This window comes from Grammomys surdaster, unplaced genomic scaffold (assembly GCF_004785775.1).
Source record: "Grammomys surdaster isolate TR1022 unplaced genomic scaffold, NIH_TR_1.0 126198, whole genome shotgun sequence".
In the NCBI taxonomy this organism is placed as follows: domain Eukaryota; kingdom Metazoa; phylum Chordata; class Mammalia; order Rodentia; family Muridae; genus Grammomys; species Grammomys surdaster.
The window spans coordinates 4208559-4280647 of NW_021621003.1; the positions used below are offsets into that span (position 1 = coordinate 4208559).

At 41.4% G+C, this 72089-nt stretch overlaps 1 long non-coding RNA gene across 1 annotated transcript; it reads left to right on the forward strand.

Moving 5' to 3' along the window:
• Positions 1 to 14788: 14788 nt before the first annotated feature.
• Positions 14789 to 39864, forward strand: LOC114613362. Its single transcript, XR_003710168.1, has 4 exons — positions 14789 to 14942; positions 36192 to 36323; positions 37927 to 37972; positions 39703 to 39864. It is a non-coding gene; the product is annotated as an uncharacterized LOC114613362 (long non-coding RNA).
• Positions 39865 to 72089: the final 32225 nt, after the last annotated feature.

Below are 72089 nucleotides of genomic sequence, written 5' to 3' on the forward strand. Positions count from 1 at the left end.
TGCACCACTATTCTCAGTGCACAAACACAAAACATAAAAATAAAAATCAAAAAGTTTTTGATAAATCAGAAATATCTTAACTTGTACTTTCTTTAAAGAATAAAATCTTTAATTGTCCCTTCATACTTGGGCTTTTAACTTTACTAAAACAAATTAATAATGCAGGTGTGTAAAACTGGTATTTTGAAATTTGGCAGTGGCCTTGACATCACCCTCTCAGAAGCCCTGTAGACTGTGACTTTGTATCTGAGGTTGTCACTATTTAGGGGTTTTCCTTGCATTTTTTCTGATGAAATGGCAGCTGGAGGACAAAGCCTCAAGACTCTCATGGGCTGGGCACTAAAAACCCCAGGAGCACTCTTCTGTTGCCAGCATCCTCTTTAGGCAGAGCCTAAATGAACTGCTATATAAGCGCAACCCCCCTCGGCATCCACAGAGCCCAGGGGCTCAGCTGTGCCATTCACCAGCTAGCAGCAGGCTCCTGATGCCCCCAATGCAAAACCAGTTAAAGGATGGGGAAAGGAAGGCAATAAAATAGTTTATATTAAAAAAAAGAGAAAGAAATAAAGAAAAAAGATTTTGAACAGAAGATGCAGAATCATCCAGCCAAGGAAGTCCTTCCTCCCAGGAGGCTGCCGACTGGAGTCTAGAGGAAAGATAATCCTGCCAAGCCTACCAATTTTCACCAGTTACAAAAGAAAAGACAGAGAGACATCTCTAAAATTCCTTTCCCTCAGATCTATACTCAAGCAAACCTTAACATAAAGATAAAAGGCAGAACAAAACTACATTTTGTTAAGAATAATAACCATGCCTTCCTAGAACAGAGTCACAATGCCCAACCGTTCACAGGCTTTTCTGGTTCTTATTGTTCTTTCATTCTGTTGTTTTCTACTTTTGGAAGGTTTTTAAAAATGAAAATATGAGAAAGAAAACAGTGGGGGGTCCAGAGAAGGAAAAGGTAACAATCCAAATGTTGATACTTCATCTAGGCTCCTCTCCACAGTTACCTAGCAACAGCCAGGTGTACCTGACTGCTGCTTACTTGCCGCCTCCTCCTCCTCCTCCTCCTCCTCTTCCTCCTCCTCCTCCTCCTCCTCTTCCTTCTCCTCCTCCTCCTCTCCCTCCTCCTCTTCTTCCTCCTCCTCCTCTTCTTCTTCTTCCTCTTCCTCTTCCTCTTCTTCTTCTTCTTCATCTCCTCCTCCTCTTCCTCCTCCTCCTCCCTCTTCTCCTCTCCTCTTCTCTTCTCTTCTCTTCTCTCTCTCTCTCTCTCTCTCTCTCTCTCTCTCTCTCTCTCTCTCTCTCTCTCTCTGCCTTTCTCTGTCTCTACAACCCTCTTAACCCCCCCCCATGCCCTGAATAAACTCTATTCTATACTGTACTAATGTGTGGCTGGTACCTGAGGGGGAAGGGATGCCTCAGCATGGGCCCGCAAAGGCATCCCCTTCCCCCACACCATACCCTTCCTCCACCAAACATATTCCTTCTTTCTTTTCTATCTTTTTATAAAACACAACACCAAAAATTTGGGAAAAAAAATTACAAGAAATATCTACTAAAAGAGCTATGGAGGAAGCTGCAGAGGCTGTAGACACTGACCTTTGAGAAAGCTCTATTCAGCCATGACACTGCTTCTGTGTACAGAAGAAGGAAGGCTTGCCCATGTAACTTCTCAAAACAGTACCAAGCCCAAAATTCAGCACAATGCATGAAGATTTGGGTCTAATTTAAGGAAAGCAACAAGATTTTTTTAACATTAAGACACACTGCAAAGGTAAAAATGAGTTTTCACATGTGGAACATTTTAGTAGATGACCTCTGCTCAGGGGATGGATGCTTGGAATAGAATAGACCAACATTTCTAGAGGAGCCTATGATTCCCCAAGTATCAATCAGCACTGACTGTGAGTCAAGCCTTCAGAATAAAACAGCCAGAAGCAAGCTTCCAGCAGCTGCCTTCCCAGTGAAAATATTCTTTGATTTGTCCATTTGACAATGGGCTTTCTGCACATACATGCCCATTTGTATCTAGCAGAGCACACTGGGTCAGGACAATCTCCTCCTGGCGCTCTCAGATAGCCTTACAAATGTACATTAAGTCGTTTCAGACACTGATTTATTTTCTCTTAAAAAAATAAATAACAGCATGCTAGGATAACGAGAGAAGAGAGGATGCTGGTTTAGCGAGAATGGCCCAGGAGCTTCTCGGGAAGTATCATTTGAGTTTAATTCCTAAAAGAATAAAGCAAGTGATCTGTGCTGAGACCTGGGATGTTTGGGTGGAGCAAGTATAGGGGTTCCTCTAAGATGGTATGAGGAATAAAGGTCAGATCCAGATCCTGTGAGACTATATAGATTATGGTGGCATTCCAGATAACCCAAAGAGTAGTCAAAAGTCTATTATTTCTAATTATATCATTGGACCTCAATGATAATAAAATTGGCCTTTGCATTGCTTGGAGAGATGGATTCCCTTTCTAGCTGTGAGAAGATAATACAGGAACAAGTCACAAACTCTGTCTATGACTATTCTGTGGCCTGCTATTGAGCCATAAAGACCAATTAACAAAATAAGTAAGGAACTTCAGCAAGCTTACTAAGAAGGAGAGAAATAAAAGCTAGCTCACAGACATTCACTGTCTTAGTGTTATATTTATGACTATTCTGAGGACAGTCTGCAGCTGTTTGGAAACTGCAGGTGCTAAGGAACTATTCGCACCAAGGTTTAAACATTGGTTTTATATGCAGGTGGATAAGCCATCAATCACCAGGTTGTAGGTGGGAAACTCTTTGCTTAAGTCATTAACACTTCCATGTGTAACCTTACCTGTGCTGAGCAAGGAGATCACTGGCTTTTTAAAGGTGTGATATGATATTGAGAAATAGCATGAACTTATAACAGACAAGCTTTATAACAGCAGTAAGGAACCCTGTCATTTCTAAGAAATGAGAACCACTGGACCACATGAGGTAGACCCTGCCTTGCTCATAGCCATCATGTGTTATAGTCAAAGAAATGGGACAAACTCAGGAGAGTTAGCTAATTCCTAAAGCATCCTTGTAGCACATCTAGTGGTCCTGACCCTTGCTTCAGTCTCTCTCATTTCCATTTTGTGAATTTCAAGTAGAATTGTTATCATTGAATGGCTTAGGCTTGGAACTCATTCAAAATACTCTACCTTTCCTTGACTTTCTCTTTATTCCTTTGACCCCAAAGCTTCAGTGTGGCTCTCCTCCCCTTCACTTCCTCATGTCTCTTACTCCTAAAATATGGCTGACAACTCCAGTCAACAGTAAGGACAGAAGAGGCTTCCACATGACAGAAAACACAGGCAATGACATCATCCACTACTGTTAATCTCTTTAACTGATTCCCAGGATTGTTACCTGGAGTTTTGGAGAGTGTGCATATATATCCATGTTAATGTGTATTTTTAAGGTAGAAGCATAGCATAATTTTGAGGAGCAGCCTCTAGACCTCCACTATCTGGATTCTGATGCTACATCATCTAGCAGTGTGATCTTGGGTAAGTTAAATTCTCTGTGTTTATTTGAAACAGCAACGCAACTCATCAGTTCTTGTGGTGGTTAAATGAGTTGATAGATAGCAAGTGCTTGCAGCTGTACATAGTACATAGTGGTAGCAATTTAAATGTTTGTCGTCATGACCATTATTGTTCTAATCCTAGAAAGATATGACTTTCCAAATCAGGAAACAAGCTAGACAGTGTTATCCTGATACTGGTCCCTATCACTAAAGGAAAAACATGCTCATCTTCAATGATTCCTCTTCATACTATCCAATAAAAACAAAGCATTCTTCTGGTGACATACATTGAGGAGTTTTATGTGGCAAGCACTATTTAATATAACACATGTGATCAGCCATTACAATAAGACAGACAGGGTCTCTGGAGTTAAGTAGTTTGCATTCTAGTGGGTTGGGTCTTATTTTTGATTCATCTGAGATTATATATATATATATATATATATATATATATATATATTTCCCATTTTTCAGCCAATAGGAAAGAGATTAACATGTCAATGTTCATTTAAGGCTACGGTTCGAGTATGTCATTCTTTATTCTATACACTGACTTTCCTCACAGTGCTCTCCAGCCTGCCAAAGTATCTGAGCAGTAGACTAAGCACACCATCAGGCTCCTTCACTGCTAGTAGTAACACATTTGACTATGAAAGACCAACTGAAGAGTAGGAGTGAGACTCAAATGAGATACTAAAAATATTCATCAAACACAAAGAGAAGGACATATCAAACCAAGCTTAACTATAATTTCACCTTTGCTAAGTCATTTCAACATTCCAAGTATACACCAAAGTACTTACCAAGAGGTTGGATGTGGCAGAGTGGTGCAACATCTATTTGCCATGGTCATATGTGGAAAATCATGGTAGTGAATCTTAGACTAGGTGGAGGATGCCTAATACAGGTCAACAGCCCGGACCCCAATCCCATGACATGTATAGGCAAATTATCACACATCGTGGGACCTTAGTCTCCACCTCTGGATAAGAGAACAAGGGTTTCTACCTCCTTGATCCCAAAAGTATGGATCAGATCCAGATCACTGTAGAAGATGAAACAGGATGCCATCAATAATAATCTTGATACTGAGTGTGATGGCTGGTTTTATGTCAACTTGATACGCTAGAGCCATTTTGGAAGAGGGAACTTCCATTGAGGAAATGCTCCTATTATATTGGCCTGTGGGCAAGCCTGTGGTATATTTTCTTGATTATTTATGTGGAAGGGCACATCTCACGGTAGTGGTTCCACCCTTGGGCTGCTGGTCATGGATGCTATAATATAGTAGACTGAGAAAGCCAGTCAGCATCATTCCTCCATGGCCTCTGCATCAGCTGGTGCTTCCAGGTTCCTAAGTTCCTTGGAACTTAGGCCTGGGTTTTCCTCAGTGGTGGACTTATAATCTGAAAGATGTAATAAACTCTTTCCTCCCCAAGTTGTTTTTGCTCATGGGATTTTATCACAGTAATAGGACTCTTAACTAAGGCACTGAGTGAGGACCATGTTGAAAAGGTAGAGATGATCAGAGGACCACATCAGTCAATGATTCTCTCCAAGGACTTGGTCTTGAAAGAGCTGGATGAACAGTCTTTGTAAAGCTATCATCACTGAGTCTGATGTTAAAGTTTGGAGGCCATGAGACAGACAATGCAAAGGGGAAATGGATGTGTAATAGAGATCAAGTGTAGGCCAGAAACAAAGGCACAGCTGGAATTACACAAGTGAAAAATAAAACCCATGACTAATCCTAGTGCTTGACAAAAAGCAGGGCCCTTACTCACAAAACTAAACTCACCTGACCCAGAAGTGGGAAAAGGGAAGGAGAATCCAGGGGGAAGAAAGGAGTGGTACACTTGACCACTGCTTATTCCCAGCCACAAGGAGGCTCAGAAGATCGGTCACAATATGTGAACTACAATATATGGTGGTAGCTTCTCCTTTGGCCTCCGAATCACCCAAGAATTTTCTTTGTGATTTTCCTGTCACCAGACACATACAAGATTATTAATTTTCAGTTCACCCTAGCCAAATTGATACACTACAAAGACATCACAGGCCTTTGACTTGGATTGAGAAATCGATGAAGCAATGTTCACTTTCCTATCCAGACAACTGTCACTATGTGCTAACATATCTATTGTGGTGTTGAAGAGCAGGGACACATCTGTAAATCCAGTTTACGGCTTCCTTATTTAGGGACATTGAACATTAAGCAACTTGTTTAACTCCTGAACTGCTGTTTCGTCATATCTCAAAGTGGGAAAACTCATTCAGAGCCCACTGACTAAGCAGTGCTCAGTGAGCAGTAGCTTTATTGAAATGGTCACTCGCTGCCAACTCTGAGGGGTTAACCCCATGAAAGTAAAATGTCTGAAGAGATTCCCAGAGGTCTCGCTTTTATACACCATCTTAAGAGAAAGCTTCAGAGGAGTGCAAAAGAAGTCCAGATAATATTCTTGAAGCAAATGACCATGGAACCATTTCTACACTGAGTCACAAAGACTCAACTGTTTTCACATTTTTTTCCAGCTGCTAGAGGTATTTGCTGTAAAAACACTGATATTTTGAAGTGTATCATTCCAAGTTGACTTGCATAATGGGCTCATCAGAAAAATGCAATTAGCAGATATATTGGACAAGATACACCAAGGAAAAGTGATGAGTTGGGACTCTGGGTTAGACTGCATAGGTTCAAATCCTGACTCCACTATTCATTTTACTTAGGCAAGTTAGGTCACCTATCTTATTTTCTACATCTACAAAATCAATCAATAATAATAATAATAACAACAGTCACGACAATACTAACTGTCAATAATAATACAAGCATGGTTGTTACTGAAAAGGACTAAGTTAAAGCACACAGACTTGTAAACATAGCGAACCTGTTCTCTGTCGTCACTCTTATCACCAACAGATTTCTCCTCTACTTTTAGCCGGGAATCAGCACCTATAAACTCTGTTCCATCTATATCAAAACAGAAATCCTAAAAGCATTGAGAAACGCTGGCCTCCACTCAAGGACCAGCATTTAATGCTCTCATGCCTGCATTCCTCCTAACTGTAGCCTAAACGCCCCTCTTTGCCTGGGTAATTCTCCACTGGACTGTACTCCTGCCTAGATCTGAGGAACAGATCAGTTCTTCATACTTTCCTAGTTGGATTACAGGGCTGTCCTCCTGGCTGGCTGTGAACACCTGTCACTCAGACTCCACAGAAAGTATCCATCCACAACAACTTCACAGGCTCTTGGGCCTAAAAAGAATCTTATAAAGGTCCTTTTCTTGTTTTGACAAATCAAAGCAATGGTGTGTTTTTCTTGTCCCATCCCCCTGAGAAGACGCTGTTCTTCAAGCTCTGCCCCCCCCCACCCCTGGGAAGGCATTGGAAAATTGACATTTTGAGCCCACTGCTCTGTGAGGCAATGAGTTCTCTCAGATGTTTTCTTTCTCTAGCTTGGCACCTGCACTTTGCTATACCTTTGTAGTCTCACAGTTTAAATCGGGGTATGCCTATTTCAGAACACAGACACTCAAGGAAAGATTTCTATAAATGATGCAGCAAATTTGAGCACATAACCTGTCCAAAGCACTAGCACACTTGGCCTCAGATGGCCAATTTGTGTAGGCAAAACTGTGGTTTTCCTTGCTCCTTCTTTGAGCTGCTGCCGCCATTTCTTCAGCACAGCCCTCACTGACACATGAACTAGGAATGTATTTCTCATTTGTGCATGCAAGTGGTTTTCTTGAATTATGAGCCCCAAAGCTCCGAGACACTTACAATCTGGGTGGCCACGCAGGTATAAGTACATAAAAGTCTGTTCTTAGTATGACTGCAGGAGTGAAGACATTTGCTTCAAACAATGCGTCTCTCTGGGAGCAGGCTAACAGCACTCCACCAGGAAAAGGCATATTTGTGGTCATGATGTACTGAGCAATGGTACTGGAGATACACACCAAGAGCCAAAAACAAATGCAGCTCCTGAGAAGGAAGGACTGTGTACTCCCTTCCCCCTCCTCCTCCTCCTGAAGCATCCAAGGGGCTTAAAATTCACCAGAAATGCCAAAGGGAGGTATGTCTATGAACCCAGCTGGAACATCAGAGGTAGACATTAGAATCTAGATTTTCAAATATATACATATATAATTTTGGGAAAGGATCTCCTGATTTTTGGCTCATACACAAAAATTTGTCTGGAGGAGAAAAATCTCTTTATTCAGACTTTAAAAAGTGCCCCACTAGCCTAGTGGGGCTGCTTGAGACTTATGGATCAATCAGGACATGAGTCTGATGACAGTGGCCTGGACCACACTAAGCCTGGGTTGTCTCCTAGAGATCAGAGAACTATCTGCACGACACTACTCTCCTTGGATAGGACGAGGGTATGGCAGGGCTCGGGCACATGAGACAAACACAAGTTCTCAGAATTTGTTTTCTCTTCTGGGCACACTCCAGAGTTGTCAGCAACTTGCTCCTCAAAATGCTAAGAGAACTCATGCCCAACTTCCTGTCATGACCTTCTCCCTCCTAAATGCCTAAAAAAAAACATTATCCTATTAATATAAAACTGTTAGAATGTGTACCATCATGATAAGCCATTGTGGATGAATTGAAATATGTAAACGCCTTGGTTTGACTCTGTCTGGGTAATACATTTACATTTGAATTAACATCTAAAGACATATTTTCTGACTAGAAAATAGACACATTCCTGAAAACGTTTTCAACTAACATCTATGGACACATTTCCGACTACAGAATTGACATACCCCTAAAAATTTCTTGGAAAACCTTTTAAAATAGAAATTATCACTATAGTTATGAGAGAGCCATTTTCCAGAGCCCCGAGACTAACTATGCAGTAGAGAAGAAATGTAGATTCTTGGAGATGAATAGATGGAAGGAATAAAAGAAATTCAAACCAGAAATTTTGCCCTTGGATTTCTATTTTGGATTTATTTCAAGAATTTCGATTTCTAGTTATTTTTCATTATTGAATTTTCTTAAAGTAAAGCCATCAGTACTATATACAATATCCAAGAAGTCCCCAAATCAGTTGTGTCAGGGAAGCAGCAAATGATGTTCTCCTGATGTGGGATAATGTCTGTCCCTCATTACAGGGCAAATCTGAAGGTTTTAGATACCTCGGTTGTTCTAAAAGCAATTGTGATTGCCTAGGGCTGAGCAGACTTCTGAGAAACTTGAGCAGTGACTCCTCTCTCCCTTAAATACTCTGTATCGGACAGTTTTTCATTACTACAGGGAAATGCTGGAAGCTGATACTTTTAAAAATAAAAAGAGTTGTTTAGCTCATATCCTTGGAAGCTGGAAGTCAAGACAGAGTGTTCCGTGGTCTGTTGTCATCACAGAATCCGGAGCATGTACAAAAGGGAGGGACCACAGAGTGAGATGGGAAGCCAAAGAGCAGAGAGGAGTCAGTAGCGTTTTGTCTCACAAAAACTGAGGATTCCACAAGAACTACATCAATCTCCTCTGCTGAGATGCTAAGAACCACCTTTCCACTGAGCCCTTCTTCCTAAAGGTTCCATACCTGTCAGCTTACATGAACTACTGGGGATTCGCATGATAAAACTATGGCTTCTGTCATGCCACACTACCTTTGTTCTCTCATTGTGTCCACACATCTGGGAACAGGCACACACACATGCAAACACTCATTCACTCAGTTTCCAATGTCTAGGCCTACCTCTCCTGATTATCTTAGGTCTTCCACAGTGAGGTCTCCTTGTAAGGATTTAAGTACCACCAGCCTGTTCTTCAAGCCCTCCCTGAGTTCACCCAACAAACTCACAGCTGCTTGGTTCAGTTGTAACTGAAAATGAATGCCAATGTAGTGGCTTCCTAAGCCTTCTAAACAGCAAAGGCCTGTCAATGGACAAGGAATATGCTAGATACTCAGAGGAGCTCCATAAGTGTGTAACCCCCTGAGTAATTGCTTCTGCTATGACATGTCTGGCCTTTAATCCTGTGGCATTTGGCCACCTCTTTTTTCAACACACCCTTCTCTTGGCTCCTGGGACCCCATTGTGTTCTCCTGCTTTAGTCTCTGTCTCTATTAACAACAAAAATAATGACCATGAGAATTTTTAAGAACTGGATGTTCTGCCTCATGCACAAAGCTATGCATACTTCTAAGCTCATTTCTACAAATTCACTCAGTTCCCAAGTGCTAGTTCCTCTCTCTATCCTTCCTCCTGGATCAGTGTCTCTGCAAAAGATCAGATAAAGGCTGTCAAGATGACTCAGGAGGAAAAGATGCCTGACCTCACCCACAGTTGTTTGCTGACATCCACATTTATACTGTGGCATGCATGCTTACATATATACAGCATGCATGAGCATTTACACACACACACTCATGCACACACACATGTAAACATGCATGCACTCATGCAGGCACTAACTTACTACTGCTGATACTACTACAACTATTCATCACCATCATTATCACCTTCATCATAATATAATAGGCTGGTAAGATGGCTCAGTGACTAGGGGTGCTTGCACCCAATCTGATGTAGTAGTTTGAATGAGAATGGCCCCCAGAGGCTCATATGTTTGATTTCTTGGTTCCCCATTGGTGGAACTGTTTGGGACCGTTTGTAATCTTGCTAGAGAATGTGTGTCACTGGGGAGGGGGAAGGTGAGAATTAAGGTTTCAAAACACTCATCCTATCCTCAGTGTGTTGCTTTCTCTGCCTGGTGCTTGTGAATCAAGATATAAGGTCTCAGCCACTGCCCCAGCACCATGCCTACCTAATGCTACCATGTTTTGTACCATGATGGTCAACGACTCTAACTCTCTGAAAATATAAGCCACAAACACACTATTTCTTCTATAAGTTGTCATGGTTGTGGTGTCTTTTCACAGCAATAGAAGAGTAACTAAGACATCTGATGATCTGAGTTCAATCCCCAAAACAAACAATGTGGAGAGAATAGACTTCAGAATAGAATAGAATAGAATAGAATAGAATAGAATAGAATAGAATAGAATAGAATAGAATAGAATAAAACAAAGATAATAAATAGCAATATGTGGTCAGAAAGCAACACAACAAAGAAGGCAAGTAATCCAGGATCAAAGGACCTTAGATTCAGCATATGGCTATGCCAAAGACCCTGAAATGCTGAGATGTTGCCCCAAAGGAACAATAAAGAAAAGCAAGGAAGATACTTCAGAATGTACTAAAATAGAAGAAGCCAAAGGATAATACCAAGAAGACGTTGGCAAAGGACACACACTTCCAACCAAAGCCTGAGTCCAATAAAACATAAATTGTTGAGAGGAATGTGGGGGTGGGTGATGGTGCCCCCTTTGTTGTATTGTGTCTATTCACTAAAGCAAGCCAACAAGTGTAGCCCATACTCAAAAAGTGGAGACAACACATGACATAAAAACCAGAAGACAGGAATACTGGGGGCTGTCTTAGACGCTACTTTTCAGAGTGACTACCACTCTCCACCATTATATATAAATAGGTCTTCATTATTAAATCTATGGTGCAGATGAAATTATTTTTCCTTTGAATAACTACCTACTATTGGATATTTATAATTATAATTTTGTAATAAATACATTTTGATACATTAATTTTAATATTTATTTAACTATTTCTAGATACTCTATTTCTAGAGGTGACATTGCTGGAAGAAAAGATTGTGTGATTTTTAATTTTTAGAGCTTTTTGTTATTGTTGTTTTGAGTCAGAGTCTCACTATGTAGCTCTGGCTATCCTGGAACTCACTACATAGACCAAGCTGGCCACAAACTCAAAACAAAACAAAACAAAAAAACAAAAAAACAAAAAAACAAAAAACACCTGCTTCTGATTCCCAATGCTGGGATCAAAGGTGTATGCCACCATACCCAGCTAAGTTTTAATTATTTGAAATTATTATTTTATTATGTGTTGGTGCCTGCATACTGGTAGCCTCAGAGGCCAGAAGAGGTTATCATATTCCTGTGAACTACTCACCATGTGGCTCTTATCTGCTGAGTCAACTCTCCAGGCTCCTAAAGATTTATTTATTTTCATTTATTTGTGTGTGTGTGTGTGTGTGTGTGTGTGTGTGTGCATGTGCACACACACCTTTGTGTTGACTTGTGTACCAAGTGTGTGTAGGTATTGTGGGGGCCAGAAGAAGGCATCAGATTCCCTGAAACTGGAATTACAGATAACTGTGGCACAGTATGTGGGTGCTAAGAGCCAAATCAGGATCCTTTAAATGCAATATCCATTCATCACTTCTAAACCACCTCTTTGGCCCTAGATATGTGTAATTTAATTATTCATACATTGTCTTCCAAATGTATTGGACCAACATACTTTTCAATGATTTCTAAGTAATGATTTAAGTACCAATTATTGAAGTGCCTGCAGACTATCCGGTTCCTCTACCCATTACAGATGCTGGGCAGGACGATTCGTTCCTGCTACTGTCCACAACAGCCTCCCAGTGTGATGCTTCAAGGATCTGGAGATGTCAACCCTCTGTAAGGATTGAAGATGACAATCGATTTCCCACCATCCCATTTTGGAGAGGACACATTCAAACCCCAGCATTGCTACAACAAATGGGAATGGCAAGCTCAGTGCCTATGTGAAAAACTCATGTGCTCACACAAAGTCCGTTCTAGATTCTAAAACACTGCTGAAAGGAGCTTGCTTTCCTGAGGTGATTAAGGAGCCCTACCTGCCTCTGTCAGGTAGTTCTGCCCTCTCAACACATGGTTTCTGGCAGGAGAGAGATGAGGGGTTACATAAGCAGCCTTAAGAGCCTTTAAGAACCTTGGCCAGGAAGTAACATATATGGCTTTGCTCAAAGCACATGCACCACAGCTAGTCAACAGCCACATCCGAGGATTTTGGTGACAGTTTAATTTAAAAGGCTCCAATTCACCAAACATTAAACAGCTGACATCATTAAGGTTTATTATTAACACATTTGAATGATGGCTGCTCATAGATATACAGCATGGTGACAAATGCATACAGATGATAAACTGATGTGGCATTTATTCAATTATATCTCTAACAAAATTGTATCAAGTAACATACAATGTTATGGGCATCAGAGGCCCCTCCCAATGGCCTTAGATGTCATCAGCAAATCTATACCCCAGCCCCAACTTCAGGTTTCCTTGAAAAGACTTAACAAAAATATAAACATCGGATTGTCTATCTCCAGTCTTGCCCTACTGTGCTCAGACAGATGTGTGTCACTTGGCAGCCCATGTAGAGACAGCTCCTGCCAGATGGTGTCTTTTTTTAAGTGGACACAACTTGGCACCTGACATTTCTACCTCTGCTGTTTCTAATCATTTCTTGCCTGGGCATATCAGGGTCAGGCTTAAAGACCTGCTAGAACTGGACTCAAGATTGATGAGAACAAGATGTAACTAGGCCTCTCCCAGAGGTTTGGGAAGAGCAGCTGGAGTCTGGCCCTGCACATCACAACAAAGACCATTAAAACCAGAGAAATTACAAGAGGGGGGGGGGGGGGGGGGGGGGGGGGGGAGGGAGGGGGGGAGGGAGGGAGGGAGGGAGGGAGAGAGAGGTGAAAGGGGAGAGGGAGGAGGGGAGGGGGAGAGGGAGAGAGAGATACAGAGAGAGAGAGAGACAGAGAGACACAGAGAGAGAGACACACAGAGAGACACAGAGAGAGACAGAGAGATGCAGAGAAGAGAGCAAAGTCATCCAAAGGGTACCGAGGGCTCCTCACAGGGGACACCTTTAAAGGAGAGTTGAGCGCTCCCTCATCCTCAGCTTCACTCACACTTTGGACTCTGTAAACAAGGAACAGAAATTACTAGGCTGGAACTGTGAGTCCTTCACCTTGGCCGTTTCCTCGTGGAGTTGAATCATTCCCACTCAAAGCATGAGAGAGCCCCTCCCCCTTTTATTTTTGTTCTTCAGCGCCCACTCTGTGATGACATAATGGAGCATGGCTGAGTTTTTGGGGGAGTGTGCTAGAGAGGGTCCTAGACAGGAAGGAGAAGTTTCCGTTCTGTTCTCCAGTAATGGAACATCCATTCCCATAGCCGGGAAAGAGAAGGCCCAGAAGTTCAGACAAATGCCCTGGCAGGGACTGATTGCTTGGGCTGGGCACTCCAAAGTTCACCTTGTTTCTCCTCCTAAGTGACGTTGCCCCTGCCCCCACCTGTCCCCTCCAAGACCATCTATAACGAAGAGCTCATCACTCATCACCAGAGAGATCTGGTTTCTTTCAGCCAATCCTGCAGCCACACCTCCCTTCTCATGAAGCACAGACCAGGCTCTGTCAGCCAAGTGTGGGCATCTGCACGAAGAACTATTGGCCTCAAGCCCTGAGGCAGGCACTCTGGGAAGTCCTGGGCTTGCCTGACCTTCAGTTCTGCTGTCTACTTGAAGGGCCAATTTTTCTAGGTGTTTATAAAATAAATTTTGAGTTTCCTTTTAATGCTGAGTTTTAGTTTGTGAACACATTGGAAGCATGGGGAGGGTAGGTTGGGAGAAAGCTTTGAATAAAAACATTCAAAAGAACACCATATGTTTGACCTCTTTCTCCTAAGTTCAACACACACACACATACACACTCATTCCTGACTCATTTGTTTAATTCTTTTATTTTGCATCTTTTCCTCACTGTTATCTGCTATTATAAATTGTAAAATTGCTTTTATTAAAAAAACATTCAATTTCTTCAAAAATTATAGCTAATATATACAGATACACTTTGCATGCAATTTTGTAATCACTTGAGAGTACCTAATATGTACTGCAAATAAACTCATTTCAAAGTAATTTTATTACGTTCCTATAAAAGCAATTTAACTGGAAACTCTTTATTAATGATGACCTTTGCCTGCTAGGTCAATGGAAACCATGCTTGAGCCCTGAGCTGAAAGCAACTGTTAACTAAATCTATGTTGCTGCAAAACGGGTCTTCATTCCATGTGAAATTTATGAACCTTGATTCATTAAAGACTTTATCTTGCTCTCTTACTATAGATGGATGTTTTACACTTATTTATTTGTGTGTGTGTGTGTGTGTGTATGTTTGTGTGATAATGAACATGCCATGGAGAATACCTTTGGGAGTCAATTTTCTCTTGCCACCACGTGACTATCAGGGATCAATCCCTGGCCATCAGACAAAGCAGCAGGCCCCTTTGCCCTGGGCCTTTGAACCCTGATGATGAAATAGTTCTCAAGTATAGCTGGGAGTCTCTTGGCCAAGGGATTTTCCGGGAACACTCAACTTCCCAAGTGACCCACATCTCTCTGAAGAAGTCTCAGCGAGGACAGCACGATCTGGAAGTTGTGAAGAGGTTGGATCTAAGCAGAAGTCTGGCCAGCTGCCGCCATCTTCAAGGCTCCTCCTGCAGGTGGCATATGTTGCAACAAAGGCAAGGATTGATCTGCTGCCTTCCTATAACTCAGGCCAGGAGTCTCGGGGAACTCACTGCCTGTGTCTAGATTGATTTTAAGGGTGACTCCCTTCGGCCACATTAGCACCTTAATTCTTCTTGCTAACTGATCCTTTCCCTTGACTGCTTGATCGACTCAGAATCAATTTTTCTTTTAATCTTCTCTCACTTTCCCTCCTCCTCTCCTATCCTTTCTCTCCCCTCCCCTTCTCTCTGACCTTTCTTCCCCCCCCCATCTTTCCCTCGCCCTGTGCTGTTTTGTTTGTGGCAGGGTCTCACTTTGCAGAGGACTACAAAGCTACAAAGCTAGTCTGCTCAACTCCCCATCTAGATGAGACAGGAGTGTCAGTCTCCTGATGGATGAACGAAGCTGTCACACCATTCAGTCGGTGTACCACCTCTGGGACACTGAATGTGCTAGGTCAATGCATATGGCCTGCCCTTTTTTCCCAGGTCTTCTTTAATTTCTTGTAAAAGAAACTGCTATCATTAGGATGATACATTTCTTTTGTTAAAGGTCTGCAAAGGTTTGCTTCTATAATCAATTTTTTGGCTATCACTTCAGAATATTCAGAATAGATGGTATATTGAAATCTAATTCACTTTTCAGCAGTATCTTACATTGAAGAGAATTGTTGCACGTTTGATTACTTTTATGTATTTGTCTTTTTGATCCCTGGGATATTCCAATATACAAGATCATGCCATTTGCTATAATATATATATTTATATGGTTTTATATATATATATATGGTTATTTTTGTTATTAGAGGTAGAATTATGTTTGTATAGCTATCTTCTTTTGGGGTTTTGGAAGGTTACTTCCTTGCTTTTTCTAGGTTGTAGTTTCCCTCCTTGTGTTGGCGTTTTCCATCAATTATCCTTTGAAGTGCTGGGTTTGTGGGAAGATATTGTGCAAATTTGGTTTTGTCATGGAATATCTTGGTTTCACCATCTATAGTGATTGAGAGTTTTGCTGGGTATAGTAATCTGGGCTGGCAATTGTGTTCTCTTAGTGTCTGTATGATGTCAGTCCAGGCTCTTCTGGCTTTTATAGTCTCTGGTGAGAAGTCTGGTGTAATTCTTATAGGTCTGCCTTTATATGTTACTTGACCTTTTTCCCTTACTGCTTTTAGTATTTTTTCTTTGTTTTGTACATTTGATGTTTTGATTATTACGTGATGGGAGGTATTTCTTTTATGGTCTAGTCTATTTGGTGTTCTGTAGGCTTCTTGTATGCTTATGGACATCTTGTTCTTTAGGTTAGGGAAGTTTTCCTCAATAATTTTGTTGAAGATATTTACTGGCCCTTTAATTTGGGAATCTTCATTCTCATCTATACCTATTATCCTTAGGTTTGGTCTTCTCATTGTGTCCTGGATTTCCTGGATGTTTTGGGTTAGGAGTTTTTTGCATTTTGCATTTTCATTAACAACTGTGTCAATATTTTCCATGGTATCTTCTGCACTTGACATTCTCACTTCTATCTCCTGTATTCGGTTGGTGATGCTTGCGTCTATGACTCCTGATCTCTTTCCTAGGTTTTCTATCTCCATGGTTGTCTCCCTTTGAGATTTCTCTATTGTTTCTATTTCTATTTTCAGATCCTGAATGTTTTTGTTTAATTCCTTGTGTTTTCTTGCAGTTCTTTAAGGGATTTCTGTTTCCTCTTTAAGGGCTTCTACCTGTTTACTTGTACTCTCCTGTATTTCTTTAAGGGAGTTACTTATGTCCTTCTTAAAATCCTCTATCATCATCATGAGAAGTGATTTTAATTCTGAATCCTGCTTTTCTGGTGTGATGGGGTGTCCAGGGCTTGCTATATTGGGAGAACTGGGTACTGATGATGCCAAGTAACTTTGGTTTCTGTTGCTTATGTTCTTGCGCTTGCCTTTTGCCATCTGGTTAACTCTAGTGTTACCTGCCCTCACTTTGTAAGACTGGAGTCTGTATTTCCGGTTATCTTGCTTGTGGCAGAGCTCCTCAGAGTCCAGATGTCTCTCTGGTCTTATGATCCTAATCTCCTGGGTGGAAGAACTCCTGGGACTCGGGCCACCTCTTGGATCTGGAAATCCTTCTGCTCTGGGTGCAGTGGTTCCTCTAGGATGGCTCAGGATACGATGTCTCCCAAGTGCAAACCAGCTAGGTGTCTGCTGCTCTGAGTGCAGTGGCTCCTCTAGGATGGCTCAGGATTCAGTATCTCCACAGGAGCAGACCAACTCTGTGTCTGCCCCAGCCAAAAAGACCAGGCAGGGGCAGAAGGGAAGTGGAATTCCAGAGGGGCAGAGTTTGGGTAGCTGGTGGGTCCTGAGTGTCCCTGGCTCCCAGATGTAACTCTGGGGCTTAGGGAGTGAGATGGAGTTCTTACCGGCTGCTCTGAGTGCAGTGGTTCCTCTAGGATGGCTCAGGATTCAGTATCTCCACAGGAGCAGACCAACTCTGTGTCTGCCCCAGCCAAAAGGGGAACACTGTATTTTTGATTAATATATATGGTGTTTGAATTGAGATGAAGTGTAAGTATAAAACACTGAATTTTCAAGTTTTAGTTGAAAAGAGAAATTTAAATATCACGTCCATAGTTTTATAATAAAACTGTCTACATGCTGAAATGGTAACTTGGGTAGATTAAAGCAAGTATTAGTAACTCTAACCCCATAAGTGTGTTTTTATTTTCTTCAGTGTAGCTATCAAAAAATTTACAACTATATGTATGACTCATAATTTCTGGACAGAACTGATCTTGAGAGCATATGCTCCCAGAATCCCAGACAAGGTGAGAATCTAGAAATAAGTACCTAAGAGCTATTTCTATGGCAATCTCACACTCAGAATAAACTCAAAAAGTATCTTTTAAAGGTTCTGGTAAAGTACCCTGAAGAAATCAAAAGAAATAATGTTGAATTTCTCATCCAGTCCAGGTTGACCACACTCAGGAGAGTCCTTTCAGATTTGGAACCCACAATAAAACAGAGTATACAAAGTTCAAAGCAAGTAAAAACCAAAACAACAGCAACCAAATAAAAAAAAAACAAAAATAAATTACTAAATTGTCAGAGGGGTGATACTGGAGGAGGGAAGTATCAAAGGTTGACACCCAAGAAAGGACTAAAGATGATAAGAATTAGATGTCATGATAAAGAGGATTGTCATTAGAAGTAATGGGACAATGGTAAGAAAAGAATATGTAGGCAGGAGACATCTCAAGATAAGAGAAAACTGGGAATGGGGAGGGGCCTGAACCAGTTTTGACAGAAGAATGGGAGACTTCATCTACGGAAGAAAGCTTGTAAGCTCTGATTTCTAATTCCCGGCATTGAATTAATTTTCTGATGGCTTTGGGTGCTTCAGACAGACAAGAATGTGAAATGACTCTGTGATGGTCATTCTTGGTTGTCAACTTGAATACATCTAGAATTAATTAAAAACCAAAGGCTGGGATTATTTTTTCTTAATTAACTCATTTGAAGAGGGAAGACACAATTTTAACCTGGATCTTTTGAGATGGAAAGATCCACCTTTAATATGGGTCATACCATCTACTGCCAGTCTATAGAAAGGATGTGGAAGAAGGAAGCTTGCTCTCCTTGCCTGCTTGCTCTCATTCTTACTAGCAAGTCCATTCTTCGCTGCTACTGGATCCTACTTCTTTGGGATTCTGATTTACACTACAGCCAGCTGAGACATTCAGCCGTGTGGACTGAATATCTCTTGGATTACTGGATCTTCCATTGCTAGACAGACATATTTAGACTAACTGGACTACAGCCTGTAAGCCATTAAATCATGTGTGCCTCTAGAAAACCCTAACTAATACAACTTTTGGTATCAGAAGTAGTTATAGAGCAAAAGAATTATAAGGATAATTTTTTAAGTATCTGGAATAGGCTTTCTAATTTTCCAACTCCTACAGTTAGTGAAGCTTCTCCAGTTACTAAAGCTTCTCCTAAATGCTCAGAGAGTAATGAAAGCACTATTTTATAAACTTAAGGAGACATGTGCATTTGAAAACCCTGATTCGACAGTTGTAAGTAGCAACAGACTTGGTCACTTTTTGTATAAAACTTTTGACAATTTGTGGGAAAAGATTGGAAATAATGACGCTGGTAGAGATGCTCCTAGCATCTCTGGATGAACTGACAAAGGAAAAGAATGAGCTCCATGATAAAATTAACCAGCTTGTAGCATCTCAGAATTCAGTGAAGGACCACAATGAACTCAGTGATAAAATTGACAGACTTTGATATGAACAAACATTCTAAATGTTCCTAAGTGCACCCTGGAAGAGAATCTCTCCAGGAGCAGAAGAGCTCAAGTTGTGGAAAATAAAATTGAAGCCATCATCTTAAGTTTGGCTGAATTACAGTAAAAAATTTCGAGTTTCAGCTTCAGAGGTAGGTTGCCAGCAGTTAAAGTAGGGCTGGATGCCCCAGTGTAGAGGAATTTGAGGGAGGGGAGGTGGGAGTGGGTGAGTTGGTGGGTGGGGCACACCCTCATAGAAGCAGGGGAGATGGGATAGGGGTTTCTGGATGGGGTGGGGGGAAATGGGGAAGTGATATAACATCTGAAATGTAAATAAAATATCCAATGAAATAAAAAAGAATGAGATCTTGTAACTTGGAATGGAGATGTATGGAAGGTCCCTAGTGAATCTTAGAACTTTGAACTCTCAGATTCTTAAGAGGTTATCTCACCCGAGGAAGTAGTCTCTCCACCTTCAACAGAAGCCATACTCTCATCCTATCCTTGAAATATTGCCTTTTCCACCTCCGACTGAGAAAATTAATCCTTTATCGTCTGATTAACTAACAGTCCTTCTGAAGGAGATGTCAAGGAAGACCATATTTATATATATCAGTCAGCTTTGACCAATAGTTGCTTCTAGACCTATATCCAGACCTAAAGTAAAGCAGGGTCCAATCTGGGTGACAGAAGTCCATAAGGAGACATGCTATACTACTAAAGAACTTATTGAGTTCACTACTACACTCAGTCAGAGATCTAGAGAATGTGTGTGGGAGTGGATTTTAAGGGTGTAGGGTAATGGTGGAAGGAACATAAAACTGGATCAGGTTGGGTTTATTCACACAGGCTCTCTGAGTGGAGATTCTAGGTTTCACATGGAAGCTCACACAGTTTTAACAAGTGTCAAAAGTTTGTTCGAATGGTTGGCTGAGATATTTGTCAAAAAATGACTCACTAAAATAAAATTGGAAATACCTGGTAGTCCTTGGCTTAGCGTTGATGAAGGAATTTTAAGGCTCAGGGAAATTGCAATGCTAGAGGAGGTACACTGTGTAAAACCTAATTCTCCACAATGGAAGACACAGAAGACATGCCCTTCACAAATCCTATAAGACACAAAAAGGTGAGAGGGGCACCAGCACATTTGAAGAGCATTGTTTTCATCTTTTTTTTCTTGTTTCAGAACCTAGGGTTAAAGATACTGCTGCTCAGTTGGATAAAGGCAGTGGGCTTAATTAGACCCTGAAGTAGCAGGGGCAAGGTGGCAGCAGTGAATCACCAAAGACAAGCTAATCATAGTTATCATAATGAACAACATATGTAAAGTAATGTCCATATGGGCCTAAACTGTAATGGGCAGCACAGGCAAAATGATTTTTATGGTGGTATGACTCGTATGGACCTCTGGTACTAGATAATCAATCTAGTATTTCCAGGCATGAAATGGATAACAAGCCTACTGCATTTTTATTTGATCTATATAAGCAGAAAAATCCTCAAACAGATAAAGAAAGGCTGCACTGGATCATGGCAAAAGGGAATCTTGGCACATGAACCAATTTCCAGACATGAGCCAGTTTACAGACCCATAACCATGAAGGGCTGAATAGATTCCATAAGGAAATAACTTGATAAAATACCCAAGAGTTTTACTATTATCCTTTCTCTAGTCTTCCTCCCAGAGAGACCTATGGCCTTTTGAAAAGGTAACTGCACATTGAAGGAAAGGAACCAACCAGGCTTTCCAGGGTCTATTGGAATTAACACTGATTCCAGGAGTTCCCAAGAAATATTGTGGCCCCCCAGTTATTTATGTAGAACAGGTGATTAATGGAGTTTTGGTTGAAGTCTGACTCATAGTAAGGCCAGTGGGTCTCCAAACTCATCCTGTGGTTATTTTCCCAGTCCTAGAATGTATAATTAAGCTAGATATACTTAGAAGTTGTCAGGATGCTCACCAGGTTCGCTGACTTGTGGAGTAATGGCTATTAAGATAGGAAAAACTAAATGAAAGCTTTTAGAGTTGCCTCTACAAGGGAAAATAGTGGATCAAAAACAGTACCATATCCCTGAAGAAATTTCAGAAACTAATGCTACTATAAAGAACTAAAAAAGTGCAGGGGCGGTGATTCCCACTACATCTCCCTTTAACTCTCCTATCTGGCCAGTGAGAAGACAGATGGATCATGGAGAATGACAGCTGAATACTAAAAACTCAACCAAGTAGAGACTCCAATTGTAACTGCTGTACTAGAGGTGATGTCCTTACTTGAACAGATTAACATCGCCTGTTACATGGCATGTAGCTATTGATCTAGCAAATACTTTTTTCTTGGTACTTGTACATAAGGACCACCAGAAGCAATTTGCTTTAAGTTGGCAAGAACAGCACTATACTTTCATAGTTTTACCTCAAGGATATATTAACACTCCAGCCCTGTGTCATAACTTAGAAGGGATTTTGACTGTCTGTCTCTTCCACAAAATATTATATTGGTTCACAATGTTGATGGCATTATGTTGACAGGGCCAAATGATCATGAGATAGAAAACACTTTGGACTTGTTAGTAACATATATGTACATCAGAGAATGGAAAATAAATCTAACCAAAACTCAAAATCCTTCTACCTCGGTGAAATTCTTAGCAGTCCAGTGGCATGGGACATGCAGAGATACCACGTCTAAGGAAAAAAAAAGTTATTATACCTGGCCCATTCATCACCAAGAGAGAAGCACAATCTTTAGTGGGTCTATTTGAATTCTGGAGATAACACACTTCTCACTTGGGTATGTTATTCCAGCCCATATACCAAGTGACTCAGAAAGCTCCTAGCTTTGTGTGGGGCTTTGAACAAGAGACAACTCTTCCACAGGTCCAGGCAGCTGTGAAGGCTGCTCTACCAATTGAACCATATGATCAACTTAACTGTCAGATATGGATTCGGTTTGGAGCTTTTGGCAGGCCCCTATAAGTGAATCACAGAAGAGAACTTTGTGATTTTGGACCAAGGCTCTACCATCATCTGCAGACAACTATTCTCCCTTTTGTGATAGCTCTTCACCTGCTATTGGGCCTTAGTGGAAACTGAACATTTGACAATGGGCCACTAAGTTAACCATTTGACCTGAGTTGCCTATCACAAACTGGGTATTATCTGATCCACCAAATTATAAAGTTCGTAGTAGCAATCCATTATCAAATGGAAGTGCTATATACATGATAGGGCTCAAGCAAGTTGCCTACATGCTTATGATTTCTACTACTCTTATAAGGTGGTCTGCTACCGAGCATGTACTTTGTGTGCTCTGTTATTGGTTGACTGGGGAATAGAAGACTAGGGCCCAGTTTACTGATGGTTCTGCATCCAGAAGTGTACTGCTGCAACATTACTACTTCTTTTTGGGACAATCCTGAAAGATACCTGTGAAACGAAATCTTCACAGTGGGCAGTACACATGGCCATACATTTTTTTTTTTTTTGGAAGGAGAAATGACCATATGTGAGATCGTTCTCTGAGTCATGGGCTATAGCCAATGGATTAGCTGGAACGTCAAGAACTTGGAGAGAGAGCATGATTGGGAAATTGGTGAGAAAGATATCTGGAAAAGTCTGTGGATAGATTTTGCCAAATGGACAAAGGATGTGAAGATACTTGTGACTCCTGTGGATGTTCATCAAAATGTGACTTTAGCAGAGGAGAAGTTCAGTAATCAACCAGATAGGATGAGCCATTCTGATAACCTGTTCTCCAGCCATCCCTATCATGTCAATGGATCCGTGAGCAAAGTGGCCTTGGTGGCAGAGTTGGGAATTGTACATGGGCTCGGTGACATGAATTGCCACTTAACAAGGCTGGCTGGGCTATAGCTTCTGCTGAGCACCATGTCTGCCAACAGCAGAGGCCAACACCGGGCCTGAGATATGGCACCATTCTCATGGGTGATCACATGGCAAAGTTGACTACATTGAACCACTTCCTCCAAGGAAATGACAATTTGTCCTTACTACTGTAGATACTTATTCTGGTTGTGGATTTGCCTTTCCTACCTAAAATAATTCTGCCAAAACGACAATCCGTGGACTTACAAAACACTTTATCTACCACTATGGGATTTGAACACAGTATTGTTTCTGACCAAGGAACCCACTTCACAAGAGAATTGTGACAGTAGACCCAAAATCATAGAATCCACTAGTCTTACCATGTTCCCTACCATCCTGAAGCAGCTGGCCTGATAGAAAGATGGACTGGCCTTTTGAAGGCACAGTTACAGTGCCAATGATGTAACATTGGGGCCTAAGACAAGATTCTCCAGAAAGAGGTATATACTTTGGTTCAGCATCTAATATATGGTATGAATTTTCCCATGACTGAGATTCATGAGTCCAGGAATCAAAGAGTGGAAAAGAGAATAATCCCATTCACTGTTATCCCTAGTGACCCAATATAAACATTTTTACTTTTTCTTCCCTAGATTTTAAGTTCTTCTATCCTAAAATATTTGATTGCAGAGGAAGGAGCACTCCTGACAGGGGACACAACAAATATTCCATTGAACTGGAAGCTCAGACTTTTACCCTTGGCCACCTTGGGCTTCTGATGCCCTTCAGTCGACAGGCTAAGAGAAAGAAATACAGTGTTAAGACAGTGATTGGTCCAGATTCCTAGGGGAAATTGGTTTGCTTCTCTACAGTAGAATTAAGAAAGATTGTGTCTGGATTGCAAGAGATCCTTTAGATCTCCTCTCAACCTGTGGGTCATGAATCTTTGGGAGTTGCATGTCAGATATTTACATTATGATTCCTAACTGTAGCAAAATTACAATAATAAAGTAGCAATTACATAATTTTATGGTTTGGAGTCACCACAACATAAAGAACTGCATTAAAGGGTCACAGCCTTAGGAAAGTTGAGAGCCACTACTTCAGGGCATGTCTCAGTGCTACCATGTCCTGTGTTTAAAGTCAACGGGAAACTACAACAATCTAATCCAGGCAAGACGACAAAGGGCACAGACTCTTTAGCAATGAAGGAATGGGTGACTTCTCCAGGAAGAGAACAAAGGCTTCCTGAGGTGCTTGTTGATGGTAAAGAAAATACAGAAATGGATATTAAAGGAAGGTTATAAATATTCCCACATATTCTAAAATCTATAATGCATTTGCAGTTGTATCATGGGACAGTTATATCACATTAAATGTAATTATGACCTAGTTATTGTTTTCATTTGAAAACTACACATGACTTAAGGAGCTATGATTGTGTGTTAAGCTGACAAGGGGTGGATTTGTGGTGGTTATTCTTAGTTGTCAACTTGACTACATCTGGAATTAACTAAAACCCAACTGGCTGGGTACATCTGAGAGGAATTTTTTCTTAATTAAATCATTCAAAGTGGAAAACCCCACTTTTAATCTCTATCTTTTGAGGTGGGAGGACACAATTTTAATACAGATCTTTTGAGGTGGGAAGATCCACCTTTAACCTGGTCCATACCTTCTGCTGACAGCCCATTTTAAGGACATGGAAGAAGGAAGCTTGCTCTCTTTGCCTGCCTGCTCTTGTTCTTGCTGGCAAAGTCACTTCTTCATTGGCATTGGAGTCTACTTCTTTGAAATTATCATGTAAACTGAAGACAGCTAAGACATCCAGCCTTGTGGACTGAACAACTACTGAATTCTTGAATATTCCATTGGTAGGTAGTTATTATTGGACTACCTTGACCACAGCCTGTAAGTCATTTTGATAAACCCCCTTTATACATACAAATTCTGTTCCTCTAGAAAACCCTAACTAATACAGACATATTGGACAATGGTGTCCGTGATCCTTGGGTATCTTTAAGCATTATTTTGGTTCTGTTTAGCACTAAAGTTTGTGTATGGTTCTCCTTAAGATCCTTCATGATGTCTTTTTAATAGTTACACGTGTCTACACAAAAACTGTACTCCAGGATGAGTCTCAAGGCAAATCAGCTAAATGACTTGGAGTGGGAAGTGAGGGTACAGACATGGTGTACCTGTTTCCTGTTGAGTGTTCTTTCCCCAACACATTTAGATTTATTTTATTTCATGTGTGTGTGTGCAGTATGAGTATTCCTGAATGTATGTTTGTGTACCATATACTTGCAGGTACCTGTAGCATCCAGGAAGCCATGCTTTTAACCCTGAACCCTCTCTCCTTCAGTTTCTTTGTGAAAGCCTGAGCCCATCCCTGAAGCTTGGTGACAGGTAAACACACACACACAAACACACATACACACACACATACACACACAAACACACACACATACACACACAAACACACACACAAACATACACACACATACATATACACAAACACACACACACACAAACACACACATGCATGCACATACACACATACGAAACCTTTCCTTTACAACAGCTTTCCACTTTTAAGACAGAGATTCAATACAACTACTGAGAAAATCAGCACAGTTGCTAAGAGAAAAGACATTATTTATTGCTGAAGACAACACAGACAAGTGCCTTAAGAATCTTTTAATGAAGAGTGACCTGCAAACTTCACCATGTTTCTCAGTTTACCTGTGCTCCAAAAGCTATCCCCTGAAAGTGAGGTGTTCCCAAAACACCTTTAGATGGAAGGAAATGAATATGTCAAATCTATGAATGTAAGTACCATGCCCTAGAAGGGAAGTTTCTATTGCCACCAAGAGTATACACGGGATGGAAGGAGGACGATACTATCTCTTCTTTCTTTAAGTTCATAGAATCCTAAAATTCAAGAATACAGAGTAATGATTCCACAAATACTCTTGCACACACATCTCTACAGTTTCTGTTATTTTGGTAATGCTCTCAATGCAAAAAGTAGGCAAAGTTTTTTTTTCACCTATCAGCAAAGATGCTAGGCCTATACACAGACTTTTAAATATTTCTTATTGAGATCATTTGTCCTGTAATCAGAGTGCCTGGGTTCAAACTGTGTTCCCCCTGCTTACGAAGCACATGTCTGCACATTACTTCAGGTAGATCTCTTTCTTCTATGAGCCTCCTATTTCCCGAACAGGACCGTCACCCTTTCATTTCTTAGGAATGAATATAAGCTAAAATATGCACACAGCTCTTAGTGTAGTACCTAGCACACTGTCTACACTGATAGAGTCTTTGCTATTCTTGTTGCTGTTGGTGCTGTCAGCGATTATTAACACTACCACTTCCATTGACAAAGCACTAGATAGTTATTAGAGAGCCATAGATGCTAAGACAATTGGAAGCGGAAATTTGAAAGAGTCCAGCTTTCCGTGGGCAAGAAGCAGGTTGGTGTACCTGCCAAATGCATACCAGGCAGTGCATTCCACTCCTTACTCAACAAAATGACTCTTGAAACTTATGATCAAATGACTTGGCTGAGTGTATCTGAAGTGGCCATTGCATAACTCTGCTAAGGGTAAACTGGGATAAATTATTAGCACGGCCCATAGCTGTGCTTCATTGTGCAATCAAGAAATGCTGTATGGTTTTACTTTTCTTAGGGAAAAAATATCAAAAACTAGAACCAGAAAACATTTGGAATTTTTTTTTGTCCACGGCCAGATCTTACAACATCAGTGATTTAAACCAGGCATTGAATATGAACTCAACTAGGCCTCTAATATTTCTGCCTTGCTCAGTTCCAGCGAACAATGCAGCCCTGGCTGGTGTTGAAAGTCTGCAGCATGCAAAGGCTAAAGGCCTAGCTAGACAACTGGAATCTCACTTTCACAGAGTTGCTCTGGCCTCCCAAATGTTGGAATAACTTAGTAGTATAGTGCTCAAGTCCTCCGCACCATAAGTAAAAAAATAAGAATATTAAATTTAATAAGCTCGGAGAGTAAAATCAGAGCCACATTTTGTACGAAAGAAACCAGCTTGCAATGATGCAAAGCAGAAAGAAATGTCTATTGGCCCTGGTTTAAATGATAGCAGAAGAAAGAAGGATGCATATAACTAAAATAGAGGGTGTGTTGGAGTCTCCTTTTGAAAAGATGTTGAAGTCCACGCAGGATTTCCTAAGCCCGTCGTGAACTAGTTTAATAAACAACTGTGTTCTCATAGCTCCACCTCCCCTGCAGAGGAAACTGCTCTTTCAGGGCTCCCCCGCTGCCCTGCTAATCAGTCATTAAGTGTACAGTTAACAAACAAGTACCTGAAGAGAAAGGGATCAAGACAGTGCACAAAACTGTCCTGGCAATCTGAATGCAGGTGTGGGAGACACAGACCAGGTGGCTAAAAGGCTTCTTTGTTTGAGGCTGTCAGGGGGAGGACCCGATTAATCTCATGCCCATCCCTAAACTCCCTTTTAACTATGTCAAGACATCTCCTCACATCAGGAAGTCCACAATGACACGGCTATGTGCTAAGCTCCATTAATGTGGTCCCAGGTTTAAACACTTCGGGTTCAAAGTGGATAATTGGTAGTAGTGGATTTTAAAAGCTCACACAGGTGCCTTTGAAAAGAGGTCAAAAGTCAAGTGCATCTCTCCTGAGAGCACTGGTGAGCCTTTCCTAAGGAGATCAAAATTCTTTTACGTAAAGCCCCAGGGTCTTGTAAGCACTGTTATTAATTTAGTTCTGTATGTTCCAAATAAGGGGAAAATGATGCCACATGTGTGTATTACCAGTAACCTGGGCATATTTGTTCCAGAGAGGGAGATGTTAGATAGATTTTCACCTAGCAATTCTGGCTTGCTAATGAAGTAATCCACTTTCTACCAGGCCCAAAGTGGGGGGTTCAGGTCAGGGTAATGAACCTTAACACAGTGAAAAGCCTGAGGGGAGGAAAGGAGTCTGAACACAGGAATGTGCTGTCATAGACCGAATGTGCTGGTCAAACCAAGGCTACATTGGAGTTTTGACTCTAGCACATAAGACAGCCATCGCCGTACATGACTGGACCTCTAAACACCTTGTTCAGCTTCATAATGTCTTTTACTAACAGAACTTATAAACTCTCATCATCAAAACATGTTCCTGGTACTTTCATAAGGCAGCCAAACAGCCCAACTCTTAACTGGTATATATTTCAAAAGTGTTGAAGAGTTTGCTGGCAGACCCCAGAGGCCTACCAAAGCTACCCTAATTCCTCATTCCCTCTGTCTGTTAGATAATTTTCTTCAACATGCCTATCACTGTTTTATTCTTAAGACATGCTTTTAAAACAGGAGCATATGATTTGGGAGGTCTACATTTTGACATATATCTAGAACAAAACGAAACATTTACAAATATGTTTATGCTTGCTCATGAACATTAGCATGCCAGTGATTTTTTAAAAGCAGCATGTGCTCTTTGGGATGTCTGCCACAGTAACACAAACATGAGCAGGTGAGTGCTGGCAAGGATCTGAGGAAAAGGAAACCCTCTTGCAGCACTAGTTAGAATTTTGAAATCAGTACAGCCACTATAAGCAATAACACAGCAGGGATGCATCCAAAGCACTAAACCAGGGAGTGGAATAGATATTTCCACACTCATATCCATCATAGAACTGTTTGCAACAGCCAGAAGGTAGTAACAAGCCAAGAGTCCAGGGCAGATACAGAAGATTAAAAATGCAGCTCACACTGTAGGATATCATCTCAAACCACACATATTATGAGTAACAGGATGTATAGAAGGATACTCTAACATACTGAAAAACATCAAATGAAAGAGGTTAATCACCGAAAGACAAACATGGTGTAATCCCACTCATGTGAGATGTCCAGAGTAGGAGACTACATAGAGAAGAATGTGTATGAGAGGGTTTGCCAGGAACTGTGGGAAAGGGAGAAGAAAGAGTTACCGTTTAACATGTACTGTAACAAGTTTTGTAGACATCATCAAGATGTTATGTAACATTGTGAATGTGTTTATTGGCACTGACTGTGTACTTTAGTTGACAGTACATTTTACACTGTGCATATTTTGCTACAATACATTTTAATTAAAATGCCCTCAAGCAGACATCGGTGCACGAGGGCTGAGATCTTGATTAGACATGCTTGCCTGATGGGCTGCCCTTGAGTCTGACATGAGGCTACTGATGGAAAAAAAATGTGATTCTTTCAAGATTGCAGAGAACCAACTGGCTTGAGTAAACAGATAGAAACAGGGTGTGGCTGACATTCTCAAATCAGTACACAAATCCTTGGACCCATACTCTCTATATTTATAATTAGGAAGGAATGTTTGTCAACTAAATTCTTTAATGAAAATCACAGATTTGTCACAGTTGTTTGCCACAAAATCATGGTTTCACTTAAGAAATGGGGAAAGGAGGGGAAAAAGATCTTTCAGAAATAACACTTTAGTTTCAATTGAATGTAGAGCACACATGGTCGTACTATGTAGCATAACAAAGTTAATCCATAAAAAGTAACAGGACAGTGGGTTAACTGCTGTTAAACTACACGTGTTAATTATAGACAAGGAAGACTTGCCAAGGCCTGTTAGGTGAACTTCCAATTTGCTCTCAGCACAAAGGAAATGGCACTCAGGGATGAGTGGTCATTTCAACATCTACACAAGACAAAAATTTCCAGCTTGAATCCCAGTAACTTAAACCCGTGTTAACAGGGGACTGTCCAATTACCAGCATGTAACATTTGTTCAGAAGACTTCAAAATCCCCTAACTTGCTAATAATAGTTTAAAGACTCTATGGTGTTTAAAGTCTGGAAAATACCTCAGTCTATACTGAAAGGGAGATTACCCTTGGATTCACTAAAGATTTTGGCTAGGAACCCCCTGTACTCACACGACACCATTGGAGGACTGCAGTAGTTCATTTGGCTGCACAGAATTCCCAACATCCTCAACACAGCCTAACCAACAGGAAAAATGTACAGAATCTGATACCCTCAAATCCCAGATGTTTAGTCATTTTTCCTACCACCAACATCATGGTATTGACCACAGAAACAAAGACCAAAATGACAATAGTAATCACCAACAAGATTGCAGGGAGCTTGATGGCTGGCCTCACATTTGCTGCCTTCTGGTCTGTCTCAGGGCTGAACATTTTCTTAAAGAAATAAGACATATACAGCACTAAAGGAAGATTAAAGACCACAGATTAAAGACGCTGAGAGCAACAGTCTAGGAAGTGCAAGTGCCATTCTCATTCTAATACATCACTGATTTGCAAGTTGCCAATCAAGAGTTGAGCAAGTGCCTGTTCTTTGTAACACTGGTTGTATGCATGGAGGACTTTAAACTGCATGAAGTCAGAGCTCATTTCTCCCACATCTCAGCACAGACTGGTTCTCATGAAACACAGAGCACATGTGCTGGATGTATGAAGAAAACAAGCAAATGGAGAACCAACCAAACAGAACAGAACAAAAAACAAGCAACACTGGAGGCAAACTGAAGTTAATGAGCTTAGAACATTGTGGGAATATCCTAGAACATTCACTCTGAGTGACTGACAGAGAAGCCATTCGATCTCAGGACACTCCTATCAAGTCCTTTCATTGTTCTGATTGTACAGTTGGGGAAACAGAGTCAGAAACAGGCATACAGTGTTATAGAACAACTCTGGACCTGGTAACAGAGCTTCAGAGTGTTCCTTTGTACCTTACACTAAAATATTAAGTTAGGATCTATTATATAAAAAGTCACAGGACCTGTAATTCTCCTTTAAACATGGGCCTTGAATTTATGCCCCTTTTAAGTCAAATCCTTTTCATCAGAACTGCTCATTTATAAGCAACAGCATTGAAAGAAACAATGCATGATGCCTTTAATCCCATCTCTGGAGAGGAAGGGACAAAAGTCACTGGGACTCACAGGCTCAGCAGTCTAGCCAAATTGCAAGTTCAGGCACAGTGAGAAATGCTATCTCAAAATTAACAACAACAATAAAAGTTGAAAAGCTGTTGGAGAAGACACTGAGATCAGCCACAGGCCTCCATATATACTCAGACACATGCACACATATTACAAACATGAACATGTACACACAGCAAATTTTAATAAAATTTAAAATTAGGCAATAAGACCACTAGCTTCATCATTTGCCTTTGCATGTGTTTGGAACACTGTGTGCGTGTGTGTGTGTGTGTGTGTGTGTGTGTGTGTGTGTGTGTATGTGTGTGTTTAGAACAGGATGACCAAGTATGTGAGCCAGGCTGTTGTTGCCAAAGTTTCCTTTTGAAGCTCAAGTCATGGAAGCAGCCATGATGTCAGAAAGCCATTGCTCACTAGAGATGAAATGTTGGTTAGCATTATCCTTGCCTGCCACAGAAACTTAGAGCAAGGTTAGACTAGAAAGCTCTTCTGGACACAGCAGTGGGTATTCGAAGGTTGTACCTGTGCCCTGCAGGTGAGTCTGACATCACCAAGTTCATGAACTATTCATTCGGCATCATGAGCCCTGCTGTCTCCACCATTCTCTCCCCTACCTTTTGTCTCAACATTTTTCCCTTAGCTGTATTAAAGTATAATCAAAAGATAAAAATTCTACATACTTAAAAATTACATGTATCGGTATGTTTTGCTGTATATCTACAGCATCAAGTCGACTAATATATCTGTAACCTTGTACTGTTTTTACATTTGTGTGTGTGTGTGTGTGTGTGTGTGTCTGTGTGTCTGTGTGTGTCTTCATGCACGTGAGGTAAACACAAACACCTAATTTCTTAATAAATTGAATTGTGCAACCTTACTTATTCTTCATCTCGGTTACTGTGGTGTCCATTAGAGCTTCAGAATTCATTCATCCTCTAAATGGTTTGAGTCCTTTGGCCAGCATCCTCCTGGCCAACCCCCACCTTTCCCGACAACCACTGTTCTACCCTGGGTTGCTAGGAGTTCAAGTTCCTCAGGTAATACTGTGTCATTGAAATAAAGTAGTAGTTCTCCTTCTGTTTCCAGTTCTTTTCACTTAGTATAACGGCTTTTGGGCTCACTGGTGATGTTATTCTCAGGATTTCCTTCTTGGGGCTGAATTATTCCACTGAATATTTACCACATTGTTTTTAATTCTTCCACTGGCAAACATTTAGATTGTGTCTCTATCTTGGATGTCATGAATAATGTTGCAAAGGTAATAGGAGTGACAATATTTGCTGATATTGATCTCAATTATTTTTTCCATATAGCCGGAAGTAGGGTTGCAGGATCATATAGTAATTTTATTTTGTTATTTTATTTTTGTGAGTTACCTCCAAACTATTTTGCAGTATGCCTATAACAACACACAATAACAGCAACAGTGTATGAGGGTCCCCATTTCTTAATATTTCTTCTATTTTGATATAGGGTCTCACATAGCTCAGGCTGGCCCTGAACTCATTATGTATTCAAGAATGGCCTTGAGGGCTGGATCCTCTTGCCTCTACCTCCCCAGTGTTGGGTTTCATGCATGTTGGAGGGTGAATGCGGGGACCCAGGCACATCAGGCAAGTCCTCTACCAACTGTACTACATGCCTTGCCTGTCTAGGCCATCTTCAAGGTGATATCTCGTGTCTTGTATTTCTCTTATGATGGTGATATTCTACACTTTCTTATATACCTATTACCTATTCACATGACTTCTTTGGAAAAATATCTATTTGGGCTCTTTGCCCACATTTGAATTGGGTTCTTTATATGTTGCTGTTGAGGTTGTATGAGTTCCTCAAAAGCTATGGTTCTCACACCCTGCTATACATAGGCTTTTGCAGTGTTGGCTGTACTTTTCATCCTGTGCAGATTCGCTTGCCTACCTTTGTTTATATTGCTGTGATTGTGGAATCTAGTCATAAAATCATTTCTAACTTCAGCATCCAAGAAATATTTCCCCAGTGTTTTCTTCTAGGATTTTTATAGTTTCTGATCTTAACATTCAGATTATTAGTCTAGTTGAACTGATTGCATGTGTGTGGTGTCAAGTATCCAGTTTCATTTTTTTTTACATATAAATATACAATTCTTCAACATCATTAATTGAAGAGACTCTCCTTTTCCCTCACAGTGTGGCTTTGGCACGTGTGCTGGAGATTAGCTGAGCATGTATGTGCTCTTTATCCTACTGTTTGTTTACAGGTCTTGTTATAACACCAGTGCCACATCGTTTGGGTTAAGGTAGCTTTGTACTTTGATCAAGTCATATGATACCTCTAGTTTTGTTCTTTGTTGAATTGTTTTGTTTACTTGGAGTCCTTTGTGGTTCCATATGAACTTTAGGATTGCTTTTCTATTTCTGTGAAAAATGTTAGTGGACTTTAACAAAGATTGCATTAAATATTTAGAGCATTTGGGATGTAATAGGATTTAACACTATTAACGCTTCCAACTCATAAGCACATGAGCAGAGAATATCTTGCCACTGATGTCTTCAGTTTTATAGACATCATGGCTGGCTAGGACTGCTGATCGCTTCCTTCCTTTGTAAACTTTCAGGGTGCCTTATAGTGCAATGAAAACTCAAGTCAGTTCCATCCCAAGAGTCTCCAGGCTGTTTCTGAAGTTCATGGTATCTTCAGTATATGAACTTAATCTTCCCACTCTGCTAGATAACCAAGGGCACAGCAATAGGCTGTATTTTGGGGTCTCTCTTGGATACCCTGACCAACAATTCAAAAGAGGGCCTTTGTCAGGTGGTCTTTGACTCTTGGAGAGAGCACTGTCAGCCCAGATGAGAAACTTATGTAAACAGTTAATAATGTTATTCCTTGTTATTTTACCCTCGCCCCTTCATCTCCTGTGTTTACCTCCCCATTTCTCCTATCAGATCACTGCATCCTGCTATCTTCACTTTCCTTGCATCTTCTTCTGTGTTAACCTCCCTGCCCTTTCCTAAGGAGTCCTCCTTTTCCCATTCCTGATCAAATAACATATAACCTGCTATTCCCCTTCTCTATCGCTTCCTAACCCCGACCCCCAGATCCAAGCAATGGTCCCATGTAAGTTTTCTGGTTTTTATAATTACTACAGGCTACATACTTACAACTGAAGATGTAGAGCTGGGAGCCTCCACCAAGAAAGAACAGGTTGCACTTCATTTTCTGGGTCTGGGTTATCTCACTCAATACAATCTTTCCTAGTTCTGTCCATGTATGAGGCCGGACTTAGAAGGAAGACACGGGAAGTCTGGGTATGAAGCTGGGGAGAGGGCATCACAAGGGTTCTGTCTGTATTGATTTCTGTATCCTGCAACTGTCCTGGTTCTTTTTTCTATCCTGCAGTTTCTCTGTAAAGTCTTTAGAAACTTACAAAATGATGTCTTCCTTTTAAGAGGCAACTCACTGTGTTTTTCTTTTCTGATTTGGATTTTGTTGTTTTACTTTTTTTTCTTACCCAATTGCTTTGGCTAGGACTTCTAGTGTCTCCCAAGTTAAGGATGGAGAGCAGCTGTCCTAGACTTCCCCCCTGACCCTGGTGGAAAGCTCTCAGCTTTCTGCTATCTGAGTGTGCTGTCAGTCGGGTGAGCTTCTCATCTGTGACTTTGATTGCATTCGAGTGCATTCCCTCTATTTATTATTCACAGAGAACTTCCACAGTGAATGTATGCTTAGTTTTTTTAGTTGTTGTTTGTACATCTTTTGAGACAGTCTTGGGGTGTTTACCCTCTGTTCTGTTGATCCAGCCTATCACATTTACTGATTTGAATGTACTGAGCTATTCTTAAGTCCCAGAGCAAACCCCACTGGATCATGGTTTATGGTCCTGTTAATGTGCAGTTGGATTCAATTTGCTAGCACTGCTAAGGATATGTTCACCTGGACTTGTCAAGAATACTGGTGGGCAGTTTCTCCTTTGTATAGTGTCCTGGCTTCAGTATCAGGGTCTCATAAAATGAATTTAAAGTATTTCCTACTCTTGAATTCTTTGAAAGAATTGGAGGTCTGCATGTTGTCATCAATTTAAATGACATATTCTTCAGAGCCTGGTGAAGTAACACCCAGGGCTCAAGGCTGACATCATCCACTCCAGAGACATGTCCTCTGATCACCACATGTGCCCTGCAACATGTGTGCACTTGCACTCACACGTATCATATTCACACAGTAATGAATTAATTTAAAACATAAATGGCACATGCTATATACAATCCATACTGTACCACTGTCTTCTAACCAAAGCAGCTTGCTGAGAGAGGATTAGATACCATGGTCTGGAAATGATTTTCGGTGGTATGGCCCTTAGTATGTCAACCAGTTTTCTAGTTGCATCAGAGTGTTGGCTCACAGTGAAACAAAAGTCATCTAACGCCCCTTACCTGTTACCACATGCCTTTGACTGCTACATGCAATATTTGTACTTCAACCCAAGCTGATTTTGCTTCTCATTGATTAAATTTATCTGTCTACTCCTGTCAAGAATTTTATTTTCTATGTTTATCTTGTTAGGTGAGAATTCTACAATACAGAAATGAACTCTTAAGACCCATCATTGCACAGACCCTTTCTAAGGCCTCAGGAGGGGCCTTTAAGACTTTTGCAAACCTAGCTTAAAATATTTTAACTCTAATCAATCTTTCTGTTTTCCACTCCCTCTTAATGTCCATCACCTCTATGCGTCCGGGCGTCCATCACCCCTATGCATCCGAGCGTCCATCACCTCTATGTGTCCAGGCGTCCATCACCTCTATGTGTCCTGGCGTCCATCACCTCTATGCATCCGGGCATCCATCACCTCTATGTGTCCGGGCATCCATCACATCTATGCGTCCGGGCGTCCATCACCTCTATGTGTCCGGGCGTCCATCACATCTATGCGTCCGGGCGTCCATCACAGAAGCCTAATGCGTGGGAGTGGAATGAAGGCAATATTTTAAATGTGCATCCCAAATATTAATATTTTGGATAACTTTTCCAAATCTTATAGCTCATCTACAAAAGAGATCTAGAGGAGTTCTCCTAAATTTGACAAAGATTCAAAATATTAACAGACCATAACCATGGTAATTTTCAGTTAACTGTACTCGAAGCTGGTGATGCTGAGTAACTATCTTTCTATTCTCTATCTAGGATGAGACTACAAAATGTGTCACAAATTAAGAAGCCATCAAGTAATACGAAGGCGAAAGAGTGAAGGGAGGAGAGATAGCATGAAGATGAGTCTAAACTGGCGTGATCTTTGAGGATATTATAGATTCTCAGGTTCAGTATTTGTTGTGCTTCTTTTTTTCTTTTTTAAGCAAATAGAAGACTTTTTTCTAAAAAGCTCTATAAATGTTAAGTCATGAGAAAATGCTGTAGCGAATTAACAGTATGCGGGCTTTTGCAACTTGAGTGGAGAGAGTGAACTGTGGGTTTTGTTGAAATTTCTCCGCTTTTGCTTCCCATCAGAAGCTACAGCTTTTGTGCACTGAGAGAGGTACAATGAAGTCACGGAATGTCAGGTGTGTTCACCTGTGTCCACTGCAACATACAAATAAAAAGGACTTCAGCGAGTCGGTAGGGGACCCAGAAGCTGACCCAGAAGCTGATGGAGTCCTCAGGAGGCTACATAAGACACCAGCTGCAGTGAGGCAGTGGTGGCCCACGCCTTTAATCCCAGGCAGATGCAGCTACAAAGTACGTTTCCAGGACAGCCAGGGCTACACAGTGAAACCCCGTCTAAAGAAAAAAAAGAAAACCCTCCAGCAGCACGCATGGGCAGAATATCTAACCCTAGGCAGGGGTTACTCGACATTGTGTGAGACCCGAAATGTGATCAAGTGAAGGCTCGAGGAAGCGATCTCACTAGGAGAGGAATACAACGTTATAGTGTTATACACCTGTGTGAACACTCATTTAAACTGAAGGGAAAAATCACCAGGAATTTAAGAAAGTTGCCATTCTGTAAGTGTCATAGAATATAGGAAACTAATATACCTTATAAATTTTCATTAAACATACCTTTATAGTATGTTTTTCTACATTTTGACCCTATCTTCTTAAGGACATAGTTATTTTGTTTATATCTACACAAAGTTCTCTTTAAATATTCATTGATTCTTCATTAGTTATGGAATATACATAATAAAGTCTTAGCAATCTGATATAATTGAGCAGACACCTCAAAACAGAGATCTAAAATACAGAATGATTAAATTGTATGAAATTCAAATTCTCCTCCGTCCACATGACTGCCTTAGGCAGAGCTAAACTATAAATGTGTCATTTATATGCAAAGTTAAAATTTGTAGCAGAACTAAATAATATCATAATATCATGAGTGCAAGACTCCTGTTTCATAAAAATAATAACCACAAAAACTGGATTTCCTGAGCCATTTACTTAGACATTTAATTTAAAAATTTGAATTTAAATAATTTTAAATACTGTATTTGATGATAATATTTTGTATTTCAAATATCACAAATATTAAAATCCTAGTTTCAGTTACTAGGAGTCAATTGCATAGGCAGGCCATTTTCCAGAGGTTAAGGTCAAGAACATGAAACTTATGTAATATATAATTTCAGAAACACAGGCCTGAACAGCAAAGCCCTTAGCAGCATACTGTAGCTTACTTAATACCTGCTGCTTCAACTAACAACAGAAAGGAAAACAATTGTTCTGAAATTAGACCTTTAGCCACAATAACACACCAGTTATCAAAATTAAAATCCATTCACGATCACAGTATGTCGAAAACTCTTGCTTGTAGACAGTAGCTTTTATTTTTTAAATCTAAATCTATAACATAACTTGTATTGTTTAGAAAACAGACAATTTATAGGAGAATAGTGAACTGCTGACCAATCCTTTTCTCCAGGTGAAATATCTGGGATAAATGGAAGCCTGTACCAAGAGAAAGGATGGTAAGCATCTCTGGCACCTTCTACTGATCTTCCTTCTAATCTCATCAAAGATGAGTCAAAAGGCCCTTCAGAGGCTTGGGACACTGAACTCACTTTGAGGATTGTCAGAGAAGTGGGGGCAGGACCCACCTTATCTGTTAGTTGTCTATCTTCCTTTCTTTGATCTGACTATTCCTAGAAATAATTACGCTCTTTGGGTTTCATCTGGTACACGCTAGAGTTTCTCATTATTTTCACTGAATGATTTGCTCAAAACTCTAAATTTTGCATCGTAAAGGGCTGCCAAGTAACTCAAGCATGAGCTCAGGACTGACATCTGTAGTCGGACAGTAAAGGAACCTGGTAGAGTTGCAGCAGCACAGCGAGCTGCTTATGTTCTTTCACTTTGGAGAGTGGCTCGTTTAGAAATACTGAGCATGAGCCTTGCTGACATGGGTAATCCAGACTCAGCCATGGAGTGGCTGCCTGTGAGAAAGATATGGGGGACCCAGCACTGTGGCACACAGGGCAGTATACAAGCTCCTATCCATGATGCCCAAAAAGAATAGGAAGCACTGTAGTGTGCTTTAATTTTTCAAGAAAAATAAACCAGAAGTGTGTGTGTGTGTGTGAGAGAGAGAGAGTGTGTGCGTGTGTGCGCGCGCACTTGACATTTAAATGATAATTTAAAAGATTTTATAAAACTTTTTAAAAAGTTTTTTAAAAAAGCAGAAAGCCTGCCTGCCGAGGGCACCGTGGCTTCTCTGAGCAGCGAAGGCACTCAGAGAACCTGAACTGCAAGGCCAATTGCATGCCTCAGAGAGATTGCCAACCTATGCCAGACCTTACCAAGGACTGAACAAATTAGACACTAACCAGATGACAGACAACAAAAACAACTATCTTTCTACACTGTCAACTACCTTACACTAATATTTCCTCACATAACCATTACAAGAGAAAATGAACACTTACCTAAGAACTATACTGAAGCCCTTTTGAGAACACTTATAAAATTCCACTCTAACGAACCTCCTAGAGATTCCCCCCACCACCAGCTGCATATTTCTATTAATTCTCCTGGCTCTCTGGGACTCTCTTCTGTCTCTCCCATCCCTAATCCTCCCCCATTCCCCTTGCACTCCCCTCTATCACCCAGGTCTGTCCCTCCCTCTGCCTCCCATAACTATTCTGTTCCCCTTCTAACTAGGATTAGTAAGCATCCTCACTTGGACCTTCCTTGTTTAACTTCTTTGGGTCTGTGGGGTGTATCATGGGTATTCTGACTTTTGGCTACTATCCACTTGTCAGTGAGTACATACCATGCATGTCCTTTGGGTCTGGGTTACCTCACTCAGGACAATATTTTCTAGTTCCATCCATTTGCCTGTGAAATGAATTATGTCCTTGTTTTTAATATCTAAATAGTATTCCATTGTATAAATTAAGGAGGCTCCCCAGGAGTCAATGCAGGTGATCTTAGCCAAAATGCCAAACAGTGGGGTATGGAACCTGAAGATAACACCTCCAGTAGCCAGATAGGACACCCCCCGCCCAGTGGAGAGATGGCAACACCAACCCACCTACAAAACTTTTGACACAAAATTGATCCCATCTAAAAGAAATACAGGAACAAAGATACAGCAGAGATTGAAAAAAATGGCCAACCAGTATCCAGCCCATTGTGAGACCCATCCCATGGGCAATCACCATTCCCTCACACTATTAATGATGCTATGTTGTGCTTTCAGACAGGAGCCTAGCATAGCAGCTCTCTGAGAGGCTCTACCAAGCAGCTGACTGAGACAGATGCAGATACTCACAGACAAACACTGGACGGAAGTTTAAGACCCCTATGGAAGAGTTAGAGGAAAGGTTGGAGGCCCACGAAGAGATGGCAACCCCACAGGAAGACCAACAATGTTGACTAACTTGGACCCCTGGGAACTCCCAGAGACTGAGCCACCAACCAAAGATCATACATGGGCTGGTTCGAGGCCTCCAGCACATATGTAGCAGAAGGCTGCCGTGTCCTCCCATGGCCTCAGAGGGAGAGGATGTGCCTAAATTTCCAGAGACTGATGGACCAGGGTAGGAGAATACTGTCCTCTCAGAGATGAAGGGAATGGGGGGTGAGGAACTCTGCAAGGGGGGACCAAGAGGGGGCAGCTTTAGTGATGGAAATGAATTAAGTAGGTAAGTAATGAATAAATGAATGAAAGTTCCACTCTTAGAATCCTAATCTGTGAGATAGAACACGTGAGGGGTCTATTCAGACCACCTGAGAATGAGCTCGTGGTCCGCAGCTAGGCTGAGCCTATTTCTTTCTTATCTGTGATGACTGAGCCCAACAGTCGGGGAAGAAACAAGTTCGGTCTTCTCTGAACAGAGAAAACACGTTGAGAAGGAAATTATAAACGTTGTACCAGTCTGCTCAAAGTTACATTCTACACTATATCTTTGATATTTCCAAAGACATTGACAATGTGATTATGTGTATCCACTGGAAGCAAGGTCTGAGCAGTCAGATCTCTTCACTTCTTACACTGGCTGATGGGCTCATTCATCCCTTAATCACTGAACCTTGGTTACAGTCTCACAAGGTCCCACCTCTAGGTGAAGATCTTTAGGCAACTTGTGGCTGCTGAGAGACGGAGAATCAGTGTTGTCAAGGACAAGTGCCCTGAAAGGTTATCCAATCCTGTGGTCAACCCTAAGTACATATATGTATGGAACAACACTAAATAGACTCAGGAGGTTGTGCTTACATATACATATATGTATGCATACATGTATGTATGCATGCATGCATGCATATATATATATATATATATATATATATATATATATATATATATACATACATACACACACACACACACACACACACACACATATAGTTGGAAGAGGTTTTTTGGTTGGTTGGTTGGTTGGTTGTTGGATTGGTTGGTTGGTTGGTTGGTTGGTTGGTTGGTTTTTGGATTTATTTCAAAACAGGGTTTCTCTGTGTAGCCTTGGATGTCCTGAAACCTGTTCTGTAGACCAGACTGCTTCAAACTCACAGACACCCACTTGCTTTTATTTCCCAAGTGCTGGGATTAAAGGCATGTGCCACCACTGCCTGGCCTGGAGGAGTTACTTACCAAAAATAAACTCATTTATCTCAAAACTAAAATCAATGTTAAAAATAAACAATACACAGGAGTGCTCATAAAATTAAAGTAGGTGGTATAATATAAACTGTCTCACACATCCTGAATGTTTGGCTGCTTGTTTGTAAAAATGATGATCATACATGTATGAATGTGAAATATTCCCCAAATGCTCTTTGGTTTGGTTGAGATGTTTGTTTTGATTTTAAAATATTTATTTGTTATTGTATGTGTGTGCATGACATGCTTTAATACATGTGGACCCATGGGTGTGGAGGTCAGAGGACAACTGTCAGGAGTCACCTTTACATGGTTTCCAGAGATTGAGCTTACGTCTTAGAGTCATACAAAATAGTTGCACACCTTATGAAGGGCTCCACGATTGTCAACATTGATCTTTCACCCTCTATTCAACCATATTCAAGCTAATGTGTTCAGAATTGTGATGACCCACAGCAGACCTGCACAAACCCTCTGGTTAAGAAATATATACTGTAACCATTTTGTTCATGGAATCATTATCTAGTGAGCAAGACTATGTACCCAGTGCTGTTCTAGACAAGAAGGATGCATTTCATCACGCTATTTAAAACAAATTATTTTAAAAAAACAACAATAATCAGTGCAGTAAGCAATGCAATGGGTTTACTCAGAGCACGATTGGATGGCTCCGTTAGCTTAACTAGTCATCTAAGAGAAAACTCCTTACGAAAGTTAAAATGACCTTTAAATAAGAAAAGAAAGCTTGTGGTGTAAAGTATGAGGAGGTGCCCCCCACAATGAGACACAATGAGTGTTTGGGGAGCACTTAGGAGAACTCAGTGGACTAAACGGAATGGACAAAGGTGACACTTGTGAAGTGGAGGAGGAGCAAAGAAAGGTCGGATCACACAGGCACTTTCAAGCCCTAGTAAGGAAGGTGCGTTTCATCCTTTTCAAAGAAAGTTGATGCCTAGTTGTGTTGTGTAGGAATAAGAAATGAGAGTTTTGAAGCCAAGCACCTTGAGTACACGCACAACAGTGTCAGACCCACACACCTAAAATGGATCTCAGATGGCTCTTGAAACAGGCACTGAACTGGCAGTAGACAGCACACAGAGCTTAAACTGTAGGCAAAGTAAAGTGACAGAGACCTCTTGGCTGGGGAAGTGAAGAACATGGCCATGCACTTTGAGAGTAAGATAGAAAAAAAAGGCTGGACATGGGATGATAAAGTCAAGGAGACTCCTAGCTGGAAAGTCTTTAGTGTCTGAGGAGCTGGGAGCCTTCGCAGACTTGGAGTCTGTGCTTATTATAGAGCACAGCCTCCTCCTAATGTAGTGAAGTCCCATGGTTCCAACCATGTCAATATGTACATTAGGGACAGAAAGTACCTACCTGGGCAGTAAGTGCCAAGGGAGGTTGTGAGTAGTGTCTGATGTTCTGTTGTGACTCATGGAGACCCATGGTGTTTATGCATTCTGAAATATGTACAAGCAATTTCTAGGAAGGTAATCTGATGGAAAAATCAAAATTCTAAGACCTATATATGCCTTTGGTCCAGCACTTGTACCTTTACTAGTGCACTGCCTATAGAACACACAGTGCAAAAACTGTATGTGTGAAGATGTTCTAGAAGAAGCTGTCGGACTCACATATACCACTCTGAAGTTTTGGATGCATGCTCATGTGTTCAGACATCATCCCAAAGGAAGCACCCCCTCCATCTGCATGTCCTCTGTCTTTCTTTGTTTGTTTGTTTCTATTTTTTCATTGAGTTTAGATAGTGCTGTCTAGTGGAATGTTGACTGATCTTGTGTGTGTGTGTGTGTGTGTGTGTGTATGTGTGTGTGTGTGTAAACATGTGCATGTGCACACAAGTTCAAATGCTTGTGTGCATGTATGCAGGCATGGCTGCTTGCCTGTCTGTCTGTGTCTGTATATGAACACATGAGCACTGGCACTCCCAGAGGCCAGACTTGTTGAATCCCCTACAGCTGCAGTTGCAGATGGTTGCGAGCCACCTGTGATGGGTGCTGTGACTCAGACTCTTGGCAAATGACCATGGCACCCTTCAGGGTTCCCCTACAGCCTAGAGTTGACTGGCTTTAAAGTGGCACAAGTTTCAGACAGGACTCAGTGGGGTAAGATAAAAAATGTCCCTTGAAGTTTAGTCCAGACCCGATTCTCTCCAGGAAGATGAAGCTGGCAGTGATAAATCCGACATGGCTAAGGTTTTCTTTAACCTGCTTTTTACATATGTTTCTGACACATCCAAGAAAAGTCAGTCTCTGGAAATAAATAAGAAAGACATTTCCCAAAACTACACATAAAGAGGACTGCGGTATGAAAGACAGACAAAGTTGGAATCGCAAGAACCCGTTTCAAGTCCACCACACTGGCCAACATGGTGTGGCCTTGCTAGTCTTAAGGAGGCCAGCATGCAGCATCCTTCCCAGGGAGAGACTTCTAAAAAACAAGAATTTCTCTCGTGGCTTAGGAATTGAGAGCACATGTTTTGCCTAGAATACTTGTTACATACTATGAGGTGAAAAAGTAGGAAATACTTCAAACAAATTAAAATCAAGGAAATAAACTCAGTATATACTTGATGGTGAAGGGCGGGTTCTTCTTTTGCTGTGTTGGAAATGAGTCTGTGGTCAACTCCTTAAACAGTGTGCACAGCAGAAGTGTAGCCCTGGCTTCGGTAGGACCTGTTGGCTATTTCCCTCCTCACCAAGGCACACCCAGCATCCCCTTTACTCAGAATAACCTTTTTGCTTAATGTCTTCTATTTCTGGAAACTGAACAAGAAGATGAACCTTTAAAAGAAGAAGGAAAAGGGAGAAAAGGAAGGAAGAGGAAAAGTAGGAGAGAAAGAGAAAGTCTTAGATGGTGTCTTTCTCTCAAAAGCTCTTTAAGAATGAAGTACTTCCCTGCTTTCTTCACTGGGTTGGGTATACATTTCTCTCTAAGGGAGGAAGAATGCATGCTGACTACACGGGCAGGCGGGCCGCCCACAGCATACAGAGAGGAAAGCTGCTAGAAGAACAACAGCTGGGCTTATTTAGGCATCATCCCCTCACATCTGACTAGAAAGTCCTTCCTTCCTCTGCACCCAGATCAACTCTCTGGTAAACCTTATCTTTCAGCTCAGTAACTCCTTAATGCCTCTCAGGCCCACCTCCAGTCCCCTCATTACACAAAGCAAGTAGCCTATAAAAAACCAAACCAAAAACAAACAAACAAACAAAAAAGTAAGATTTAGCAAACGTCCCCTTTTTCCAGTTGACTAACTTTCATAAGTTTGTTTTTTTGTATATTATACAGAAGCACAACTATGAGAACATCTTAGTACCAGACACAGCACCACATGCTGGGAGCAGGAAGGCTTGCTAAGAACACAAGGCATCTCTGTTAGGGTGATGCTGGACACAGCACCCCAGGAACGTCTTTGTTCAGCCCGAGACAGTGTAACAAGTTGTAAGAATGAAATGCAAAGTCTATGTGGAACGTGGAAATGATAAGGAGATAATAGAATATGATCTGAAGGAAGCTTAGTAATCGTCATGGAAACACAATCATGGCAGGTCATACTTTCATGACAACTGTTCAAAGACCTTTCACCTCCATTCTTATTGAAAAACCTCAGTAATATTTATCCCACACCAGCACAAAGCTACAAGAAAATCATGTTTGTGGATGTTTGCATTAGATTTTTCCTTTACTAAAAAGCAAAAAATAAAACAATCAATGACAACAAAAGGGTTACCGAAGTTACCAACCTAGGGACACTCCTGGAAGTTGTGTAATATTAACGAAAGTGACAGAACTTTTAGATGATATTTTTCTCTCAAAAGCTGTTTAAAAGATGCTATGCACTTAACTTTCTTCACTTCTCCCCAAGAAAGTGGAATAGATGGGCTGACTGCACTGGCAAGTGGTTAACCCTATTGTCAACGTACGGCTGCAGTTCCCTGGCAACCCCAGGCCACCCATCTTACTATGAAGGAAGCCACACTTCCCTGGGCTGATGGTCCCACCCAGTGGCTGGCGTGAGAATTAAGATAATTCTTCACAACTGGTCATCCTCTTTCTAAGTCTGATGCATAAGCAGCATACATTTTCTTCGCCCGTTCTATTTCCAATGGCTTACATTCAACCCTAATTTTAATCTTAGAGGCTTAGATCCTCTCACACGAGATGTCTCCTGCCTTTAACTCTACCATGATCTGAATGTGAAATATTCCCCAAATTCCCTTTGGTTTGTTTGAGATGTTTGTTTTGATTTTAAAATATCTATTTGTTGTTGTATGTGTGCACATGATATGTATGAAGAAGTGTGGGCACATGGGTGTCATGCTGTCAGGGGTCAAGTCTCTCCTGGAACCTTTTCATGGGTTCCAGAGATTGAGCTTACGTTTTAGAGCCATCTCACTAGACAAAGTTCACAGTCTGAAGACTTGGTCCTCAGCTGGTGGCACTGCCATGGAAGACTGTGAAACCTTTGAGGTGCTGCATGTGTGTGTGCACACTTGTGTGTGTATGCACAAGTGTGCTTATATGTACATGTGTGTGTGTGTGTGTGTGTGCGCGCGCGCGTGAGTGCATGCACATGTGTGCATGTGTTATGGCTGGCAGATATAGGACCCTAGGAGTGAATCTTGAACATATACACACCTCTGGTACTAGCCTGCTTCCCTCCCTCCTGAACTGCCAGAATGTGACAAGCTAGCTTGTGCTCCCAGCATGTGGGCAGAGCCGCCAACTACCCTGCCTTTCCTGGTGTGATTTGACTGTACCACCTGAAGTCATAAGCTAGAGCCAAGTCCTTCCATAAGTGCTATCATATATGTGGTCACAGTGATATAAAGTAACCATACCAGCACCTTCTCAACCAAGCTAAATATTTCCTGGCTCTCCAATCATCCCAGCCCCCTGATTTATGAACTTTAAGCACACTTTAGGGTACCTGATGTTCTTCTGAAAGTGTGGTGCTCAATGTTAATTACAATGTTTCAAGTGCAAACATACTGCAACAAAACAAAACAGAATCACCACTTTCCCTAGACTGTAGACAAGTGTGCACATGTGTGCGTGCACACATGCACACACACACACCTGTTGATGGAGTCTAAGGAGACATTCAGTTTTTGGCAGCCAAGGCACTCAGCTGATACCCATTGAATGACTAAATTTCCTAATCTCCAATTTCACATACACTAAGCCATGTGTGCACACCTAACCTCCAATTCACAGACACTAAGCATGAGCACACACATACCCAGCACTATCTTTTGAAGTAACCCTTAAGTTCACTTCAGAACATCTAAGCTACTCACCATCTATATCTTCATTTTCTACCTAAAAAGTCTCCTGATGTTTGATAACCGACATGAAAAATTGATATGATAAAATATCTCATTGGTTTTTCATATTTTCTTTATTCTTTAATTAGTGTTTTGATAATACAATATCCTGATATTTGTGTTAATGGACATGCTTTTGGCTGTGTTTTAACTAACATAAGTTCATATAAACCTAAGCACATCTTAGAAGCTCATATCTGTAAGATACATGTCTCAGGTTTTCAACAAGAACCCCCCAGGTGGTGTTGGAAGCGCGTCTGACTCTGAGTGATGGGGGAGTTAGCTGGTACACCTTCGTTTTCACTAGCTCTGTGTTATGATTAGAATCTCGGTATTATCTCGCCCTCCATTTGCTTTTATTGCCTCTGCTCTTCTTCCAGAACTATTTGGTTTTAGGGTCACCTGACATCTGTGTCTATGCAATCATAAACTGTTACTCGATAAGCCAGACTTTCGCAGACGGTATTTCAGGATCCTCCTACTAGTTTGGTGATAAGTGGATAGTGGATAATAGTTGATTCCAACAGAGACACCACCAACCTCCAATAACTATAAGTCTTTATGCCTCTCTCACCATTTACTTCCCTCATATCCATTGCCACTACACTAATACAAATTGTCTTTGACAGTTACCACATCACTTTATCACCACCACCACCACCACCACCATCACCACCACCACCACCATCACCACCACCAATCGCCTCTCAGAACTGGCAACATTGTACTCTTCCACTGCAATAAAGGCTATCTTCCCAAATTTATAGATCAAATTGGGTCTATATTTTATTTAAAATCCTTCTAAGCCTGGTCATTGTCTTGAGAATTATAAGGTATCTCATCTGACATGAAAATTAAAAAGCAACTGACAAATAATGTTTGATCAAAACTATCCCAGGATGGTTTTTGAGTGCTCAAGGTACAATACAGATATACATACATACATATATATATATATATATATATATATATATATATATATTTAATTAGTGCACATTAAAATGTATGAGTACATGTGACAACTTGTTGTTTACGAAATGATTAAAATATAAAAATACCACTTTGGTTTTATGTATAAAGTTAAATTCTTTTTGACTTTTTTTACTGCTTCTATGGTCATTAACAAAAGAGACAGCCACACACATCCATAAGTAAGTGCTTGGAGGACCTTAGAACTCACAATACCCACCCCTCTCAATACCCGACTTCTCGTATTTTTTAATCTGGAAACCACATAAATGCATTGTCTGAGCTCTCTTATTTCCATGTCCCCATCTACCTGTCCCTGCGGGTGGCGGCTAAAAATCTCCAAGACTCTCTCAGTCATTCAGATCTAGATCCAAATTCTAAGTCCTTGGTGCTGACACTTCCAGCCACGGCCAGATTGCTTCAGCAGCATCCTTGCTTTTAGCTACTTCCTATTCTTGATGTCATTGTACTCATGGAGGAGGGAGATATGGTCCTCCAGTTCACCCACATGGTAGCCCTCTGCTATTAACTGGGAGATCTCCTTGTCCAGCATGCCTTGCTTCAGTTTCTCAATGTCAGAATTCAAAGACTCCTCGCTGATCTCATCAGCCTGTTGAGACTTGGGAGCTGGCTGAGGTTATCAGAAGGCCCCACGACAATTTCAGTTGAGTCCTGACTCAGTCCTTCTGAGGACTTTGGGGCTTCCATTCAACAGACAAGTCCAAAACACAATGTTGGATGGCCATGGGGAGTTACTGGGCAATCGGAGAAACAGCAACTGTATCTGAATAGAGACGACTGTAGGTCTAAGCAGAGCACTCATTGAAGATCTGCGAGAGAAGTCTCACTAAGGCCGAGGTGAGGGAACCAAACCCACCTGTGGAGGAGGAAGAAGAGCAGCCGCATCAGTCGGGAGGGGTTAGTCAGAGAGCCAATGCTGCTGGAGTGGAGCAAAGGTTGGAGCTGTGGCAGACAGCCAACTGTGTGGGGCCTTTCAGTAGTGGAGGCAGCTCCAAAGCATTGTTGTAATACTCACAGCCTGACAGAGGACCTCAGAAGGGCTGGGGAGGCTGGCCATGTCCTTCACCCCTGCCTCGCCTTGCTCCACATCTCTCTGGCCTCTCATTGCCACGACTTCACTTGCCTGAAGGACTTGGGACACTAGCTGCTGCTCTAGGACAGGTGCACTTTACCCCAGGACACCTACCCTCAATCCCCAGCCGAGACTGGGCAGACCTTGTCCATTTTCCTGATGTCTGGTCCATCCTGCTGAGCAGTGGCAGCTGACTGTCCCCTGCTCTAAACTCTGGAAGCAGCATTCACACTTACGTCTGATCTATGACCTCTGTCTGCAGCAGCATGGGCTGTACGCTCAGTACAAAGCAAATACAAATAAATCAGGGAACAGCAGATGAGGTCACAGGAGAACCTGCCTATGCGAGGAACGATCAACTGACTATCTGGGAATCTCTGCTCGTTGTTTTTGAAAACTAAGTAACTTTCTCTTCGTTATCTTTCAGATATGCCTTTAACTGCATTCTTCTGAGCTTTAAAACCCTTACACAATAAAGTGAGAAGGAAAAGCTACGAAAAGTCTGTCCTTGCCAAGCTAGGGCAAATTGTTTTCCTTTTCGTGAGATAACGGAGATAATTTAACTGCCAAATAAAAAATATTTTGATTTTTTTTTCTATTAGTAAATCATAGAAGCAGATACCAACCAACAATACAACTTGCTTCAGAGGTGTGGTGGCTATTTCAGTGGAACAAAAAAACAAAAAGAAAAGAAAAAGGCAGGCAAGGTGGCCTGCATTTAGTTCACATTTTGAAATTCGTGTTCTGCAGCATAAAGACAGAAACAGGAGGTCACTGGCAGTGTACAGTGGTGTCTAGACAGGATCAGCCTCTGAAAAGAAAAGACGGTAGAAAGATGGTAGGTACTGATGTTACCGGCTTACAGAGACGATTGGAACATTGTGGTGGGTGGAGGGGCACAGTGATGGAGAACAGATACTTTTGTGATGCAAACTGGTCAAAATGTTGGCTTGAAAGGGAGGCCACAAACTGTTTTATCTTTGTTACCAAAAAAAAAAAAAAAAAAAAAAGAGCACGGTTTAGAAAGGCTCTCTCACCCTTTCAACATGCCCAGGGCCCCTCTCACACAAATGCAAGATAATGTGCTCTTAAGGAAGAAGTCAAGTGCCCACTGCCTTTTGAAACTGCCTGACGAGAATTAACGGCCTCCGCCATCTTCTTTTAAACAACCTTGCCCGGTTTTCCGTAAGCACCTCGTTTATCTTGAGGCCCCTTTCATCTATTATCTGACTGTAAGCATGCTCATAGCTCATCGGCTGAATTCTCTTTGACAGGGAAGCTTTATGACGAGTAGCCAACAGCCTGATGTCGGGTCTGAGAGGATCTCGGGGATGAAGGTGGTGGGAAAAGGGCAACCTTCTACCACCCCTTAACAGCATTTGCTGAACCACAAAAATAGAGCCCTGACTCATCGTCCCTTGGGGAAAGCGGGTCCCCTTGGTTAATATTAGAGTATGTTGCAGCTGGCTTGGTACTTAGCTCAAAAACACCACTTAAGGGCACCTCTGCAGTCACACTTGGATGTGGTCATTGGTGTGACCTGTGTGCTTTCCAGCTGAGAGGATGAGAAGGACCATCCAAATGTTTTTGTGTGACAGCCAACAAGTTCATTTACAGATATTTTTGACACAGTCAAGGGCCTGAAAGATCTGGAGAGTTTGGCCACCTGAGCCCCAGAGGCTTTTATAATTGTTACTTCTGGCTTTTGCCCACCAAACTAAGAACAGGTTTGTAACAAAAACAAAACAACCTGTGTGGCAAACACAGAATTTACTTTCATGAATAGATCCAGTATGGTTTACCATTATCTAAAAGTACATGCTGCCTGGGCTGAAGTCCATTTGCAATAACTTATAAGACTTGTATTTCAAAACAAGTCTGTCTGTACACATCCATAAATATTTTGAGTAACTGAAGTAGAGTTTTGGAAAATCTCCCACCAAAGCCTACAGCATTTCTGAGGAGAGGACAGGAACTCTTTAATATCATTTATTTATTTATTTATTTATTTATTTATTTATTTATTTATTTATTTTTCTTTTATTATATTGGTGCATGGCAGGCAGGATAAGGTACTGTGACTATCGTTTAAAATCTTTCTTTCTCCAAACAGCCTGCTCACTATCTGCCCAGTAGGTAAGTGAATCAACTCATTAGGAGATGGCTAGCCTCACTAATCACCTGGTGATTATTCACAATGTTGAAATAGGCCTTTTTCTGTCCTGAGGGTAAACTATGGTGTAAATAGTGACTTTGGTTGCTTAGCCCATGCGCTCAACTCTCCACAGATGGGAATTACAAAGATGATGGCTGCTCTTTGCTAACCTGTGACTTCGCTACTCCTGGGATGCCAAGAGGGCCCCGTGCAGAGTGGGTAGCTAGACAAAGCAGCAAGATATGCTTGCTGCTGACAATTTCCATGTGAACGGTTTCCTAAAATTATGTGAGTGAAATCTGAGCGTGTTTATGAAGGTAATCACAATGGTAATGATTCTTGAGATGTGCCCAAGATGAAATAAAATCATCTCTTGGAATACTGGGGTTAGAAAGTGGGACTTTAAGGTTGTCACCACTTTACTCTCTGAAGCAAAAGACGAGCACTTCAGCATCTATAAAATAATTTAAAAGTACAACCTCCTGAACCTTCCATTTCCCCATGCCACCCTCTCCCGATACAGTGGCCTAAGTACACATTACTGCAGAGCTCACGCAAACTCATCTTGCCATTCCCATCTCCCTCGCAGCGCCTCACCCCAGAGCCATTTCCCCACATCTCTATCTGCACCTGTGCTAATTCCAGAACTCCAACAGACCACTGTGTCTTTGCACTTGAGTACCTGCCAAGAACAAGCAAAGTCATCTCTAGACTTGTCTCCTCCTGCTTTCTCTCCTTAACCTTCTCTCCCTCAAAAGCATTCACATGGTGTCCCCTCCTGTTCCTCTCTGGATTCTGTCAATAGTATCCCTTACTCGCTGGGAGAATTTGTTAGACTCTTTCTCCTCCTTCATTCTCTGCATGGTCGTTTCCCATGCCATTAAGGATTAAAATGCATCAAGTTTCCTCTCCATCCCTATGTTTACTATCCCAGGAAAGCATCCATCACCATCCATAGCTATTACAATTGCCAGGCATCTTATTTATGACAGGTTACCTGTAATATGGTGCAATACACCTCAACTATCAGCAAAATATGAGGGAAAAGATTATCAGCCCACTGCTACCTCATCACAGTCTTCTGCAGCTTCAGGTCCCCAGCCCATCGGGTTTAATGTTTAAACAATTAAAAAAAAACTCTTTCCAGGTCAAATCAAAGCATTTCCTGTATGAAGTTAATTGCCATTCTATAACTTCTACCCACTGGTTCTTTATCCGTCGGGAATTTTAATCCATTCTCCTGGCAAACATTCCTTTGAATATTTAAAAAAAAAAAAAAACCTTCCTAACTGCATCTGCTTAATATTCTTGCTTCTGTCTAATTGCTTCCATCTCTCTTTGTGTGACTTATGTCTCAGATCATTTATAGTCTTTGTAGACACACTGCAGTGGTCCACTGTCACAGTCCCACTTGAAATGTATGGTGCTCTTGAGTTGAACATCGTAACGTTATTCCCCACCAGCCCCCCACCTCTGATGTGCTCCCACCATGCCCCCCACCTCTGATTTGCTCCCACCATCCCCCCCCTCTGATTTGAAATCACTCTATGATTACCCAAACACTCCCACACAGGTTTTTGATAAGGTAGAGATAATATGAATGTCCCAGAGATTCTAAGCTGACAAAAGAAAGTTTCCTTTTTGTATTCTAGTTATGTCTTTAGCATGACACATCATTTACATTTAATAAATACTCGGTGATTGGCCAACTTCAATTCTTTATGAACAATTGTGCTTCAGTAATTTGCCTGGAGGAAAAAAACAAATCCAGTCTCTTTGACTATATCATGCAAGGTAAAAAATCAGGAGCGCTCACTCATACCGTCATTGATCTTTAGCTTTAAGCGGAGTCAGTGTGTTGTTCTGTTTTTTTGTTTTTTAATAGCCAGCATCAGACAAAAACTAAGAGTATTTAAACACACTTGGCAGGAAACAGGCACTCCATTTTCCTCATGTCCCACCCTCAAGCCAGTGACCTCCCTTGATCTCTGAGATGACAGTTTGCCAAGTTCCACGAAGATGGCATTCACAAATGACCCCATTAGATTTCCTAAAGACCTTAATTGCCCAAGTCCTTTCACTCAGAGGTCTCTGAGGTCCAAGGAATGTTATCCTTCAGTTACTCTGTGTATAGGCTCTAGCTATTGTTGCTTTAATCCTTTCTGAATCCCTGAGAATGCAAAGAGCTGAGGCCGACTTTGACTCTCCTACTGAATTACAAGATACTTTACATACTTCTGTCACATAGTCATTCCCCCATGTTACCATTCAACAATGACATCCACTTTCATGTCTAAACATAGAAGACAAGCACCATTGCAGTGAATGCAGCCTTAACGGTGAAAGAAAAAAACCCTACAAAGAACCATGTAAAATAACTTTTAAAAAATTTGTCACTTCCCGCTGTCCTTACAGCATAGTTCAGTCCTATTCTAGTGAACACTTGAGGCTGGGGGACCAAGCATCCATTCTTTATCTATAATAGAAAAAAATTATCTGGCCTTTTTCTTACAAATCAACACACCCACATATAGAGACAGGGTGGAGAGAGGAGGAGACAGACAGACTACCATTCGAATGACACTATATTAAAGTAAATCCATGAAAAAAAACTAAGGTCAATTTATTGAAACTTTAGCTTTTTTTCATGGTGGTTTGTGACATGGAGATTTACTTACATGAAACAGAAGTAAGTCTATGGAGTGAATGAGGGAAGAGCATTCAAATAAATAAAAACAGATTAATAAGGTGACCACAAAGAAAAAAAAATATCAGGCCCTCTCTTACATTTGATTAAGTCACACCAGAATTATAATGTTTAATTTTCTTGTTTAAAATTTGTAGCAGCCTTGAATTGAGACCTTCTGAATTAAGCTTTTATAGTCCGTGAAACTTGACTCCGAAAAGTAAGCCATCTGTGTGTGCTGACGTTTCCCCTACAATGGAGTTCGTTTCTAGTAAGAAGCACATGAAGGATCAGGAGGTAGTTTTCTGTCCTTATGTGCACACACCCTCCATCCACATATGTGAAGGACAGAGGTGAAGCACTCCATCCCTCCCAGGAAAACCAGTATAAATGAAGGAAGCTTTACTTGGAGGATGGACTGGAAGGACAGTAATCTTACACACTAAGAGCTCCCAACACATCTAAGAAATTGTGACATCATTAGATGACTCAGTTGTTTTGTGAAACAGATTGATCTTTTCTTCAATCAAATCAAAGTGATTAAGGGCTGGGATATGATACAGTGGTCAAACAAGCGCCCAGCATATGTGTGTGTGTGCGTGTGTGTGTGTGTGTGTCTGAGAGAGAGGGGGGGAGGGAGGGAGGGGGGAAGGAGGGAGGGAGGGAGGGAGAGAGAGAGAGAGAGAGAGAGAGAGAGAGAGAGAGAGAAGAGCAAAACAGACAAAACCAAAACCATGGTGATTAAAACCAGTCTATCTCCTGAAGAAAACGTGTGGTTAAAAAATCTCCAGGAAAGGTGTTCACAGCCCCCCAATGGCACCTCTTGTTTGCCCAGTTCCAGCCCCATTCGAAGGAGAAAGGGGTTAAGTAAGTAAGTACCCATACTATGGCTCATAGAATCAGACTGCCTGCAAATCCACAGGTGGTAAAGCACCCAGGAAACAACTGACTACAAAAGCCACTCTCAAGAGTGCTCCCTTTACTGGAGGGGTGAAGAAGTTACAAGCCTGGTACTGTAGCACTCTGTGAAATCAGATGCTATCAGAAGTCCCCTGTACTTCTTTTTGGTTTTTTTAACCCATGTACTTCTGATTCAAAAGCTCCCTTTTCAGTGTCTGATGCAAGAAATGGCTCAGAACTTCAAAACAGATCTGCACTTCCAGAGTGCAGCTACTGGTGCTTTGCAGGAGGCAAGTGAGACCTATCTGGTTGGCCTTTTTTGAAGATACCAACCTGGGTGCTATCCATGCCAAACGTGTAACAGTTATGCCAAAAGATATCCAGCTGGTACATCGCACATTTGGAGAACGTCCTTAAGGGTCCACTATGAAGGGAAACATTTTATTCTCAATTTTTTTCTCCTCTTCTTCCTGTTATCAGTAGTTCTGCGTGTTAGGTATTTTTTTCCATGGGATCAAAAGGTACCTAAGTACATGATTGTGAGTGGAAACATAGAGGACAGAATCAGGTATTGGCAGTTTCTCCAATTTCATTTGTATGTGAATTTTTAATATAAATGCAAGATGTCAAGCATCAGTGCAAGCAAAAATGTTTCAGTGAACACATTTCAACAGTTCAACTTTATAACAATTATAAATAAACCTGTTAAAATTTTCTGGACATTGCCAGATTTGGCATTTTTTGAAAAGAAGTAAATTTCTTACTGACAGAAAACAAACAAACAAACCAACAAACAAACAACAACAACAAAAATCCTCCAGGAATGCACTAACTTTAAATTTTTTAATCCAAAGATGTGTCCTGGAAGGAAGAAGGGAAAAATATGTAAAACTAAACCAGGAAAAGTGCTGAAGATGGACAGTTTACACTTTCATGGTAAACGTGCTGTGCCTCACCACAACCCAGACTTAGGCTCTTCTGCAGTTCCAGCTGGTTTGAGCAAAAATGCTCTAGAGGACAGTGAGACAACTAATTAGTAAAAGCGCTTGCCAGCAAGCCTGAAGACCCAAGTTCAGTACCTGGGTTCCACATAGTAGAGTGGCAGATCTGACACCCTCAAATTGTCCCCTGACTTCCACATATGCTGTGTCCACACACATGTACACGGCATAAATAAATAATCTTGTAGTTTTTAATTTCCAGAAAGATATCATGACATGCTCATGCGGTCTAGGACTTTAACTCCACTAGTATGGTAGCATAAAAAGTGACCCGTAGAACGAAGAGGGGGCTGAAAATAGAGACTGGGGTGCTTCATTGAAGAGAAAGAAATTTAGCAGAAAGAGGGACTGCTGCTTTGCTGTCCTTCCTAAAGGCTGGATCTGCCTTGCAACACTAGGCACTAGGGGAAAGCCAACCCCTAGCTAGCTGTGCAGAGCCAGCAAGTCAACCTGTGGATTCTACTAAAGCATAAGACACTACACTGTGCTGCTGGGTTTGAACACTCCCAAATCAGGGCTGCTTTTAAGTAAGGACCGAAGCAATGAAATCCAAGCTAGAAGATACTCCGTGTCTGTGGAAAATAGGAAGACAGGAAAGAGGGTTTGGTCTGAGACACTCAGAAGAGAGTTGTCACATTGATGGTGGTGTTCTTACTTCCTGTTTGTTGCTCTTCTTAACCTTATAAACTTTGTTACAAAAACAAACAAACAAAAACCAAAAGGATGGAAAACAAAAACATCACACACCAAAATTATCCAGACCCAAAGTCTATAGGATTCTAAGGATTTCCACACAGTTAGAACAGGCTTTGGGAAGTTGCACACTAAATTTCACACTTTCATCACCAAATACATGTTATGCAGGTATCTGCTGACCAAAACAAACAAACAAACAAACAAAAACAAGAAAGTTGAAAGAATTAGAAGTAGAAAAACAATTAGCTTTCAATCTTCTTCCATAATGACTTCTGTCTCCTACTTCCTTCAGTCCTTCTTCATTGTGATGAGGACTGGAGAAATGGCTCAGCGGTTACTACTTGTTGAGCATACAGAGAACCTGGGTGGAGAATCAAACTCAGGAGCGCTAGAGGAGTAAGGGCTCTTAACCTCTGAGTCAACTCTCCAGCCCAACAAGTAAGTGTTTAGCGTAAGCGTCTCCTATACAACATTTAGAATACATTTTATACTTTAAGTTATTAGCTATCTAGCCGAGCTGCTAATTAACCTCCACATCCTATATTCTATCTAGCCACCGTACTTGGAGAACAAAGTCACTCCCCTGAACTGAAAATGAGTGCTGGAATTCAGGTGACAGAGCAGGTAGGGTCAGAGTTCCTTGTCCTGTATTGACCTCCAGTCCTGATCTCTAAGCAGGCAGCCAGAGAGGGAGGATACCTAGAGCAAAGAGCTGATTGGGAGCTACACCAGCCTCACTCATCTTCCCTCCAGATATCTTCTGTCACTTTTAACATGGGACTCATCTTCTTGATGGTAGCAGGGGTGGGGCTCCTGGCTCCCTCTCTCCGTTGCCTAGGAGGTTTCCACGCAGGTGTGGCATTTGGTATTGTAGTCTTGGTATTTTAAGGCATAGTTTCATGTAACCCAGTCCAACCTTCAACCTTGAACTCATTCTATAAAAATGACCTTGACCCTCTGGTCCTCCCGCCTCCCCTGGCTACAACTAACTCTAAGATACACTAGGCTGAGGTAAGTAATAAATAGGCCGAGCTTTTGCTCGGCAGCCCTCAGTGTGACTCAGGCCATATTGTGAAACTGGGACCTGGTCTCCTCTTTTCCCTGGATTCTTCCTCATTCCTGCCCAGCCCTCTAGGTCTTCCTCTGAAAGATAGTGACAGCCCTGCCTGGTGGCTGCACACACTGTTATGGTTTGCATCTGAAATGTCATCCATGCTTGGTCACAGACTTGCAATTCTGTTTCTGAGGCTCTGGAGTCCTTAGCGGGTAGCAGTTGGGTGGCAGAATTAGATCACTCAGGATGGGCCTTTGATCATTATGCCCACTGCTGGGTCCGTGATCTGTCTCTCCACTTCCGCTCTACACCTGTGTGAACAAGCACTGGCTGCTGGTTTCCACTTTGCCACCCTCACCACAGAGGTCCAAAATCTTCTGACACCACGGACTAAAACAAACCCTTCGATCCTGAGACTGCTCCTGCCAGAAACTTTACTCTGCTAACAATGAAGGAAACTAATCCACCATACAGCCTGACAGAAGCAGACTGTTGTACAAACCCCAGCTGCCCAGGACTTCTGAAGAACCATAGCAACCTGCATGGGAGAGCAGCGTGGATTTCAGATGCAGTTGAAAAATTAGAATACACAGGATAAGCAAGTGTCCACTTTAGATGCAGCAGAAAGAAATCCAAACTCTTTTCTGCAAGCCATTCATGAAGGGACTGTGGGAGGGCAGAGATCCACTTTGGTGGGGGCAAAAGGGGAGAGAGGAAGGAAGGGCAGGAACAAGAGAGGAAGGAAAGGAAGGAAGAAGTCTTGTTTCCAATCCTGACTCGGCTGTTACTAGGTGAATCTGAGCCTCCATTTATCTGTAAATAGAACAATAGCGTATACCATAAAGAGTTACTGTGAGAATCAGAAGGATTAGCACATGCTAGATCAACTCATAAAGAGTACTCAGTGAGTCCCGAGCCCCCCTCCCTCCTTCTTTCCCCCTTCCCTCCTGGAACACAACAAAGATCATTGTAGCCTTCCAGAGTAGAGAACTGTTTCCTCTCCCACCCTCCACCCCCACCCCTCTCATTTTTCCAATCTCTCCCCTTCTCTGCCCCTACCATTCTAGTTTTGTGGTGTCATTCCTTTGCCTCTGTGAGACAGTCTAAATTTCATAACAATTCAATCAAGCTCAATTAATGGAATTTTAAAGGGGCCTGGAAAATCAGCTCTATATTAAATTATGAATGCAAAACCTAGAGCAAAACAAACCTCATGGCTCAGAGCAAAAGTTTATGCTTTTAATGTGTAAGGAAGCCATTTGTCCTTGGCCGCAACCCAACCCTACCCCAAGCAGCCAGATCCAGCTGCAACCAACCATGTAGATTCACTGTGGAAACATGGCTGCCTTCCTCCATATTGAAACAGCTATTAGTTAGCACTGGGAGAGTGAGGGAGTTAAGCATTAACCTGGAGATCTGGGGCATTAAGTGTCTACATAAGAGTTTAATCACAGTTATCTTAGCCAATAGGCATACCTTAAACAGCATACCAGCTCTGGAGGTCCTGGAAAAATAATTTTATCCTCCTACCACGATTATTGTGCATCTTACTTAAAGAGATTTGCTAAGCTATTAGAGGAACATGGTTCCCAAGTACGACGAAATCCCTTTTATGAATTAAGTGAGTCCTCTGGTTATTGCACCTGTCAGTACTAAGTTATACCAGTATAAAAAAATGTGACTCCATACTGACTTCTGTCATAAATATAATAATAATTACTGTTGTTATTATTTAAGAAATTGATTCAAGCTATAACCCCACCACCTTTCCTACAAGCACTTTGCTTGGTTAATTTCAGTTGCATCCCTGAACATTGACATTAACAAGAAAGAATCTCTCAATTACTTTGACGCTTTTTTCTTAATGCTTAAATTTTGGTGGTGTTGCTTATTCCAGGAAACCAAATTCTTTCCTATAACTTGGAGGAGCTGGCCATTAAGGGAAATCTCCATGACATTATAACAAGTGAGAACTTTACATTTTTTTTTATTCTAAGAGTGCTGATTAACCTCATAATTCCCCCCCACCCCCCATGGTAACTATTATTTCCTTCCTGGGTAGAAAAAGAAAGGCAGCGAGGACTCAGCCTCTCCAAAACTACTGTCCTGTATCAGTCACTCTTTGGCTCTTTGAAGGATAAATGACCTTCGCTCCCTTCAGAATGATGCCTGTAAAATGATGGAAACATCAAATTGCCAAATTGCTCTTTATGGCTTTTCCAACTTATAGAGCGATTTTATGAGTCTCCCTCATCTCCTTCTCATTCTGACACAAGCACCTTCTTTCGGAGATTTCTTTGTCCCCCCCCCCTTTAGTTAAGCCTCTATGTGTGAGCCCTTCTCCCTCATTCTGTTCTTCCCTGCAGCAAAAGGTTTGGAGCTAAGGATCTGTCCCTTGTACAGCATCTCCTGGTAACTCCATCAGATGGCTTCAATTACCACCTGAATGCAGATGATTTTCAAGTCTCCAACCCCAGCCTTGACCTCTCACCCTCTTTTCAGTCCCGTGTTTCCTTCTGTCTGCAGAATATCTCTACTTGGGTGTCCCACCACCTCCTAAAACTAAACATGTCAAAAGCTGAGCTCATTATCTCTGCATGTGCCCCTTCATTGTTTCGCTCTTTCTCTGGAGCCATCAATAGCACTCAGGCTTGAGGCTGCGATTCCTGGAGCCCCCAGATGGGCCTGAGCCCCCCATCACCTCCAGGTCTCTGAAAGGTAGGTTTCTGCCCCGGCACTCAATGGAACACTGTGGTAACACTGTGATCTCAAGTGCTTTTTCTTCAGGGTTGTTATTTTAAAAACTCTACTTTCTTATTTATTGAAAGGTTGACAAAGTTTTAAGACTGCTGGTACATTCCATTCCTTAGAATGCCTTGACAGCTGGAGCCCACTGAACTGACAAGCAAGTCTGTGTCTTCCTCTGACTCACAACTCCAAATTATAGACTATATGACATTGTGTATTTGTAAACCTTTAATTTTCTAACATAATTGATAGCTGCACTTACCAATTAAATAGTAAATAATTTGCAATTAACCTGAGAGGGTGATGAAGTGGAAGTTTTAAATGATTTCTCTTTATTCCTATTCTAAATTCCTATTCTGTAGACTCAAAGCTATCACTATTCTATGCCTGGGACTTGATTGGGTGTCATTATTTGTAGCCTGGGCTCTATCCCATTATAAGGCACAAATTATACTAACATGATGGTAACATCCTCTCAACATACCAGACACTACAAGCAACATATTCATGGGAGCTCATTTAATTCCTTAACCACCCAAGAAGCAAATACATAAGTTGGCAGGATTTTTGTAGCAATTCATCATTCAAACTGGCTTCCCAAGTGTAGGTGATCCTTGCTCCTTCCCTAAAAAGTCCAAGGGTAGCTTGAACTTCTGGCACAGTTTGCCCAGAACTCTCAAGTCTACTTTCCCAGGGTTCCCACATCTCAATTCTTTTCTGCATATTGGGCTTGTCATCAAGTTGACCACCTCATGATTTATAAAGATGCTACCAGAAATAATCAGGCCAATATGCTTCTTCACTCCCGGACAGGAGACATGTATTATAGCAGAGCATATGAACAAAACCAGCTCTTTCCACCATGCCTTCTGAAGTGTGAGCTATCTACCCAGCCCTGATACCATCTTCAAGACAAGGTGTAGCAATACAATGCTTGGCTGAGGTAAACCAGGGCTTATGGCTGAAGTTGGAGTTAGGCTCAGTTTCACCTGTTACACAGGAGAAGAATGGTGGGAAGGCTATACTGCATATTCTCTATTGTTGCCATGAGAAGACTGCCCACCACAAATCTAGCAAGGGTTAGCATCAAGTGTGATCTGTCCACATGCTCATGATTTCTTCAAGGTGGCAGAGAAGCAGGCCCTTTCTATATTCCAAGAAGTAGAAGAATCTAGAAACAAACTCCCTAAGATACAGGCCCTGCAAGATTCATTACTGGTGATCTTCAAGAAACTATATGTGGGCTTCTAGAACTATTGAATAAAAAACGTTCTTTATCCCATCTCTTAGACATCTACTTGTTCAATGGTGTTCATTTGTAAAAGGAAAAGCCCTTTCCCTCCATGCCCTACTCTCTGTGCCATCCAACCTACCATGTGTCTTCTAAGCAAAGTCAATTTAGAGTCACCAACCAGAGGTCTCTAGGATTAAGAGCTTCATCCCTGGGAATGCTGAGAATTGGAGATGTAGCTGAGAAGCCTTCCATGCCCAAAAGAAGACTAGAAGAAGGCAGATGTGACCAGATGGAGAGGGAAAGCCTTCAACTAGAAACAAAGGCTACTGGAAAAGTCCATTTTTTAATCAAGAACAGCACACAACACAGGACATGGGCCCATTGTGTAGAAGTGTATAAGAAGCATGCTATAGTGTGCGTGTGCTTCTGATTCAAGTGTGCACATGAATTTCTCAATGTAAGGATCAACTGTGTTCATGTTCATAGCCCTCAAAGCCTAGAACAATATTTGGAACAGAATGAAAATTCAATCAATGCTAGATAAATGAATTTATTATTAAGTTTGTTCTTTTCAATTTCATTCACAGAAACAATGCATTCTGATTACTCTCATTCCTTCGCCCTCTCTGAGCTCCTTCCCACATTTAACAATGCCTCCTCCTTTTGATAAGCCCCTTTCCATAGTCACGTCTTTTTGTTTTGTTTTGTGACTCAGTCAGTTTGTGCAGTGCCATCTGTGTGATGATGGGTTTGGAGCCATCCATCGGAGACCGATGAGCTCAACACTGGGTACCTAACTGTGGACAATGATTTTCCTTTATCAGTGGCCAACAGCTCAGCAGGAAGGAGCAGATCACCCACAATTCCCTCCCTCATCCTCTCCTGACTGTTGACAGGTCCATTTTCATGCAATTCCTTGATGAAGGATGAGAGTGGTATTTAACTATGGAGTAAACATGCATATTTAGAAGGTAGTTTGATACTCTGCCTATTGAGCTAGATAACAATAGTAAATTCCTCCTCAGTGTTAGATTGGGATTGACGGAGCAACATAAAAATAAAAGAGAGAGGAGACTGACCTCTACAGGAACACACTGTCCTATAACCAGAACCATGAACAGCAGGCTCTCCATAGAAGTGGAGACTGTACAGATAGGCACAGGGGACTTGGGTTTTATAGAACAGAAAAGGGAACTTTGGGGGTGGAAGATTACATCTGCAGATCCATTCTCCTGAAGTCTCAGAGTTGTAAATACCAAAGGTTATGTAGGTCTTCTTATCAGGAGGTTCCCAGACACTAACATCCTAAAGAACCTGCTATAAGCATGTCCAATTTCCTGTTTAGAGATTCTCAGCTCACATGAGGCTTTCAGGTCGTTAACCCTTCACATAGGGCCTAGCCTACCTTCTCCCCCCACCCCTGCATGGGTTTTCAACTGAATTTACAATACCAAGGATAAATTGCATCCTGTGGAGAAGGCCTCAAACCAAAACAGCGAGTGGCTGGTTACCCCTATAATAGCAATGCCACTGTTGCAATTGTCATATCATTCCTGATAAACTAGTATTATAGCTCACAGGGCTCTTAGACTGCTAGTGTCTTCTACCCCAGAATCACCTTCCAGGGAAATAAAAGCTAGCCAGCATGGAAGAAGCTTTCAACTCAGTTTCAGGCAATTTTAAGTAATGGCACAAGAAAGTAAAATTTGTCATAAATCCATTGTAAATAAAGAACTGAGAAGGCAGAAACTATAGTATAAAATTCAATTTGACTTTCATCAATAGAAATTACAATACTTAATAGGAACTGCTTGCTACCTACCTGTGCCTAATTACAGTGTAACTCAATAATAACTATTATTATGCATGTATCAGGTGAGCTTTGCTACATGTTTTATTTGATGACAACACGCTTCATAGTCTATTGCTCATGTAATGTATCTATTTGTGTAGCTTGCTCACCTGCTTCCATCTTTAAAAGTGTAAAGTCAATCTTGTTCATTGACAAGGCCTTCAAGTGTGAAGTGAAGTTTGCCTAGGTGACCAACCTCAAAATACCAATCACTAGTACTGTCTTCTCATTAAAAGAGTAGCTAACCCTGGAGTTCTCGTTACTCTTGACGCTTGCAGGATATTTTTTAAAAAGGTAACCCTTGTTTGTTATGGGCAGGAGCTCCCATAACATACTTTGCATTAAGCCTCTTCATACAAACTACCTGACAACTCTTCCCCTCTATCCTCACATCCTCAGAGAACTAAGCCAGTCTCCATCCTCACAGAAAGATGCCTCTTTAGTTCTCATGTGAATTAAGTTCCTTGCCAGAGGTCTTTGAAATATCTTTAAGCACATCAGTCTTTATCCAGAGTCACCAATTGTCTATAGTAGCATCATTCTCCCAACTGTTCTCAGCTGTTCTTCATTATCAACTCCTTCTCTGCTTGCTCTATGTCTATAGCCACCGAGCCTTGTTGGTCCCTTCTCACCAAAAGTCTGTGGGGTGTAGCTATTCCTCTCAGTTTCACCACCCAGGACAGCTTGCATCAGCCAAGATCCAGTAAACAGACCAAAGTAGTTCACTATAAACAACTGCTGACCAAATACTGAAGAACAGAGGACCCAAAGGAGGAGACTTGAGATATCCCAGAGGTCAGAATTCCAAGAGCATCTACCACTCCTGTGGCTTCTGAAATACAGAGAAGATGGGAGAATGACTGAAACTTAGGACTAAACCCTTCATGGAACTGAGAGACAGAGCTGTGATCAAAGGAACATCTCAGCTGTGGCAGTCTCCTCAGAGATGGGGTGAGAGGAAGAGTCTATTTTGAATGTTGGGAAACCTACCAGCTGGATTCACTGGTTACTCCCAGAATCAAGTTCCACCAACAGGTTGTATAAGGAAGTAGGCTGTCTCACAGAAGAGGAAGCAACTAGGAAACAGGAAACAGGAAGAGTAGCTTTAGCATCCCCTGATGACAAAGCCTAAGTTGGGGGGAGGGGTGTGGAGTAGCAGAACTGAACCTGAACTCTCACTCAGTGTCACTCTTGCTCCTGAATGATAAGGAGTGACACGTGGTGACATTGTGATTGACGTTCACTTCCTTTCATCCAAATTCACATTTTCTTAATTTCTCCTGGCTTAGGTCCAGATGCCGAAACGTAGCATTGCTCCTTCTTCAGGCTCCCACCTTCATTACTCAACACCAGATACCCTCTTGAATCAATTTGTCTCCTGACTATTATATCTTATTATGCCCAATGTAAATTATACCCTATGACCCTGTAACCTCTGACTTCCTCCCAGTACCACTTCCAGGGAGCCTTGGTATTATCTTGTCAGTGAAATGAGTGTCAAGGTCTCTAGCACCCAAAACTCTCAGTAGTTATTTACAGAGAGCTATCAGTGCTTCAAGCTCAGGCAAAGGCTCACTGTGGAGTTTTCTCTACCAACGCCAGGGTAAACCATCTCTTCCTTAGGGAGGAAGTCCTCCTAAGAAAGAGTAGGAAACCCTGCAGCTGAACGACAAGGAAAAGGAAGAGCTGATTCAGTCCTCAGCGGGGGCCTGAGTGGGAAGCACTCACTAATAGAGCCAGAGCAGAAGATGGCCAACATTTGTCTCTGTCATGGTGACTCCCAGGGGACACCAAGGAATCAAAGACACTCTGATCCCATGGCTTTCACAGACACTGTACTGTGTGGAATTTCCATTTTTATTTCTGATGTGATGATAAGTGCTACATTTAGGGGTGGAGGGAGATCAACTTTTACATTCACTTATTTCCAGTACCATGTTTACCAAGAAGCCATGCCTTCTCACTTTTGGTAGTGTGAAGCAAAAAGCAGAAAACAAAATCACTGTAAAATTGAGTGTATTTATTCTTCACTCAGAGTGAATCCTAAAGCCAACATGCCAACTTTCACATTGAAACTGTGAAATATTTAAAGCCTGATAATACATTATAATCTTTTAAGGGATGATGTAAGTGTGACATTTCTGTCAGGGTTGCAGTTGTGATTTATTCATAATTACATGCAGTCATGCATTTTCTATATGCTTACATCATACTGAATTTATTATATTATGAAACTCTTGCATCCATGAGCAGCCATATCTGAGAATCCAAACAAAGAAATGGTACAGCAGACAGTCTCATCACATAAGTGTATACAAACTCAATTCATATGCATTTTCATAATTTTTTAATCATTTAAGAATTATAACAACCAGGGTATATATAGTGGTGTGCTTCATTAATCTTGGTACTTGGGAACCAGAGGCAAGTGGATCTCAGTGATTTCAAGGTCAGCCTGGTCTACATAGTGACTTCCAGGATAGTTAGGGCTACATAGGGAGACCCTGTCTCAACAAAACAGAAAAAGACAAAAACAAATAAATAAATAACATCATAGCAAGAGTTGGACTTTAAATCTTCTGTGAGCCTTCAAATTTGCAGCTGCAGTGTGCAACTAAACAGACTTCTTCATATTTGTGTCAGTTCAATTCTCAATAACATAATCCTCAAGAAAATTTCACAAGGAAAACACATTACTTTCAAGAAAGCATATCCCTTGGGGTCCAAGAGATTGCTTGATAAGATTCTTGTACCCAAGTGAAGACTTCTACTTGACCAAGAATATCTTATTTTTATCTAAATCACCTAGCCTCACCCTGGCTCCCCCAGTCAGTCACCCAAATATATGAAAGGATCAGGATCATACCTGCCAACTCAAGTTCTGCTAACATTATTGTCTAGAAGTAGCTGGAAGGTCGGGCCTAGAGAGGCTGTAGGCTTCCTCTAGGGACACAATCGTCACAACTGAACTACTTACTGTAATGTATTTATACACAGTCTACAGGAATATGAACCAAGCTGGAAAGGGGCTCCTTTGAGAAGAGGGTTTGCAGGGAAGAGAGCCTAGGGCATTCCCCCTATGCAGTCTATGCTTCCCTGAACCATGCAGGTTTTACTACAAGGTCGATGGGCACATTCACATAATTTTTATTTAAAACACACACACACACACACACACACACACACACACACACACAAACTTATTGACTTTGAGTTCCATAAGTTAGCAGCCCATTAAAGGTCTTTGTGGGCTTAATAGCTGGCACTAGTAGACCCAAGTTTCCTTTGGAAATAGGAGGTAAGAGTGTGTTACCTGCCATGGCAGCCTTCCCTAGTTACTAGAAAGGGCAGCCAGAACTGTGGCATTCTCAGGTCTCTCACACATTGTTGAACTTTCTCTTCTTGACTATTTTTCCAGCTTTAAGATTGCCCTGCCCCACAGTAATCTAGGATTGGTCATTTTAGTTTACCTTTACCATTTAGCATATTCACAGGTCTGGAGACTAGAATATGAATGTATTTGGGGGGCTAGTACTCTTAACCATGTCTTGAAAGACATCATCACATTGAAGGCATTGCTGATAGCTCCAACCTAAATTATCCTATAGAAAGAATGACCATTATGAAAATCTGATGCAAAGTATGAAATTTTGCACATTTTAAAATTTAAGATTTGAAACTTTTGTAAATATTTAAATTGTGTGTGTGTGTGTGTGTGTGTGTATGTGTGTGTGTACTATGTACTTGTTGGTGCCTTTGGAAAACAAAAGAAACCATCAGATGTCTGAGAGCAGGAGTTACAGGCAGCAGTGGGTCACCTAGTGTGGGTGCTGGGACAGGAACTAAGAACTTTCTGGAAGAATAGCAAATGTTCTTAACTGCTAAAGCCATCTCTCCAGCCCAACATTTGCAACTTCTAAGAGAAAAATCAATCAGAGATCCCAAGTTAAAAGTGATAAAATTTCGAAGTTAAAATGAACATCAGAAACAGTCCAGTAAAATACCGTGAACTTTATTAACTCTTCTCAGAAATACACTAAAGTTAACTGCTTGTACAAGAAACGAAAATTAACTTAAATAGATTGACTTGCTGGATGGCCAACTGTGCCTTACGTAACTACAAATATCAAAGGATGTCTCTTTGTGTCGATTTAAAAAGGGGACCCGTTGTACCTAATATTTTGTGTTTGAGTTTGACTGCAGCTAAAAATTGTTGGAGGCTGTGCAGGGCAGTCCGCCGTGTACATTTTGGCACACACGCAGCTGAACATTTGAACAGAGCAGAGATCAATGGGAAGCCCATTATCCTTGGGTTTGGCAAAGTGTTTAAGCCTGTTTGGGTTTAAGTATTCAAGATGATGAAATGTTAGCCGGTCTGAGACGACTTCAGCCTTTTTTTCAGGTGCAATTTCGACAGCTGTATAAAGGATTTACGAAGGTTTGGATGAATTCAAACACAGGTGTAAAAGATAAAAGGCAAGTGGAACGAATGTTCTATGGTCATCTTTTCATGCTTGGCTGTCTCATTTTGTGTCTGTTGGTTCCAGTACCCATGAACGCAACATCTATCTTATGACTCATCCTCAAAACACCATGTTATTTTAATTTATTGATGATAAAGAGTAGCATTTTTAACAAAATTGTGCCTGGTTCTTTTCCCTGAACTCAACTCTTTCTTTCCCTGGCGTTTCATCCATCTTCTCTCCACCACCTTCAAGTAGATTCCTCCCCCTCCCTCAGTCTCTAGGACCTAGAGATGTATTTAACAGATCTTAGAACCGTGCATCAAAATGATACAGCAAAATATGTGATATAATCCTTGTGCCATATTCTAACTCAAAGGCTTAGTATTTGCTGCCCAAGGTAGAACGCAAGGTCTGGAAAGAGGCAGAAAACCATCTGTTTAGTTCCTTGTCTCTCTAAGCATCATGCTTTATCTGACTGATGCTAGGCAAATATAATCAGGTGCCTGAAACTTAAGCTTTAAAATTTTATACTCCAAGAAAAATTTTAATGTTTAAAGGGGTCTTATCTGGTCTGGCAAGGTGACTCAATAGGTGTTATCATGCATCCCTCAGACCCACAGGGAGCAAGAATGGACCATTCCTGAGAGTTGTCCTCTGATCTCCACACTCATGTGCCCCTGCAGTCACATACACACACAGACATATACACAATAGGTAGAGAGATAGATGAATAGACGGATGGATGGATGGATGGATGGATGGACGGACAGACAGACATTTAAAAGTATCTTACCTGAGTTTTATGTTAATCATAATGTGTTAATATATGAATCAGAATGAATCAATGAGATTAACCATCTCTTCCCAAGTTTTTCTAAAGCAAAGTTTACACTCCAAGACAACTATGGTCTCATCATTGCAGTAGACAAAAGTCATCCAACAAGTGTCACAGCCATGCCAGACAGACAACCAGCACACAGGGAGCAGGGTCTCAATAGAAGGAATATTGTAATATAATCACTGTAGCTGTTCAGATTTGTTCCAGAGCTTAAACATGTCCCAGTACCCTCAAACTCTTCTGAAGTCTTCAGAAGTTCTTTGGGGTCTTGTCTTAGAAACAAGCAGTGGCACAGGGCAGGGAACACTCGGAGTGCCTGTGTACCCACTTTTGGAAGTTGCAATTCTACACAGGGGTCAGGATCCTGGATTCTAGCTTAAGTCACCAGTTATACAATTCCAGAAAAATTCCAACTCCTAGGCCTCTCCTCCTTTTGTGCAGAAATATGAATAATAAGTTCCGTCCACTTTACTTCCAAAGCAACTGTAAGGATCAAATAACTGCACGAAACACTTCTGAAAATGTTGAGCATTAGAGAACACAACCCTGTCAGTGTTGTGTTAGCTAAGGTCACAAAGGAGGCAAGATTTTATTTTCTCATGAAGTTATTTTTGAGATATCACTGTTTTAAAAAGAAAGGGCCTAATTCCTTGGGAAGAGTATAGGATATTTAAGAATAAATCATTCTTTCTAAATTTACTTACTGACTTTGCTTTATAACAGTCCAAATTTTGCTATAAATGGAATTCTCAGCTGGTAAACTTTAAGACATTCTATAAGTACTCCTTTCCATCAGTTTGTAAAAACAAGAAAAATCCCAAAGTAAAGAAACCACAAGCATTACAGTAATAATACAGATTATTTAAAACTTTTCTAAGGTTTGGAAAGTTCTTAACTGTACATTTTTTAAGCTTTCTCTTTAGTGAGATATTATAAAACATTCATTTTATCTAACTTCTGAATGAGTTCTCTGCCAAATTGTACTAAATTTTGAATAACCAATAGACAGATCATCATTTTAAACTCTTCCGTAACATCACAAATTTCTGAAGACAAAACATTTACAATAATTGATTTGTGACTTTGTTAAATTTTTCACAATTAGAGCTGAAAAGGACTTCTTTGCCTTCACTCCTGGGTGAGAAAACTGAAATATAATCTGTACAAAGAACTCAGCAAGATGTTGCAAGATCTAGAGCCCACCAACCTCAGTTCATCACACAGAAGGCCCAGGCTGTCCTAGCTGCATGCTCCAGCCATAGTCCACTTTCCCATCATATGCAGCCAAGGATGGATGGATCTATGTTAAAGAAGAAGCAATAAAGACTTGGCGCTATGGCTCTGTGATAACATTTACTGTGCAAATATAAGGACCAGAGCTTGGATCCCCAGCATCCACATAAAACCTGGGTAGGCACAGAGAGCTGATTGCAATGCCGGCATTGAGCAGATACAGATAGGAGATTCCCTGGGGCAAGCTACTAATTAGACTAGCTGAATTGGCAAGCTCTGAGTTCAAATGAGAGATCTGTCTCAATCTGTAAGGTGGAAAGTGACTCAGAAAGACACCCAACTCTCATCAACCTCCTTCTTTCATATACACACATGCCTTTGTTCCTGCACACATATGCACATGAATCCATATATATGCAAACACGCATGCATGAATATATGCATACCACTCATGCATACACACAAGTAGAGAAAGAAACAAACAGCTGGACACTGCATTGAAGAATATGCTAGAATCTGAGCCTGCATCTCACACCCACTGAAGCTACTGCATTGTAACAGTCATCTTATAACATTAAGTCTCACACTTCACTTTCACTCCAGACCTGACCAGTTTAAAGTCATCTTCCAGACAGGCCTTTGTAGATACTCAGATTAAATCACTCTCAAACACTCCAATTTTGCAATTGTTCTTTGTATGGGCCTGCCTTCTGACTCCAAAACATAAACTCTTCAAAAATAGGGACCCTGCTGTATGGCTTATTTGCCAGTACACAGAATATTCCCTGGTACTAAGAACATATCCAGTAAATCTATGTTAATAAAAATGAAATGCAGAATCTTGACTGTCATCCCTGCCTCTAAGCGCTGGCGATTATTTCTCGTGGATTTTTAGCACCGTGTATTTAACCCCTAACAAGATTCATCCTACTTCTTGTATTAGCCAGGTTGACCATTTGCTTTCTTCTGCATTCTAGGAGAAAAGTCCTGGCTTGTTCTTGGATACAGATTATTTCTTCCAATTGAGAATGTTCAAATTGTACCAGTTTTTCAAGTTTTGAAGAAATCATAATGTTTCTAGCACTCAAGGGAGAGAGGCTTTTCCCACTCTCTTCCTCCTAAGCTGGAATGTGTCCAGCCCTTCTGATGACTGCTTACTCAGAAGCCCTTCCTCAGGGTGTTCCTTAAAAGTTTTCAAGAACACACTGGTGCTTTTTAATGTAAAAGCTATTTTTAAAATAATACTCGATGGATGGTGGGATTGGGGTTAGGGCTTGGGGGCTGAGGATGCAGTAGGGGTGCGGTGTGGGCAGGATCACTGAAGCAAATAGAAAAGCCTGCTTGGCTTGTCCAGATGTTGTTAAAACAGTCACTTTTTCTCTTCCTTATATGGGACTGATTTGTTCAATGGGCCCCACGTGCTAGGTATTCCTCACAAGGAACTGAGAGTTTCCTGTAACAATGTAACAATATAGTTCATCTTGTTGATAATGATCATTGCTGCTCTTTGCAGAGGAGAAATCACTGGGGAAAGGGAAAGGATCTCAGTGTCCCTTGCTGGATGAATTAGAATCTAGTACTAGGAAGCTGGCTGCTGACTACACGAGATGAAAAACCTGAACCCACTGAAGCTGGGAGAGAGGATGAATTTCCACAAGCACCTTTTCTTTTGAAGTGGCCCCAAACCTTAAAGTCTGCATTTCATTTGGAAAACTCTTCTGCTAAAACCACCTCCCATATGCAGCCCATCTGGAGGACTATAATCTAGTCTTGCCTGCAGCAAACCGGCAGTAACGATGCTAGCCTTTCATCTCAGATCCCCAAGCAATAGACAAACATTAATTAATGCCCCCAACACACCTGGGATGTAGGGAAGTATTATTATCCATGGCTCACAGATGAGGAAATCCAGACACCAAGAGGTTAAATGGCTTGCCTTAGGCCACAGAGCTAGCTAACAACTGCAAGACTTTCCACTGACAGTGGGCCCTCCGAGCCAGCTGGAGCTCTGAGAAACTTTGAGACTATCCTCTATGAAATGAACCATTACTGAAGTAGACTACAGTCAACTTATTTGCCTCTCTCATTGTTTGGATCTCAAGCCACAACATAAATGAACTCAGTCCCTAAATCTTATACATAAAGAAACACACAAGACCGGCTCAGGAGGTAAGTTCGTTTCCTTATAAGCAGAAAGACCTGACTTCAGACTCAAGTACCCATATAAAAGTGTGGTGCTGGGTATGAGTCTGTAAAGCCAATGCTGCAGGAACAGAGACAAGTGGGTCCGAGAAACCCACTGGCTTACCGTTACCTTAGCCAAATCGACATGTTCTATGTTCAATGAAAAACCCTGCCTGAAAAATAAGGTGAAAAACCCCAGTCTGGCAGGCATTTCCTGAGAAGCCACAGGCACCTCTAGCCAGAAAGGCAAGTAGCCTAACTATAGATTCCCCCCACTTCCTCCCCTTCAAATTCAATCCCCCAGTCTCAGCTCCATCTATGTAGCAGGCAATTGCTACAGCCTCCTCCTCTCATCTCCAGTGGAGCACTCAAATTTTTCTCCTCTCATCTTCCTCCCCAGCCATTCTGTTACTCCAGCCTCCAGCTCCAGCAGGTGGGAACACACCAGCCAAGCCCAAGAGAGAAGCAAGTAGGGCAGGGGAGCAGGTAGGAGCGCTTCATAGCCTCACTCTCCCTCCTCTCCTCAAAA